At 41.5% G+C, this 72,089-nt stretch overlaps 2 protein-coding genes across 2 annotated transcripts; both read left to right on the top strand.

Annotated features, from left to right (window-relative positions):
• The first annotated feature begins 19,764 nt into the window (after positions 1-19,764).
• LOC147458234 (uncharacterized) lies at positions 19,765-21,032 on the top strand. Its single transcript, XM_086511784.1, has one exon. It carries the CDS (start codon positions 20,162-20,164, stop codon positions 20,615-20,617), a length of 456 nt encoding a protein of 151 aa, XP_086367910.1. The 5' UTR covers positions 19,765-20,161; the 3' UTR covers positions 20,618-21,032.
• Positions 21,033-40,905: 19,873 nt separating this feature from the next.
• Positions 40,906-60,268, top strand: LOC147458233 (uncharacterized). The gene is made up of 3 exons (XM_086513414.1): positions 40,906-41,023; positions 41,105-41,316; positions 59,402-60,268. Exons 1-3 carry the CDS (start codon positions 40,906-40,908, stop codon positions 60,266-60,268), a joined length of 1,197 nt encoding a protein of 398 aa, XP_086369540.1.
• The last annotated feature ends 11,821 nt before the right edge of the window (positions 60,269-72,089 follow it).

Here is a 72,089-nt window from a genome sequence, read left to right as displayed (position 1 = left end):
GGAGTTACTTCGGGGCACCTATGCTAAGGAATTTTCATATTCCTGGAACTTACAAGAAAGCTAAGGAATAAGATGGATGAGATGGGGCCCACTTATTCGGCTTCTATGGCAGCTCAAGGTGTTGAAGTTGTAGTGACTCCTTTGATTGGGAAGCTCTGGCTTCATATTCAAGGCGATGTGGGACATGTAGAATTTTTCATAATGCCTCTAGAGGGGTGTGATGCTCTTCTAGGCATGCCTTGGTTCTTCGACCAACTTTTATAAGGGGATTACCTAGAGCGTAGGGGAATGAAAAGTTCTTTGTATGTAAAGCTTAAAGGCTAGTTGGTCCATCTTGTAGTGGCTTCAGAATTTTCTTAATGTATAAAAATAATATTTTTACTTATTTGATCTTTGTACATGAAAAGGAAGAAATTGTATCTTCTAATCATAGTAGTCTCGATTAGCTGAGAAGAAAATTCCTGGATCAGTACGCTGACTGATTTTCAAAATCTTTACCATGCAAGTTGCCACCAAAACGACATGAATCTCATCCTATTGATCTCATTCCTCATAGCTATGCTTTGAACAAACTGATTTATAGAGTTAGTGTGGCCCAACAGGGAGAAGTCGTGCACTGGGCTAATGATTCATTAGAGAAGGCATTGATATGTCCTAGTTTTTCTCCCTTATATTCTCCAATCTTGCTAGTGGAGAATAAGGGTGGATGTTGAAGAATGTGCATTGCCTACATAGCACTTAACAAGATCACGATTAAAAAAAAATTCCTATTCCAAGGTTATTGATGATGTTTTGGATAGGTTGTAGGAGTGGGTCTTCTAACGAGGGGGTGCACCTTTCAAAAATACCTATAGCGTGTGCGTTCAAGAGGTATTTTTATAACCCCTCTACCGTCACACACTTCATCATGATTTAAAAGACCCCTCTTACTTTATAAACCTGTAACTTCTTTTTAGCTTTTCGTTTTTAAACCCCTCTTGTACATGTAATTCTATAACTCTTTGGTATGTAAAATACCCCTCTGAGTGAACTCTCATGCTACAATTACATAGTTTGAGGTGGAACCCCTGGGGTCTTGTATTTTCAATAGGTCTATCTCAAGAGTGGATATCATCAGGTTTGGGTCAATCTAGCAGATGTGCTTAAGACAGCTTTCCAAACCACCTTTGGGTTGCATGAGTTTTGTGTTATGTTGTTTTGACAAATGCTCCTTCTATGTTGAATCTCATGATGGACATGATTTCTCGACCGCATGGAGATTGTGCGCGGACATTCTTTGATGAAATGCTCATGTTTTCCAAGTATGAGTAGATCATATGGAGCATTTGAAGATGGTATTTGAGACTCTATGGAAAGAATGATTGTTTCATGGAGGAGATTCACTTCTTAGGACACATTGTTTCTAAAGGAGGAGTTTGCATGGATTTGACTAAGATTCAAGCGATACAGGATTCACCAGAACCAACAAAGTTACATGAGAATTATAGCTTGCTTGGATTATGTTCTTGCTATCATAGATTTATCAGGTTCTTTGTTGAGATAGAAACCCCTTTCATATTCTTTGTGTAATGCGATCAACTTATATAATTTGCCATATATAACCTTAACTCAAGGGTATAAACACAAAAAATGACAGGCAATTTTGAGATTCTAGCATATCAAATGACATGAGGTTTTTGTAAAGCACTTTTTTTGATAGGCAAAATAGCCCTTGACAAAAAAATAGGTGTCGATTTTAGGCCTTGATCCAAGTTTAGATCCCACTTTACAGCTCTACATCTCTAAGCTTTAAAACAAAAAAAAAACATAAGCACAAAGAATTGAATTACAATAGCACCCCTAAGCTTTAGAGCTCTATGCTCTAGACCTCATTTTAAAAATTCTACATCTTTAAGCTCTAGTGCTCCCTTTACAAATTTAAAACTCCAGATCCCTAAATTGTAAATCTCACTTTAAAAGCTCTAAAGTTTTAAGTCCTAAAACTCTAGCACCTCGGGGTGACCCTCTTCCTACCTATGGTCTATGTTATCTTTTCACTTTTTTTAATTCAAAGTTTTATCTTCTTTAAAAAAAAACTCTAAGTCTTGGTTGAAGAGTTCGTTTAAAAGTTATACATCCTTAAGTTCTAAACTTAGCTTTAAAATCTATAAAAATAAAAATAAAAAAATCTCTAAAAATTAAAGCTCTAAAAGATAGATCCCTTCCTTAAAATTTGAATTAACAAAAATGATAACCATAGTCTATTACCTCAAGTTTCAACTGGTGAGAGAACTTCTTAAAATGAAAATATGGATGAAAGAACTTCTTAAAATAAAAAGGTGACTCTTAGGATTTGTGGAGCCAAGCATTATGCTAAGTCTTTATCATTTAATCTATAAGGCTTTCAAGGTTTCATGATTTCAAAGGCATCTCAAAATCCTTTCCTTAATTAATGAGCATTCATTTCATATTTCAAAACTAAAGACATGTCTATCATTAGATTTATATATTTTTCATTTAAATTAGTTCCCACTATCTTATCTCAAGCAATCAATATTTTTGGCCTGTCAAAAAATACTTGAAAATATTATTCAACTTTTTTTGGCCTGCTAAAGAAAGGCCCTAGTGTTGGGTTAGCTTAGGTGTACTTTAACTGATGGCGTCTATGTGGATGGCCAGTATTCTTTTAGACCTTTAGGAGAAGGCATGTGAGAGTAGGTCGTTATAGGTGAACTCGAAAGGCCAAACGCAGACGCAGACTGAGAGTCTGTGGGCTCCAAGCAGAATTTTACACGACTGCACCTTGAATGCTATGTAGTCTTTATCACAGGCGGCATAATCTAGGGCTTGTCAAAGTTCGAGGATCTGAGCATGCCTAGTATTGCCTATGTTTACACGCGGAAGTCAAGTCTGCCTACAGTAGCGTGTGAGAGCCTAACGTGTCCTTGCGTGTTGCATCACCTCACGTTTTGTGCAAGCCGAATATCGTGTCGAAACGTCGTCTTGACTCGAGTTTCTTGCACTTCACTAAATGCGGCCATACTTGCTATACCTTATCTTTCTCTTGTAGACCCTCATCTGGTTTCGAGTTTACAGAGCATCTCTAATTCCCCACATGTTGTCCAGAATTAGGGTTGCAGAGAAACACACACAGCTTGGAGAAGACTAAGGAAGCTCAAGGCACACAATAGAGAGTGTGTTTCTTAGTATGCAATGGAAAGATAGATAGCCCTAGAGTGATGGGCGTATATACAATGCTCGGGGGGAAAAACCTCCTAAAGAGGGAAAAAATGCCCCAGTGGTCCTAGTGTGTTCACACACATCACTACCACATGTATATGGTAACAAATCCCCCCTGGAGTGATGCGTGAACAAGAGCTGGCACATGAGTAAAGGGAAGTGACATGCCCTGAGGACATGATCAGTCCACAAAGGGGAGTAAGCCCAAAGCTTTGTGGAAAGCTTCAAGATTCTCATGGGACAATGCCTTTGTGAAAAGATCTGCAAGGTTGTGCTGTGTTGGCACATAAGCCAAGCTGATCTCTCTTGCTGAGAGCCTCTCCATGACATAATGGTAATGCACCTCAATGTGCTTTGTGTGAGCATGAAAAACTGGGTTCCTCGCAACTGCCAATGCGCTCTGACTGTCAGTGTAGATAGTGTTGGCAGTGTCTTGTCCAACACCCAAATCAGCCATAAGTCGTCTGAGCCATACACACTCAACCGTAGCTGTGAAGACTACCTTGTACTCAGTCTCACAACTCAATGTGGCCACAGTAGGTTGCTTCTTGCTCAACCATGATATACATGAACTGCCAAGCATGAAACAAAAACCACTTGTGGACACTCGCGTGTCAAAACAACCAGCCCAATCTAAGTCCGAAAAGCATGTAAGTCTGGCGGTAATGATCCCCCCTTGGGATAAAACAAGCTAAGATGTAAAGTGCCACTAAGGTAACGGAAAATCCTCTTGACAACCTGCCAATGCTTAGACCCTGGGCTATAAATCTGTTGACCTGTGAGACTGCAAACTCAATATCCGGCCTCGTGTTGCATACATAAATGAGGCAGCCGACAGCAGTTTGATAAAGAGTGATATCAGCAGGATTGCCAGCATCATGTAGACTCAAGTTCAAACCTGTTTCCATGGGAGTGGCAATAGGTTTGCAATCCAAAAGTCCAAACTTACATTCGTATTTCCATCACTAAAAAGAGGCAACAAAGTGTCATAAATGTCTTGTGAGCTTACATTACTGTCTCTAGTACATGACAACAAGGGCTGAACAGAATCTTCCACAAACACTACATCCCGTGAAACCAGAATTCGTTTTGTTTGTGGATGATACAACCTGTAAACTTTGCTTTCAGCATTATAACCAACAAAAATACATTTGACAGCCTTATCATCCAATTTTCTGCACTGTGTAAGCATATGCCAAATAGCCAAAAACACGTATATGCTCAATAGAAGTATTTTTATCATGCCATGCTTCATATGGAGTAATAGACTGCAAAGATCTTGTAGGACACCTGTTAAGTACATAAGTGGCACACATGATGGCCTCAAGCCAAAAAGAATGCGGCAAAGCTTGACTTTTGACCATACATCGTGTCATTTCCGTCAGTGACCTGTTTTTCCTCTCAGCAACACCATTTTGCTGCGGTGTATAAGGCACTGTACGATGACTAACCAGAAATGCATTAAATTCATGAGACATATACTCCCCCCCTCGCTCGGAATGGAGGGTGCCCATAGTACATCTCGAGACATTTTCAGCCATAGCCAGAAATTGTTTGAAGCACATAAAAACTTCGAACTTCGCTTTAAGCGGAAATACCCATGCATGCCTGGAGTAATCATCAATGAAAGTCACGAAGTAAAGGTAATTGCCCAAGGACGGAGTTTGCATGGGCCCACAAACATCACTATGCACAAGTTGCAACCTGCATGTGTCCCGACTGAACCATCCTTTGGAAATTTAGAATGCTGCATCTTACCCAAAATACAGCCTTCACAAACATGTTTGACAGGTGCTTCAAGAGGCGGAAAAGAAGCAACCATATCAGATTACTGCAAACGCAGCAAACTAGCAAAATTAAGATGACCAAAACGTGCATGCCAAAGTCTGGCATCTGAAATAGCCCTTGAATCTACAACATCATTTGCAAAATTTTGTCCACACTTGTCATACAAAGTGAGCTTATACAACCCACGGCACAAAAGGCCAGATGCAATAGTTTCATCACCAAAACTGAGATCATGAACTGTACATCTGTCATCCACAAATTTGACTACAAGTCCAAGTCTAGCAAGTGCAGATACAGACAAGAGATTCTTCTTGATCCCAGGTACATAAAGTGCATCAACAAGTGTGAAGGAACTGCCATTTGCAGCAGTAAGCACAATCTTTCCAACTCCCTGAACCGGATAAGATGCATTGTTGGCACAAGTGACTAAATTCCCATGAGGGACAGACTCGAGAGAGGTAAACAATTCACGATGTGAGGTAATGTGCTTTGTAGCACCACTGTCAAAATACCACACATGTGAATCTGCAGCAGCTGACAAGCTTGCATCATGGACAGCAGGATTGTAAGTGCACTCTGCGCTAAAACCCATTCTGCATCAATATCAGCAACACAGTCTCCTTTCACAGAAGACTCAACAATGTAGCGGAACCAGCATTTGCAGTGGAACCACCCTCTTTCTTCTCAGCCTCTTTGGCCTTCAACTTAGGACACGACTTGATCAAGTGATCATTAGCTTTACAATAATGGCAACGCATCTTCTTTTTGTCCTTATCACTAGAATTTCCAGACGAAGGGCTGCCAGCAGTAGCATTAGGAACAGAAGTTTTTCCACTCGCAGCAGAACCATAAGAAGAGGCTGCATTGCTGTTATCACCCTTTCTTTGAGAAGCAATAAAAGCCTATTCAACTGCACGCTGTCTAGCCCTATTTTTTCTCGAAAGTGATTCTTGCAACAACAATGTGCATAATGCATCAAACTTGACAACTTCTGGATTTCCTTGGGTCATAGTCTCCAAGTACTAGCAAAAGTCTGGTAAGAATCTGGTAAGGCATCAAGAACAGTCTGCACAAGGGAACTATCTGAAATAACTTCACCTGCAGAAATAAGTTGCTCATTGATATCCTTGACACTAGCAAGGAAAGTGTCCATATCATCTTCCTCATGCATAATCTTCGACTCTAGCTCCTTACGCAACAAAGCAATTTTAGCCTCATTACGGCTTGCATAAAGACCTGCTAGAATATCCCAAGCCTGTTTTGCAGATTTTGCTAAACGTATGTGAGGAACAATGGTGCGCTTCACAAACAACGCAATCAATGCATGAGCATGCGCATCCTTTACATCCCAACAAGCTTGTTCTGTTGTAGGCAAAACAACTCTAATAGCAGCAATCCTTGTAGCAAGGCCTGCAACATCCTCAACATCGCCTACATCCTCAGAACCAGGATGTACATCAATGCCCTGCACAATGTTCCAGATGCCCTTTGACACAAGAACATGTTGCATCATATAAACCCACATAGGGTAGTTGTCCCCATCCAACCTGTCCTCAGCAGCAAACATCTTGAACACATCTGTGTTGTTGTCATCCATGGTAAATGCTGCACCTGATGTGAAAACTGCCCGAAAGTAGTAGAAACGGAGCGGGAACAACACATTCTATATACCACAAACCGTAGAAGACTAAAAGGCACCTGTTATGCAAAAAACGGCACTGACAGAAATTTTGCACAAAATAACAAAATTGCATGTACAAACTTGCCTATAGTGGAAATGGAGGCCGAAATGAGCCCGAATCAAAAATTTGAGCAGACTGAGCCCAACATTTTTATTGACTTACAAACGCTTGCCAAAGCTCACTGAAATTGGAGAAAGTGAGCAGGCGTGTGCTGGAGCAGCTGGCTACTAAGACCGACAGGATGCAACCTGCTCTGATACCAATTGTTGGAATTAGGGTTGCAGAGAAACGCACACAGCTTGGAGAAGACGAAGAAAGCTCAAGGCACACAATAGAGAGTGTGTTTCTTAGTATGCAATGGAAAGATAGATAGCCCTAGAGTGATGAGCGTATATACATACAATGCTCGGGGGAAAAAACCTCCTAAAGAGGGAAAAATGTCGCGGCGGTCCTAGTGTGTTGACACACATCACTAACACATGTATATGGTAACACCAGATCCCCCTGAAAAGATCACAAAAGTCATATATGGAGAGGAAGATAATGACACGGTTGCCTGAGAGAGAGAGAGAGAGAGAGAGAGAGAGAGAGAGAGAGAGAGAGAGAGAGAGAGAGAGAGATCATGGTGCCATCACTCAACTGTATGCGTGGTTGTGTGTGAGAGAAAGAGAGAGAGAGACTATCATCTGGTTTCGAGCTTACAGAGCATCTCCAAATCCTCCCTCAAAAGATCACGCGTCAGATATGGAGAGGAAGACAATGACACGATTGTGAGATAAAGAGAGAGAGACTATCAGTGTTGGGAAAAACTCATCTTTCCAAACAAACAAAATTTCTTTCCTTGAGTTTGCCAAATATTGGTATTTTTTGGGTTTTTACACTATTTTTCTGTAGTTTGGGGCGGAATTTCTCCTTTTCCCCTTGCCTTCAATTAGTGTTTTTGAAATTGGAAACGACACGATATTGAGCTGAGGCACATTTTTCCCGAACATTGGAGACTATCAAAAACACGGGAAGAGACACCTCGAGATTTTGTCGAGAGGAAATGTTAAAAAAGCAAGTTACCTTTTTGTCTTTTCACACTATTTTTCTCGACTTCTGGGCAGAATTTCTCCCTTTCCTCCTGCCCTCAACCGACATTTTTGAAATTGAATCGGGACGATATTAAGTTGAGGCGCAATTGTTCGCATTTTTCAAAGTTCCTTTCCTCCCAGTGCTTGAGAAAAATGTTTTTTTCAAGAATGCAAATTTCACTTCCTTTGAGTTTGCCAAGTGGAAATTTTAAAAAATTAGCAGTGTTTTTCAAATTGTACGACATTTTAGAAAATTAGTATTTTTTGGTTTTTCACACTATTTTTCTCTAATTTGGGGTGGAATTTCTCCTTTTTGAAACCCTTGCCTTCAACCGGCATTTTTGAAATTGGAAACGACACGATATTGAGCTGAGGCACATTTTTCCCGAACACTAGAGACTATCAAAAACACGAGAAGAGACAACTCGAGATTTTGTCAAGAGGAAATGTTAAGAAAGCAAGTTACCTTTTTGGCTTTTCACACTATTTTTTTCGATTTTTGGGCAGAATTCCTCCCTTTCCTCCTGCCCTCAACCGGCATTTTTGAAATTGAAATGGGCACGACATTAAGTTGAGGCCCAATTTTCCACGAACACTTGTTGCAGGTGTCCATCGAATCATAAAGGCACTTAGGCCTGATTTACCCTTGCATCGATAGTGTTCGCATTTTTCAAAGTTCCTTTCCTCCTAGTGCTCGGGAAAAATGGTTTTTTGAAGCATGCAAATTTCACTTCCTTGAGTTTGCCAAGTGGAAATTTTAAAAAATTAGCGGTGTTTTTCAAATTGTTACCCTACTTTTGTCTATTCTATGTTGGAAATTCTCCTTTTCTCCTTGCACTCACTCGGCATTTTTGGGATTGGAAACGGTACGAGACTAACTTGAGACACGTTCCACATTGTTCCCTTCATTTTGCCAAGATGGGACTTTAGGAAATTAGCGTCATTTTTAGGGTTTTAGACTATTTTTTGGCTTGCTAAGGAAAGGCCTTAGTGTTGGGTTGGGTTGGGCGTACTTTGAAGCGACTCTTTCGAGATCAAGAATGACACCTTCTTAAGGTCACAGAATAAAATCCTCAAACACTGCTTGACAAGATGTGAAACACAGCTCTCTCCCATTCCATATAGCGAGTTTGCAAAGTTGCTACGTTCGTAATGGCTCACACCGTGCAATTGATTTGCTTGCCTTTTACGAGTCTCCTGATTACACACCCTCTCTCTCTCTCTCTCGTCCATTTGCTGTTTCTTTGGTGTTCAACACATGAGCGTGGTGGGAACGCTAGACCACCAACACACACTCTTGGATCTCACTCAACTTGGCACCTTAAATTTCACAGTCTATGGACAAGAAGAATATGAATGGATAAAGTGGGGGTACCCTTTTTGATTGATGTATCTTTGGCCACTAGTTCTTTAATGCCTTTGAATTTGATGTTCTCTTGCATGTATCTAAATATGTGTCAAATCCATTTACGTGTCAAATCCATTTAATAGATCTGATAGTAGGTTACCCTTAAGACTTAGTAAACATTGAGAAAGAGAAGGGAGGATTGTAGTATATAAGTGGTGTTGCCGCTACAAAAATTAGTTCAAGACTCTCCCTCTCCCTTATTGATCCTAAGATCTCTATGTGTGACAGTGTGAAGTATTAACTTATTTATCCTTTAGCTAAAGGATGTTCTTTTCCCTTTGCTTTTTTTGAACACGTCAAGTAATAGTTGCGTGAACATTATTTACCGTCCTCTTTTAATATGGCTGCAAAAAATAGTTCAAGACTATGCCTCTCCCTTATTGTTCCTAAGATGTGTGTGTGTGACAGTGTGAAGTATTGTTTCTTTGAACTTATTTATTCTTTAGCTAAAGGATGTTCTTTTCCCTTTGCTTCTTTTGAACACATCAAGTATTAGTTGCATGAACATTATTTACCATCATTTCTTAATATGGCTGCCTCTTCCTCTTCGCAAAACCCACTCGATGGACATTACGGTGGCTACGATGACAGCGTGGAACCCATGTGCGATGAATCTAGTGATGTTCGCTCGACGGAGTTTGAAGATGGTGACTCAATTGCTTGATACCTTAAAGAAAATGCTTAATGTATGCTTGGCAATAATACAATTTTGCTTTCTGGTTTTTTAGAGTTGAACAAGATAGTGCACCGTAATATGGCTACGTCATTCTTGGAACCCGATAGTGGCCTCATTCTTGATCGTGTGTCTCCACTCAACACGAGGAGCGCTTCGAGTCTACCTAAGCTTCATGTTTCTTCTTCTCTTGGCGTTGGGCCCAAATCCCTCAAGTGTGTGAATCAAAGTGGTGTGGTAGCGCGTACACTTTTCAAGACTTGCAAGGTGACAACAGAACTAAGTAAGGCTTGCTTGCGCCACGTAGATATTCTATTGTTGTGTCCATACCTTACGAGTTTTATTTTTTGATGTGACAGCCAAACCTTTTCTAGATGGTCCACCACTTGCAGCTGCATAAAACGAGCACGTTACAGAGGGTGTCAAACTAGATGAACAAACTCTTGTTGAGTGTTCCCATGAGGTAGTAATTAGTGCTAGTTCATCTTCTCTTGTGCCTTATATTCCCACTAAGATCCCTCTATTGCACATTGTTGACATCACTGCGACTTACCGTTGTTTGGAATTCGAGGGGTGCATACTGAACCGATATGGGACTTACAAACAAAGCCCAAAAGTCGCTAAGTGTATGGGCTACCTTAAGGCAAACCTAGTTGATCCACTCAACAACTGACACCATCACTTGTGCTGTTAGTGATCAATTGATTGCGCAATTCATTGACACTCTTGTTGTAGGAGACTTTGTGCACATTGAGAATGTGACTGTAAAAAAAATAACTAAGTCAGATGGTTGCACATCTCCTTATTTACTATTCTTCAACGCTTCCACGGTTGTAGAGAAGACAAAGCGTTTTGAAGTCAACCTTAGTTTCTACCCAGAGAGCAATGTGCGTCAATTTTTGGATGAGGCACAGTCCTTGCAGGCACAGGGCACCCGTACACACTTTGGAACTGTAGCTTTTGTTGTTATACAAGGCCATGCTAGCACTTAAAAAAGTTAGTGTTTCCCAAGGTGATCTTGTTGTTGCACACGGGCCAGCAACTGAGGATTGTGCCACTGTAAGACTTCCTTATCTTTGCCCTTTTATAGATTTGTTGCTTTCTAATATTTTCCCTCTTTTGCCGTCACAGCTTAGCTTCATGAATGCACACAAAGAAAATTACCACGCTATCTTTCATGCTCTTGAGACTGATGTGCATCCTATGTTTGTCGCACGAAACATAGGTTCCTTCATAGGGCGAAGCAATACACTCTCAGTCTTGGATATTACTATCTTAGCACACATCAAAAGTTCTCATCTCAAGCATCATTTGGAGGAAGCATATAGGGCCCATATTCTTGATGTTGGTCACAATCAAGAAGTAAGTATTGCTCTTGCTTTTCCTTTTTCACCATAATAGCTCAAGAAAGCTCTAACTTGTGAAGTGGCTACACATAGGTAATTGGCACATTGCACATTGTGAATGAAAACTCAATTTTGGTGGAACATTTCTGCTATCAATGCAAATTTACTACAATCCATCACCAACAAGAGGTAGACTTTTGCTCTATCTGCTCAAAATCTACAACTATTGTTTTGGTGCCCAATCTTGAAGGAAAGATTTTAACCAACAAAGCTTCCCCAATTGATGTTTCCTTGGCGGGTGACATAGTCGACAAAGTATTGCATCTTGACAAAAACTTTGTTGACTTATATGCTTCTAATGTACTGGATGCACGTGAGCTGCTAGCCTCCCTTGTCCAAACCGGCAAATTCACCGTCAACAAGTTAGGCCTTGTCCTATCTTTTAGAAACCTTTTCTATTTTCCAAAATCTCATCCATTTTTAGTATTGCATGGGAATCACTTCTCTACAAAAGGATGTACTTGCAAGACACACCATCATGGGAGACCCCCTATATATAGCCCTGGTTCTTAGCAACGAGTGCAATTGGTGGAAACCTTTGCCTTCAAAAATATTGACCCATAAGGGGCACAAGAACGTGCCCCTTATGGGACTACCATGTCATCATGTTCACGGAACCACCGTTTGATTGTAGCCAAGCGCGTCGCTAGGGCCTGAGCTCTACCAAAACCTCTTGTTGGGCTACCACCTGCACTGCCTTCTTAGTGTCCAACACCGAATGCCATAGTCACCAAGGGGACAGAGTCTCTCTCTCTCTCTCTCTCTCTCTCTCTCTCTCTCTCTCTCCACCCCCCACTTACACACCACATGGGGATCACCCTTAAGGCTTTATACCATGGAAATCTTGTCCTTGTGCTCGCGTGTGGCCTCATTCCCTTGCAATGTGTCAGCCTTGCATATCCTTGCCCCTCTATAACAGTGCGCCCAGATACTACAAAAAGTCATCTAGCCCCTATTTCCAATTCCATTTTACAATACCCTTTTGTATGTGAAAATGTGGAAAAAAATCTAATAACCCCTTTTGTTGCATCCACGTGGCAGTCACATAATGATTAAGTGACCCCTCCAAGGTCAAATTCTTCCATTGGCATTTGAGTGACATCTCTATAACTATGTTCCTTGATACTGACCCTCATGGTAACATCCTTATGTCAAAAGTAAAGGTGGACCTAGCCCCAATCTTGCACCGTTTTGAGTTGACGCATGAATGGTCACCCCAAAATGATTTCAAATTGTTGCTCTTTTCAAAGTACACTATGTCAATTGTATGCTTGTCCTCAATTCCGTATGAAGATATGATGATCTACATCTTTCTACAAATCCGTCTCCAAGCTGAAATTTCATTTGTGTCTTCCTGAGAGCTGGTCTTACCTACTTTTTCCAAATTTCTTGTGTAGCTATGTCCACTCCAACCCCACTATCAAGTATGTCTATAGATTTCAATCCCTAATACTCTAATGGAAAGGTGGTGTTTCCCTCTTCTCCTTTACAATAATCATCCACCTTCTTGACATGCACATGTTACACCTTTGGTTTCTCTGGTGGCAGTTTACCCATGTTTTAATCTATGGGAACATCTTGAGGAGGGATTTCCAGTCCCATCTTTTCCAAGTTTTTGCCATCTTGGTCCATAAATGCATAATAATCTACAAAAGTTATGAGAGAGTTATTGTATATTGTATAGGAGTTGACATTGAATATGTGGAGGCTCTTGGTGTCCATCATCCTTAGAACTGGCTGTCATGGAGAGGGCACAACTTTAACCTCTGATTTTGTTTTGTGCTCTCCTAAAAAAGACAGTAAAGTCTTTAATGTTTGTAGCTTTCTCTCTGTAGATACATTTGTCCCTACGTCATCGTACAATGATTGTATATCCCCCCAAATAAAACTCATGATCCATGTTGATTTTTGTGTGATAGGTGTAGACTTAAAAGTTGCACTACCATCTTTGTGGTTGCAGATTATTTTCCACAAGGCTTGCGTCCATGGATTTTCTAGTTTTGGAATGTGCATTATTCCTTGTGCCTTGGCATCATCAATGGTGATCGGTGTGGTAGTAATTAGATAACAAAAGAAGGGTGAGTGTGGTGTGGAAAGTGGGAGAATGATACCCCGACGGTATCATTCTATGGATGGGTGGACCCGATGAGTCGGGTAACTTTCCAACGCTAGAATTTTTTTCTTTATTAGTCATAAATCTTAAAAGAGACAAACCTTAGCGGCTGCGCTTCTGAAACATGGAGAAAAAAGTGCACAGGTTGGTCACTCTAAGATTTATACTTTTAGGTATAATTGATTATAGATAGTTTTTAGATAGGGTTATGGTGGTCACGCTCCGCCATAGCGAGATAGGACGAATCCTTCACTAACGGTTCATGCGCGTGGCTACATAGTAGCTAAGGCAATATCCGTTGGTTTTTCCTTCTCAGGATTGGAGACCTATCAAAGGTACTCTGCTCCTCTCGACAAGGGGCAGGGACTTCACACTAACATATCTTGATCTACTAAAAGCCTATGTAACGGAAGTAGATCAAAGATCCCAATGGGAGAAGTACTTACCCTTAGTGGAGTATGCTTACAATAACACTGTACATACTTCCATGGGAAATTCACTTTTCGAGGTAATTGAGGGAAGATCAAAAAGTCCCTTTCTACTTAAGGTACATGGGAAGATCTTCGCCACAAATGAGTATAGCAGAGACCTACAAGAATCTTTCCAAAAGATTAAGGATGCTATCTCTATCTCACAACAAAGGCAAAAGGCTGCTGCTGACAAGCACAGAAGAGCCCAAGCCTTTAAAGGAAATGATTGGGTCTTATTAAAATTTCCTAAGGCTCGATTAAGGCACACGAGAGAAGAATCCTACGAGACACCAAAAGTACTATGCTAAGTTAGCAAAAAGTGACTATGGTCCCTTCTAGATTCTTAGGCCAATCAATGAGATGGCCTATAAACTCAAGTTTCCCAGCCATTGTCTCATACACAATGCTTTCCATCTGAGCCTACTAAAGCCTTACAAAGTAGAGCCACCTCAAGAACCAACTATTGAAGACCCACCGGAAATCAAGCACCAAAAAGAGGTGTTGTAGCCCGAGTCCATTCTCCGACATGAAGACAAGGTACTAAGAGGCAGTAAGACTATCCGATGATATCTTATTAAGTTTAAGAATTATCCTTTTGAAGATGCTAGATGGATGCAAGGCATACAATTAAAGGATAACCTAAACCTTGTCAATGCTTACAATGCTTCCCTAAAGTAAGCAAATGTACAAATGTTTAAAATGAACAAATTTTTTGTCTTATAAGACTCTCTTTTTCTTTATTGTGCACAAAAAAGAAGTAGTACACATGCTTAGATCAAGTTTGCAAAGACGACGTCTTCCAAACACCAAGAAGATCTTGTCACTCTACTATGGAAGATTCATAGGACTAATGTGCAGACATGCTTGCGGCAGCTTAGGCTCTCAAGCGCCAAATGGACTAGTCATCCATTTTGGAACGATATCGTAGGGTAACATAGGGATCCTATACCCGCTAGAAAAAGGACTAATGAATATGCTTTATCTTCTCTACCCCATAGTCGATGACGAATATGATTTCAAGAGAGAGGTAATGTCATAATAGCTAATATCTAGTTCTCCTAAACGATTTTCTCATGTTAAACTGATCATTTAATATGGGGAAGTGCTTGGGGAGAAAAAGCTAGAATATTGGTTAAGCTGACAGACCGGCCACAGTAGGGATCCAAAGGAGGGAAAATAGGGATCCAAAGGGGGGGGGGGGGGGGGGGGGGGGGCATCTGCAAAAGAGCAATGTGCAACAATGGGCTTAAAAGACCCTAAGCTTCAGCCCATTAAGACTTCCAAAATGCTAAGGTTCCAAAATTCAAAGGTTGTGTCCAATGGTCAAAAGCTTAGGAAATTGGATGCTTTGTGTGTGCTAAAAAAGTCTTCATGCATCCCAACATAGGAGGGGGCGAGCCCTAGAATTAGGAGATGAGAGAGAAACAAACACATACACACACTCACAAGCTCTATTACACAAGGGGAAAGAGGGACACATGTCAGCTCCCTAGCCCAGATGCCCACAAGGTGTACTCAAATCCTATTGGATGGCCATGGAGGTGGACCGATGAGAATTAGGCTATAGTAAATCTAGTTTACTTTATTTTAAAAACACTTAATAAAAGAACCAATAGAATTAAGCTCTCTTGAAGACTATTGGGCAGTCTCCCAAGGGGTCCAATGAGCATTCAACAGCTGAATGCCTTGCCTGATTCCTATTGGCCAGCAGGCAAAGGGGTCCAATGAGAGTTTAGTTGAATTAATTAATTACCTAAAGCTCTCACAAAAGGGGAAAGGGGGACACATGTCAGAAGGCTATCACTTATGCTTCTTATTATTCATTGGCTAAGCTTGAAAAGGGCCAATAGGGTTGAAGCAAGAGCAAATAGCAAGAGGGGTCAACCAAGAAAGAGAGGGGGCTGAATTTTACAAGGCATTATCACCTACACACTCACAATATCTCATGTGTGGAGCAAGAAGACTCTCTCTCTCTCCTTCTCAAGCCTTAATGGAAAGCTTACCACACCTACTCCAAGCTTGTGAGAAGGGAGGCCTACACCAACAACTCTTGGCTTTGTGATGAAAATCCAACCAAGAGCTGTCATAAAATCTAATATTTAATATCTAACCAACCCAAATGATTTTCTCATATTATATTGATCACTTAATGTGGGAGAATAAATGGGAACAAGTGTTAAGATATAGACATGTGCTTATAGATCTATCTCAACACAGGGCCAATGGTAAAGGGGCCGAAATGAGAGATGGTCTGTCAAAGAGCGAGGCTTACAAATGGAGCATAAAACCTTAGGGTTAGATTCATTGAAGACCTCCAATAATGTGTGTAAAAGGCCTTTGACCTTAGGTAAGCTAGGGCTGAGCTTGAGGCGCGGGAACCCGACCCAGCTCGAGGTGCTTGTCCTGCTTGTCATGCTTGATGACTAAGGTGCTTGAGGTGCTTGATGATTGAGGTCCTTGAGATGGTTGAGGTGCTTAAGGATTGAGATGCTTGAGGTGCTTGACATGCTTGAGATGCTAGGGTTGCACTTGAGGTGAGAACCCAGCCCAAGCTTAAAGTGCTTATGAGGCATGCAAGTTACAAAGAAAGCAAAAGGGACACTTGTCAAGTTCCTCCTCATCTTGCCCTCATGGTGTGCCTGAAGCCTATTGGTTGGCCACCCAAGGGGTCCAATAATAATTTAGGAGATTTAATTAATTGATTTAGCATTTATCTAGCCCTCTCTATGAAAGGGTAAAGGGGGACACTTGTCTCAAGGCTACCCTTGCTGCTTGTAAGGCCTCCTGCTTATCATTGGCTAGGCTTGGAGGGGTCCAATGAGCTCCAAGCATGAGCTACAAGGGGGGGTCGACCCAAGCAAGCTAGGGGGTTGCTTAGGGGGTATAATAACCCACACACACGCACAAACACTCTCATTGTGTGCTATGCAAATTGCAAGAGCTCCCTCTCCTTCTCCAAGCAAGTAGAGGTGGAGAGCCTACACCAACACTCTTGGATATGGAGTGCAAATCCAACCAAGAGCCATGCTTCAATGCTTAAGCTTTCCATCTCCTTCTTCTTCATTACTATGCTATTATATATGCTAGCAATAAGAGTTATGATAAGTGAGGAACTAATTCTTTCTCCTACGAAATGTTTCTTCTTCCTCTTCCCTACCCTCATTCCTTGCTAGCTCTCTCCACCTTCGAAGGTGTTTGAGGTCTTGGGATAGTTAAATCTTTCTTCAAGTTTATGTTATGTTTGTTATGTTTATCTTTTTCACAAGGAACACAAAGATTGTATTGTAACAAGTCTCTCTTAATGGGAGAAAGCATAATACAAATGCCTATTGGAGGGGGGACCGGCTCCACATAAATTCGGTCCTCAACTGTTGTCATGTTCTCTAAATTCTCTCTCTTGCAAAAGTATTGTTCATGCCAAGTTAACTAATTGCTATGATTATGTTGCTATCTTCAATTATGTTCACCCGCTATGCTCACAAAGTCATTTCTCAAAAGTAGTCTCATTAATTTCCGCTACTCTCAAATTAAATAGGCCAATTTTATTACAAGAGCCAAGCTTCAATGCATGCTCATCTCCTCTACCATGCTAATTACTAAGCTAAGCTATGCTAATATTAGTGATTATGTGAGGAGATGTATATCTTTCTCGTAAGAATACTCCTTCTTCCTCTCAATCTACTCTCATACCCCGCTAGCTCTCACCATCTTCGAAGGTGTGTGAGGTCAGACCGTGAGGGAATTGATGTTGTGTTTAATAAGTGTTTTGCTTAGTGCTTGAAGTTTCCATCTTCATTGCACTAGCTAGTATTGAAGGAACACAAAGAGTTGTATTGTAAAATGTCTCTCTTGATGGGAGAAACCATAATACAAAGCCTTTTAGAGGGGGGACCGCTGGCTCCATGTAAATCCGGTGCTCAACAGTTGTCAATAGCTTATTTTCTCTCTCTTTTGAAGTATTGTTCATGCTATCTAACTAGGTGTTATGCTTTTTGTTGCCCTCTCCACCCAAGCACTCTAGTTATTCTCATTAGGAATCTATTCTAATGAAATGCTCACTATGTTCATGCTAATTTCCGCTACACACAAGTTACTAGGCCATTAAATGTTATAGACATGGCAAATTAAGTTCTTCAAGACTGATCTGTTCTTTGGTAGTAACAGGTTGGGAAGTCTTGCTCTTCTTTTCTGCACTCAAATAATCAGATACTATTTCTTTCACCATATTTGGCAAGCAAGGAACCGCCGCGTGTTTGAGGGGGATCTGGTTGTGGCAAGCTTTTGTGAAATCATACAAGAGAGCAGAGTGACGATCCACATGATCGGAGGCAAACAAGCTTGAGAGGATTGGTCTAGAACAATACATGTCATGATGACATCTTGTAATAAGTAAAGCCTACGAGTAGTTGTGGTTTCTCTGTCAAGCTGAAAACTCGTAATCCTTTGACCCTCGAGGCTCGGTCTGAGCTCGAGATTGGTGTATATTTCTGATTTTCTTAATACTATCCACTCACAATTGTGAGTTTTGCAAAAAAAAAAAAAAACTTGATTCAAAATATATGTACATTACAATTGTCCACAATGCTTATGTGTTACACATTCGAGAGCTTCAAACTTTACTCTAGGGGTGACTTCTTGAAGACAACCAATAATCTATTCCTTTCGTGCCTTTGTGTCTATGACAGAAAGGCCCTTTACGAAGCCACAAAAAAGAAAGAAACTTTCCTTGTTCACTACGACAAATGAAGAAAAGTGACTTAATTCTAATTTCTGCTGCTGTTGTTGCACCAATGCTGGAAAAACAAGTGAAAGGGTCATGCTGGCTTTCTAAACAAATAAGAAAGTATTAAAGTCATTAAGGTTGAGTGTAACAGGAATCGGTGTTCGGAAAAGGATTGCCTTAGCTTAGCTTGCGTCGGTTGACAATCGAGACTGGCCGATTGCAAACCATGGTAAAGGGAAGAAAAACGATGAAATATATAAAAAAATAGTTCAAAAATCTCACAAACTTATGCTAGTATTTTTGGTTTGCTTCTGTGTGATGAGGAGAAAATTCGACCGATGGCCGCTTTGATAAAAGAGACTTTCTGGAATATTGATTTGAATTTATTGTAATGCCTTGATTGTGAATACTAGTGTGTCACATGTACCATGCGTGTGTGGCAAACTTTACTTTACTAAAGGGACCAACTTTTAAACTTTAGTAATCATAGATGCCTTTGTGTCGATAGAAACTTGCACAACCACAAGTGACCATTGTGCAACCCATGTCAACATGTTGTCCCATTAAGACTTGAACGGGAAAAGTCTTAATAATATATGCGCATTACAATTGTCCACAATACAATGCTTATGTGTTACACATTGGAGAGCTTCAAACTTTACTCTAGGGGTGACTTCTTGAAGACAACCAATAATCTATTCCTTTCGTGCCTTCATGTCTATGATGGAAAGGCCCTTTACGAACCAACAAAAAAGAAAGAAACTTTCCTTCTTCACCCCGACAAATGAAGAAAAGTGACTTAATTCTAATTTTTGCTGCTGTTGCTGCACAAATGCGGGAAAAACAAGTGAAATGAGTCTTTGTGAAGTCCTTAAATAAAAGGACTCTTTACAAATCAAAATATTTTAACAAAATTATTGAATCACTATTTAACATCATGGATAGAACTCATATGAATACTTTTTAATCTTTTGTTCTCTAAAGCCCGCCAAAACAATGAAAGCAGCTTTTAGAAATAGCATAACAAAATTACTGAATCACTATTTCACATCATGGATAGAACTCCTACTGATACTCTTTGTAGCTTTGGGAAATAGCATTGGATAGACATATTTCTTTCTCTTCAAGACTTTTAAAGCTGTCTGGAAGGACACTTGTCGAACATGATAAATTGAACGACCTTCACCCATAATTCTCTCTCTCCACATACAAACGCACACACACAAACACACGCTCGTGTGCACATGAGTCATTTTTCTCCGTCGGCTTGTAGCTAGCTAGCAGCATGAAAGTGTTTACAGTATGTGCATTCTTGACAGCGGTCTACAATGTGTTAACAAGCTTTTATAGTTTTTGATCTAAGTACATCAGGTTGCCTATAGCCAGTTTTGTGTGCTTGGTTACAATGGTTCCTGCATTCATATCGGTAGTGTGGGCGTTGCACGACTTGTGGCAGCATCCCTTCTCCAAGCGCAAATACATCCTTTGTGGCTTTGCCAAATACTTCCTCGCCGATGCATTCCAAAATATTATCGATCACGTTAGCCTTGTCGAATATCCAAGTGATCTGCCCAAAAGTGGATGAGAGGCATGGTTTCACCCCTTTATGTATTCGTACCCGCTTACACGCTCATATGCACGCATCTTCTACAATTATGCACATGTCATCGACTTCACAGATGTCGACACCAACGGCGGAAAAGGCGATCAGCAAGATAGGCCCATGATGTATATTGAAGGCGCTTACGACCATGCTATCTCCATCAACGGCCATCGCCTCTGCCTTGTTGACATGTCTAGAATCAAATTTAGAGAAGATTTCTATGATCCCTGGGAGTCTGACTATCTCGGAGACAGATATTTTCTCTACCTTAGTGGTCCTACATATGAGAAGCACAAACCTCTGATGAGCAATGAAGCTGTGCGACTTGTGAAGGACATCCTATCTTGGTGGGCATCAAATCCTGAAAGACCAGTTCTAAAGTCTTTTGATAAAGATAGATTTACAGCAACATGCCCTAGTCTCTATCTCCTGTATTGTATCATTGATGAGGACATTTAGCAAAAGCATAAAATCGTTTCCATTGGCGAGTATGTTCACATTGAGTAATTAATCAGTTGCACAAGGACGTGGAACTTATGTCCTTTTTCTCTTGTAGCTTCCTCCCCCCTCTGTGGCTCTATGTGTGGAGAGTGCACTACTTTCTAACTAATGGGAGCTTGACAACTTCCATCATTCATGAGCTTTCCATTGTCACTTACCAGCCATAAAATGAAGGCTTATGTGCAAGGATTTGCAAGCCTCATGTGCACGGATTTGCAATCAAACATTCATTTTAGCCCTCGTACCTAGCCTAATTTTTATACTGTGTGTATTCTTGTTCTTCCACACTCCTAGTTTCTCATCACATTAAGATCATATAAGATTGTGAAACATCACATTACCATTTTACCTTGAGGCTTGAAATTTTTTCTTGGATTTGATTACTTAAAAGGAGATTAAGATAGAATTTTCATCTGGACAAAAACTATTTGAGAAAATTGAGTACGGGCACAAGTTTTATGCAAGAACTTCTCAAAATAAAAAGGTCACTCTCAGGATTTATGGAGCAAAGCATTATGCTAAGTCTTTATCATTTAATCTATAAGGCCTTCAAGGTTTCATGCTTTCAAAGGCATCTCAAAATCCTTTCCTTAATTAACGAGCATTCATTTCATATTTCAAAACTCAAGACATGTCTATCATTAGACTTACATACTTTTTATTTAAATTAGTTCCCACTATCTTATCTCAAGCAATCAACATTTTTGTCCTATCAAAAAGTACTTGAAAATATTATTCAACTTTTTTTGCTTGCTAAAGAAAGGCCCTAGTGTTGGGTTAGCTTAGGCATACTTTAACTGATGGCATCTACATGGATGGCCAATATTCTTTTAGACCTTTAGGAGAAAGCATGTGAGAGTAGGTCGTTATAGGTGAACTCGCAAGGTCGAACGCAAACGCAGACTGAGAGTCGGCAGGCTCCAAGCAGAATTTCGCACGACTGCACCTTGAATGCTATGTAGTCTTTATCACAGGCGGCATAATCTAGGGCTTGTCAAAGTTCGAGGATCTGAGCATGCCTAGTATTGCGTATGTTTACACGCGGAAGTCAAGTCTGCCTGCAATAGCGCGTGAGAGCCTGACGTGTCCTTGCGTGTTGCATCACCTCACGTTTTGTGCCAGCCGAAGATCGTGTCGAAACGTCGTCTTGACTCGAGTTTCTTGCACTTCACTAAATGCGGCCATACTTGCTATACCTTATCTTTCTCTTGTAGACCCTCATCTGGTTTCGAGTTTACAGAGCATCTCTAATTCCCCACATGTTGTCCTGAATTAGGGTTGCAGAGAAACACACACAGCTTGGAGAAGACTAAGGAAGCTCAAGGCACACAATAGAGAGTGTGTTTCTTAGTATGCAATGGAAAGATAGATAGCCCTAGAGTGATGGACGTATATACAATGCTCGGGGGAAAAAACCTCCTAAAGAGGGAAAAAATGCCCGGTGGTCCTAGTGTGTTCACACACATCACTACCACATGTATATGGTAACAAATCCCCCCTGGAGTGATGCGGTGAACAAGAGCTGGCACATGAGTAAAGGGAAGTGCCATACCCTGAGGACATGATTAGTCCACAAAGGGGAGTAAGCCCAAAGCTTTGTGGAAAGCTTCAATATTCTCATGGGACAATGCCTTTGTGAAAAGATCTGCAAGGTTGTGCTGTGTTGGCACATAAGCCAAGTTGATCTCTCTTGCTGAGAGCCTCTCCATGACATAGTGGTAATGCACCTCAATGTGCTTTGTGTGAGCATGAAAAACTGGGTTCCTCGCAACTACCAATGTGCTCTGACTGTCAGTGTAGATAGTGTTGGCAGTATCTTATCCAACACCCAAATCAGCCATAAGTCGTCTAAGCCATACACACTCAACCGTAGCTGTGAAGACTGCCTTGTACTCAGCCTCACAACTCAAAGTGACCACAGTAGGTTGCTTCTTGCTCAACCATGATATACATGAACTGCCAAGCACGAAACAAAAACCACTTGTGAACACTCGCGTGTCAAAACAACCAGCCCAATCTGAGTCCGAAAAGCATGTAAGTCTGGCGGTAATGATCCCCCCTTGGGATAAAACAAGCTAAGATGTAAAGTGCCACTAAGGTAGCGAAAAATTCTCTTGACAACATGCCAATGCTTAGACCCTGGGCTATAAATCTGTTGACCTCTGAGACTGCAAACTCAATATCCGGCCTCGTGTTGCATACATAAATGAGGCAGCCAACATAGTGACATCAGCAGGATTGCCAGCATCATGTAGACTCAAGTTCAAACGTGTTTCCATGGGAGTGGCAATAGGTTTTCAATCCTCAAGTCCAAACTTACATTCGTATTTCCATCACTAAAAAGAGGCAACAAAGTGTCATAAATATCTTGTGAGCTTACATTATTGTCTCTAGTACATGACAACAAGGGTTGAACAGAATCTTCCACAAACACTACATCCCGTGAAACCAGAATTCGTTTTGTTTGTGGATAATACAACCTGTAACCTTTGCTTTCAGCATTATAACCAACAAAAATACATTTGATAGCCTTATCATCCAACTTTTTGCACTGTGTAAGCATATGCTAAATAGCCAAAAACACGTATATGCTCAATAGAAGTATTTTTATCATGCCATGCTTCATATGGAGTAATAGAGTGCAAAGATTTTGTACAGACACCTATTAAGTACATAAGTGGCACACATGATGGACTCAAGCCAAAAAAAATGCGGCAAAGCTTGACTTTTGACCATACATCGTGTCATTTCCGTCAGTGACCTGTTTTTCCTCTCAGCAACACCATTTTGCTGCGGTGTATAAGGCACTGTATGATGACTAGCCAGAAATGCATTAAATTCATGAGACATATACTCCCCCCCTCGATCGGAATGGAGGGTGCCCATAGTACATCTTGAGACATTTTCAGCCATAGCCAGAAATTGTTTGAAGCACATAAAAACTTCGAACTTCGCTTTAAGCGGAAATACCCATGCATGCCTGGAGTAATCATCAATGAAAGTCACGAAGTAAAGGTAATTGCCCAAGGACAAAGTTTGCATGGGCCCACAAACATCACTATGCACAAGTTGCAACCTGCATGTGTCCCGCCTGAACCATCCTTTGGAAATTTAGAACACTGCATCTTACCCAAAATACAGCCTTCACAAACATGTTTGGCAGGTGCTTCAAGAGGCGGAAAAGAAGCAACCATATCAGATTACTGCAAACACAGCAAACTAGCAAAATTAACATGACCAAAACGTGCATGCCAAAGTCTTGCATCTGAAATAGCCCTTGAATCTGCAACATCATTTGCAAAATTTTGTGCACACTTGTCATACAAAGTGAGCTTATACAGCCCACGGCACAAAAGGCCAGATGCAACAATTGAGATCATGAACTGTACATCTCTCATCCACAAATTTGACTATAAGTCCAAGTCTAGTAAGTGCAGATACAGAAAAGAGATTCTTCTTGATCCCAGGTACATAAAGTGCATCAACAAGTGTGAAGAAACTGCCATTTGCAGCAGTAAGCACAATCTTTCCAACTCCTTGAACCGAATAAGAGGCATTGTTGGCACAAGTGACTAAATTCCCATGAGGGACAGACTCGAGAGAGGTAAACAATTCACGATGTGAGGTAATGTGCTTTGTAGCACAACTCTCAAAATACCACACATGTGAATCTGCAGCAACTGACAAGCTTGCATCATGGACAACAGGATTGTAAGTGCACTCTGCGCTAAAACCCATTCTGCATCAATATCAGCAACACAGTCTCCTTTCACAGAAGACTCAACAATGTAGTGGAACCAGCATTTGCAGTGGAACCACCCTCTTTCTTCTCAGCCTCTTTGGCCTTCAACTTAGGACACGACTTGATCAAGTGATCATTAGCTTTACAATAATGGCAACGCATCTTCTTTTTGTCCTTATCACTAGAATTGCCAGACAAAGTGCTGCCAGCAATAGCATTAGGAACAGAAGTTTTTCCACTCGTAGCAGAACCATAAGAAAAGGCTGCATTGCTGTTATCACCCTTTCTTTGAGAAGCAATAAAAGCTTGTTCAACTGCACGCTGTCTAGCCCTGTTTTTTCTGTAAAGTGATTCTTGCAACAACAATGTGCATAATGCATCAAACTTGACAACTTCTAGATTTCCTTGGGTCATAGTCTCCAAGTACTAGCAAAAGTTTGGTAAGAATCTGGTAAGGCATTAAGAAGAGTCTGCACAAGGGAACTATCTGAAATAACTTCACCTGCAGAAATAAGTTGCTCATTGATATCCTTGACACTAGCAAGGAAAGTGTCCATATCATCTTCCTCATGCATAATCTTCGACTCTAGCTCCTTACACAACAAAGCAATTTTAACCTCATTATGGCTTGCATAAAGAACTGCTAGAATATCCCAAGCCTGTTTTGCAGATTTTGCTAAACGGATGTGAGTAACAATGGTGCGCTTCATAGACAACGCAATCAATGCATGAGCATGTGCATCCTTTACATCCCCAACAAGCTTGTTCTGTTGTAGGCAAAACAACTCTAATAGCAGCAATCCTTGCAGCAAGGCCTGCAACATCCTCAACATCGCCTACATCCTCAGAACCAGGATGTACATCAATGCCCTGCACAATGTTCCAGATGCCCTTTGACACAAGAACATGTTGCATCATATAAACCCACATAGGGTAGTTGTCCCCATCCAACCTGTCCTCAGCAGCAAACATCTTGAACACATCTGTGTTGTTGTCATCCATGGTAAATGCTGCACCTGATGTGAAAACAGCCCGAAAGTAGTAGAAACGGAGCGGGACCAACACATGCTACACAAACCGTAGAAGACTAAAAGGCACCTGCTATGCAAAAAACGGCACTGAGAGAAATTTTGCACAAAATAACAAAATTGCATGTACAAACCTACCTATAGTGGAAATGGAGGCCGAAATGAGCCCGAATCAGAAATTTGAGGAGACTGAGCCCAACATTTTTATTGACTTACGAATGCTTGCCAAAGCTCACTGAAATCGGAGAAAGTGAGCAGGCGTGTGCTGGAGCAGCTGGCGACTAAGACCGAGAGGATGCAACCTGCTCTGATACCAATTGTTGGAATTAGGGTTGCAGAGAAACGCACACAGCTTGAAGAAGACGAAGAAAGCTCAAGGCACACAATAGAGAGTGTGTTTCTTAGTATGCAATGGAAAGATAGATATCCCTAGAGTGATGAGCGTATATACATACAATGCTCGGGGGAACAAACCTCCTAAAGAGGGAAAAATGTCGCGGCGATCCTAGTGTGCTCATACACATCACTAACACATGTATATGGTAACACCAGATCCCCCTGAAAAGATCACAAAAGTCATATATGGAGAGGAAAAGAATGACACGGTTGCCTGAGAGAGAGAGAGAGAGAGAGAGAGAGAGAGAGAGAGAGAGAGAGAGAGAGAGATCATGGTGCTATCACTCACCTGTATGCGTGGTTGTGTGTGAGAGAAAGAGACAGAGACTATCGTCTCGTTTCGAGCTTACAGAGCATCTCCAAATCGATCCGCCCTCAAAAGATCACGCGTCGGATATGGAGAGGAAGACAATGACACGATTGTGAGATAAAGAGAGAGAGACTATCAGTGTTGGGAAAAAATCATCTTTCCAAACAAACAAAATTTCTTTCCTTGAGTTTGCCAAATATTGGTATTTTTTGGGTTTTTACACTATTTTTCTCTAGTTTGGGGCGGAATTTCTCCTTTTCCCCTTACCTTCAACTGGCGTTTTTGAAATTGGAAACCACACGATATTGAGCTAAGGCACATTTTTCCCGAACATTGGAGACTATCAAAAACACGGGAAGAGACACCTCGAGATTTTGTCGAGAGGAAATGTTAAAAAAGCAAGTTACCTTTTTGTCTTTTCACACTATTTTTCTCGATTTTTGGGCAGAATTTCTCTCTTTCCTCCTGCCCTCAACCGACATTTTTGAAATTGAATCGGCACGATATTAAGTTGAGGCGCAATTGTTCGCATTTTTCAAAGTTCCTTTCCTCCCAGTGCTTGAGAAAAATGGTTTTTTCAAGAATGCAAATTTCACTTCCTTTGAGTTTGCCAAGTGGAAATTTTAAAAAATTAGCAGTGTTTTTCAAATTGTACGACATTTTAGAAAATTAGTATTTTTTGGTTTTTCACACTATTTTTCTCTATTTTGGGGTGGAATTTCTCCTTTTTGAAACCCTTGCCTTCAAGCGGCACTTTTGAAATCTGAAACGGCACGATATTGAGCTGAGGCACATTTTTTCCGAACACTAGAGACTATCGAAAACACGAGAAGAGACAACTCAAGATTTTGTCGAGAGGAAATGTTAAGAAAGCAAGTTACCTTTTTGGCTTTTCACACTATTTTTTTCGATTTTTGGGCAGAATTCCTCCCTTTCCTCCTGCCCTCAATCGGCATTTTTGAAATTGAAATGGGCACGATATTAAGTTGAGGCCCAATTTTCCACGAACACTTGTTGCAGGTGTCCATCGAATCATAAAGGCAATTAGGCCTGATTTACCCTTGCATCGATAGTGTTCGCATTTTTCAAAGTTCCTTTCCTCCCAGTGCTCGGGAAAAATGGTTTTTTCAAGCATGCAAATTTCACTTCCTTGAGTTTGCCAAGTGGAAATTTTAAAAAATTAGCGGTGTTTTTCAAATTGTTACCCTACTTTTGTCTATTCTACGTTGGAAATTCTCTTTTTCTCCTTGCACTCACTCGACATTTTTGGGATTGGAAACGGTACGAGACAAACCTGAGACACGTTCCACATTGTTCCCTTCATTTTGCCAAGATGGGACTTTAGGAAATTAGCGTCATTTTTAGGGTTTTAGACTACTTTTTGGCTTGCTAAGGAAAGGCCTTAGTGTTGGGTTGGGCTGGGCGTACTTTGAAGCGACTCTTTCGAGATCAAGAATGACACCTTCTTAAGGTCAAAGAATAAAATCTTCAAATACTGCTTGACAAGATGTGAAACACGGCTCTCTCCCATTCCATATAGGGAGTTTGCAAAGTTTCTACGTTCGTAATGGCTCACACCGTGCAATTGATTTGCTTGCCTTTTACGAGTCTCCTGATTACACACCCTCTCTCTCTCTCTCTCTCTCTCTCTCTCTCTCTTTCTCTCTCTCACTCGTCCATTTGTTGTTTCTTTGGTGTTCAACACATGAGCGTGGTGGGAACGCTAGACCACAAACACACACTCTTGGATTTCACTCAACTTGGCACCTCAAATTTCACAGTCTATGGCAAGAAGAGTATGAATGGATAAAGTGGGGGTACCCTTTTTGATTGATGTACCTTTGGCCACTAGTTTTTTAATGCCTTTGAATTTGATGTTCTCTTGCATGTATCTAAATATGTCTCAAATCCATTTACGTGCCAAATCCATTTAATAGATCTAATAGTAGGCTAGCTTTCAGACTTAGTAAACATTGAGAAAGAGAAGGGAGGATTGTAGTATATAAGTGGTGTTGCCGCTACAAAAATTAGTTCAAGAGTCTCCCTCTCCCTTATTGATCCTAAGATCTCTCTGTGTGACAGTGTGAAGTATTGCTTCTATGAACTTATTTATCCTTTAGCTAAAGGATGTTCTTTTCCCTTTGCTTCTTTTGAACATGTCAAGTAATAGTTGCGTGAACATTATTTACACTACAAGAGGTTGTGTGCTCTTGTGACGCTGTTAGCGACGGAAATACATTGGGTTTTTATAACCCCCGGCGTCGCTAAAACCGTCGCTACGAGCGTCGCTACGAGAGCGTCGCTATAAGCGTCGCTATAGGCGTCGCTATATAGCGACGCTTATAGCGACGTTTACATAGAAGACTATAGCGACGCTCATAGCGACGCTACAGAGCCATAAATAGCGACGCTCATAGCGACGCTACAGAGCCATAAATAGCGACGTTTATAGCGACGCCCGAGAGAATATTTTTTTGGTGGCAGGGCATTGAATGCCCTGCCACCCATCAACCATATTGTACTTGATTCACTTTTTAAAAAAAGTGCAAAGGTAGATAATAGACCCAAAATAGTCACCCACAAGACGCATTGTTTGCAAAATTGACAATTGTACACATCATAGGCAAAATGAATTGATTGGCAAATGTAATAATGACAATTGTACAACATCATAGGCATAAAGAATTGATTGGCAAAAGGAACTGCGGTGACAAATGTAATAATATACATGGTTCAAAAAGACGTATAAAATCCGTCTCATGATACATAAGCTATGAGAAACCCTAAACTAATGCTATCTAGCTATGGCTAAACTGACGTCGTCTAGTCAGACGTCTCATCGCGTCCAAGTGGCGTATCTGTCGGATTCTGCAAAAAAAGACAATAAGACAGCTTTCAGTAAGTATAAACATATAACGACATTTATAAAACAATACAAAAAATAAAAAAGAGTAAACCCTAATACTAACCATGCCGCCGCGAGAACTGAGAATGTCCATCAGGGCGTTTAAGCCCTTCCTGCCTGCGTACTCGCGCTCGTACGGTGTGGGATCACGTCCTGTCATTGACCACTGTCAAAACATACAAAGATCTCATTATGTTAGAACTAAAAAACTCATAAACCCTAAACTATCGAACATGCATAAAGAGCAATGTGAAAAGACTTACAAAATCGGCCTCAAATGATGCCCATCCACCGCTCCCCAAGTGGTGCGAGCTCCCTGCCTCTACTCGCGCTCTGGCTGCATCCTTTTGTTGCTTCCACTTGTCGGGATTCTCGCGCGCTGCTTTCTTCGCATTCTTCCAATCTTCTTTGGCCAGCCAATCTGGCCTATTCCACCCATTCTTGATTGCTTTTTGCACTTCGGAACGCTTGTGTTTGCAGTATTCGCGCATTCGAATCTTCATCAGGTCTTCATTGAAGCGCTGATCCCGTGTTGGAACGGGAAACTCATCATGAAGTATGCTGATGACTCTGTTTTTTAAATCACTTGGTACTTCACTCCATTTGTTTAGTATATAGTGTCTAAACAGCTGAGAGCAAAGACCACGCATGCGCGAGATCACCTTCTTGCCGTCATCATCCATGATGATGCCGCCGCTGATGTCGACGGAGTAAGGCAAGCCCTCTGGCCGGTGACGCGTGAACCTGGGTGTCCCGGCAGGGGTCTCTAGCGGCGTGTCGATGGGGGTACGGACGTCAGGTGTCTCCACCGGCGTCTGGGCCCCGAAGCAAGGAGTGTCGAGTGGGGTGACTCCTGGCGGAGTAGGTAGAGGTGTGTAGCTTCTAGGAACAGTCAGCCGTGCAAAACCTGGCGTAGATGGCGATGCTATGGCTGGTGTGGGGGCGGGCAAAGAAGGGGAGGGTAAAGAGCCTCGTCGAACACGAGGCGGTGTGGAGGCATCGGTGGCGGAATCCCCACAACAACCGCCACCGCCACCACTAGAGCGCCGATGTCTAGATGAGTGTGAAGCTCGTCTCGTCGACGCTGAAGCTTCGGAGCGCGCCGAATGCTCCGAAAGAGAGGGAGATGCGGATGGTGTAGGAACGCGCGATGATGCGCCAGAGCGATGACGCTCCACGTACCACTGTCTCTGCTGCGGTGACAAAGAAGAAAGAAACTCCTCATCATCCATACCTGCATTAAACACACGAATATTTAAACTTAATATTGAATGAATAGAGTAGACAATGACGCAAAGACCATTAAATACAATGATGTAATGACGCATATAAATACAATGACGCAATGAATCGAGTGATAGAAGAGGCAAGTCGAAAACTCAGAATTTTCAATCAAAAGATGTGAGCGCGAGTAGAAAAGAGCGTTATACACCATGGAAGGTACTTAGAGAGCCAGAGCCTTTACAACACGGATCAAAATTGTTCAAATACAATATTTGTGGCTTTAAGAGATCTCTCTCTCATCCTCGCATAACTCAGCATAACTTCCTATATCTATATAGAGCTCTCCGTTTAAACACATATCCTCTGTTTCATTTTGTAGCTCCTCTGCATGCACCCCATATAGAGTAGTAGCATCTTGATGCTCGTCTGGCACCACCGCAGCGGCTTCTGATTGAGCATCTTCTCTGATCTCCTCCATTGATGTCGTTGTGATTGGCACATGGTAGCCTTCATACGTCCTTGCACTACGAGGGGCTACCTCTATGACGTACCACCAGTTTGATGTAGACTTTGTAGGATGAAATACTACCTGCCAGAGCCACATAACTTACATGAGAGCTTTCAAGCACATAACTTGTAAAAGGGGGATGTTAACTATTTACATACTTACTTGTTCACAATGCTCGGGTAGTACGAAAGTGTCTCTTAGGTCAGTCCATTTCTTAGTAGAATCCACCTCAAGAAAACCAGACTCTCCTCTACGCACAGTAGCGTTGCGACCCTCCATGATTATCTTGAACCATTGCACGTCGAACAAGTCGACAAAAAATCCTCTGTAATCGATCCTCAAAATCTCTTGCAGCGTGCCGAAGTAAGTGAGTTCCGCCACCACAGGATCTGCATCAGAGGAACGTCGTCGACTAGACTGTTCAAATTTTGCCATGATTCCACAATCTTGAGTAAAACGCTTTTTGTCGATTCGTTCCACCCTAAAATGTCGACCTTTACACCATGCTGCTGTGTATGACTTATACTACAACGAACAAAGATTATGAGTGGCCGTTCAAACGTTTATAAATAAAGTCACTTGCTAGTCGTACATTGCAAACTTACCTTGGTCGCGCAACCCCGAGAGTACTCCCACTCTTCTTCAGTCACTTCGTCACCGCATTGTTGTGCGCTTTTCAATTGGTTGTGCAACCATCTTAAGCTCATGAAGGTTGGTAGGCTCTCCAGAACCGCTGGATAGTGCATCGGTGGTCGTCTTCCCCGTCTCCACTCGATTCGTGCCCTTTGTCGCTCTTGCTTTGCATCCTCATATTGTGAAATCCACTTTTGCATCACTGGATTGTGAAGCATGCAAAATCGGTTGATTTTAGCCTCTAGATCTTCCGTCATCTTCTTCTCAACACCGAGATTGCACATGACAATCCCAGATATGCGCTCATCATCTATGGTTCGCCATAGCGTGTCCCGGGATTTATCAAATCCGTCTAGCCACTCTCCAATGTACACTAGGGACTCTGATACCAACCAACCTTCTGCCATGCTACCCTCCGGACGTGCCTTTTGACGCACATATCCCTTAAGCGTTTTCATGAAACGCTCTAAGAAGAACATCCATCTGGAATGAACTGTGCCAGCTATTTCCACCTCATCAACTATGTGAACAAGAAGATGCACCTGAATGGTTAGCATTGTAGTAGGAAAATGTTTCTCAAACATGCACACAAGCTCCGCAGCATTTAAGTTTGGCGAATGGTATGGAGTCTACGTTGATCTCCTTTTGTGAGATCCATTGCACCAGCTTTGCAAGTTTGTAGATTGTGTTACGGATGTCGAGAGACAAACATCCCTCAATGGCAACCGGTAAAATAAACTGTAAAGTATGTGCAGCAATGATATTAAAGTCCACATTTTATGCAATGATATTAAAGTCCACTATGAACGTACCTGACACATTTTATGCCAATCGTGTGACTTCAAACCGGTAAGCTTTCCTTCTTTAGTGAAACACGTTCGGAGCGAGTGCATTACGCCAGTGGGGGTCCGCAAAGATCGAATGGCCTCTTTTACTTTGCGTTCTTGGGCTCTTGTGAAAATCCATGGTGCTTTAGGGAGTTTTATCGATCCATCAGACGCTGTTTGCGGCCAATATTGCTCCATACGATCCACATTTCTAAGGTCAACTCTGGCTCCCAAAGTATCTTTCTTGCCGGTCAAATGGTCCCATAGTAGATTACCCACATTCTTGAATATGTGCATTGGATCGAGCAAGTGATTGATCATGAGTCGGGGCTAGTATGGTAACTCGTACCATAGAGATAGTCTCTTCATCCCTGGAGGCAATCCGTCATCGCACATCTTCTTCTGCTCTAACCATGCTTGTGTAGACATCCTTGGTGGCTCTCTTCCCAAAAAGCGGTCGCGTAACACATGATTCTCTGGAAGATACGCTTGATGACCTTCGTAGATTTGCTTCTTCAGTGAGGGTGCCCTACGTACATTCAGTCTAGGTCCACATATGACACATGCTCTATATCCGCTTGTTTGAAGCCCTGCATGTATACACATGATAATAGATCAACTATGGGAAAAAACAATATTTACAGTGTCTGAGTGAGGAGTGTCAATAGATCACCTGAGCATTCTGTTAGCCCGGGATAGTCATGCATGGTCCACATTAGAATGCCTCTGATCAAAGCATTCCGTCGTCCTGTGTGTCGGCTCATATCCACCACCTCTATGCCAATCCACAATTGTTGTAGCTCTTCCAATAGTGGACGAAGATACACATCCATATTCCCCACTTTATATCGCCCTGGCACAATCAAGCTTAGCCATAGGTGCCCCTTCTTCGTAGTCAACCACGGGGGAATGTTGTAGTTGACGATGACAACGGGCCATACACTGTAAGATGTTGATCTTTGACCAAATGGATTTACGCCATCCATAGCCAGGCCTAAGCGCAAATTTCGAGCTTCCCTGGCAAAATCCGACCATGTTCCATCTATATGTTTCCAGGCTGCGCAATCTGCAGGAATTCATAGCACACCATCCGAAGATTTATTCTCCTCATGCCATGATGCTAGGGCGGCCATGGACTTACATTCGAAGAAATGCTTGATGCGAGGAAGCAAAGGAAAATGTCGCAAAACCTTTTGTGGAAATTTTGTCCCGTGGAGATCTACTCGATATCTTTCAGAATCACATTTCGGACACTTCTCCATGTCTGTGTATTCCCCTCTGAAAAGAATGCAGTCATTAGGACAAGCGTGGATAGAATTGTAATCCATTCCCAAGTTTCGCAAAATCTTTCTTGCTTCATCTCGGGAATCTGGCATCACATTGTCAGCTGGTAGTATGTGCTCTTTCAGCAATCTACACAACATAAAAATATGATACAGTCGTGTAAAAATCTATCAGATCATTATACATTTAGAGTTCTATTAAAGTAAACTAACTGTAATAGATCACCTGAAAAGCGTTGTGACGCTAGTGTCACTCCATCCAAACTTTGCCTGCATGTTGAGAAGAACCAGGAGTGCTTTCAATCTAGACATACGTGCTCCATTATACAATGACGTATCGGCTTCACTTTTCATATCATCATAGATAAGCCTTTCTGAATCCATGATCGTCTCGATCATTTCATCAATCTCGGGCTCAAACATTGCCTCGTTGGGAATGTGCTCTGCATGATCATCCCCCGAGCTGTCAGAGGCTACATCTTGTGGCCTCACATATGCTGCTTGACCAAAGCGCCTGCGAACACGTCTATTGGGTTGCAAGATTGCTGCTTGTTGGCCAGCGTCAGAGTCCGACGAGTTATAATTGGCAACAACTCGATCTATAATAGATGGATCGAACTCGCCAAATTCGTGAACGTGCTGCAAAGAAACACGTCTTGTCCGTCGCACAGCATGCTTGCATTGATTACAAGGACATAAGACCCTCGTTGAGAGATAGGTGTTTCGGTTGGACGGTCCCACATCCTCGTTGCTACTCATAATGAGGATAAAAAACTTATAACCTGGACAACAAATTTAATATTCTATTGGCATTCTTCGTCTTATCTCTCTCTCTCTCTCTCTCTCTCTCTCTCTCTCTCTCTCTCTTTACCTCACATTCTCTAGTCATGTCCAATCCCCGCACACCTCGGTCTAGAGGTGCACGGAGATCAGAACCACCGGGTTATAATCTCGTCTTTATTGGTCAATACCTATATTTGTGGGTACAAGAAATCTACACACCCACGTCTACATGATACTGCATGTAGTGGACAAAATCCCTTTGCCTCTTCTCTAGCTGTAGCACTTCACTTCATCTTAACATCTTTTCACAGTAGATCTTTTCACTGTTCGTCTAACTCTAAACCCTAAACCGTAAGTAATTCTTGCGTGGACTCGATCTAACGTAAATAAGCGTAAATCTAAATAAACGTAAATCTAACTAAAAATAAAGCTAAATCTAATTTAACGTAAGTCTAATGACTAGAGGTTGTCTAGATGGTCATTGTGTCGGGGATGTAGTGACTCTTGCCGCCCTGAAGATCCACCTTCTTCCCTATCTTTTGAAGACATTTCACCAGTACTTTTGGATCGACGGAGCCCACCATGAGTGAAGGCAGCAATACCCTATATTCCATTGAGGGCTTTCTTCACCCGCTTCATGCAGGCATCGCAGTCTATGGAGACCTAAATCTAATCTCATATAACGTAAATCTAAATCTAGCTTAAATAAATGTAAATCTAGTTAAAAATAAACCTAAATCTAATTTAATGTAAGTCTACATATAACCTAATCTTTAACGTCTTTTAAGATAGTTTCCTACGACGTTATAACTCTCTTCTTCTTGTGTGTGTGCGCGTGTGTGGATGTATGTGCCAATAAAAAGAGATAAATGGTATAATCTTTCTATCACCCATGCCAAGTATGATAGATTGATTATGCCATTTCCCTCTTGAATAATAGGTCTTCAGTTCAACTCCTCGTCGGTTAGATCTTTAGGTCTTTTAATTTTAATTAGTTTCCTACGACGTTAAATTAGTTTCTCTCTCTTTCTCTCTCAATGTGTGTGCGTTTTTTTGGATCGTATGCATGTTTTCTCTCTCTTTTCCTCTCTCAATGTGTGCGTTTTTTGTTTATGCATGTTCTCTCTCTCTTTTCCTCTCTCAATGCGTGCGTTTTTTGTTTATGCATGCTCTCTCTCTCTTTTTCTCTCTCAATGTGTGTGTGCATTCTTTGTTTATGTATGTGAGTGTGCGTTTTTGTTTTTGTTTGTACTCTCTCTCTCTCTCTCTCTCTCAAAAACACTATGTGTGTGTGTGTATGTGTGTGTGTGAGAGAGGGAGAGAGAAAGAGGGGAAGGGAACATGAGAATGAGGAGAGGGAAGGAGCATACCTGGCTCTCCTTCCTCTCCTCGTGTGTGTGTGTGTGTGTGTGTGTGTGTGTGTGTGTGTGTGGAGAAGAAAAAGAGAGAGAGAGAGAGAGAGAGAGAGAGAGAGAGTGAGGGAGAGCGTTACCTGCTCCTTGCTTGAGGGCGCCGAAAAACTCAGATCTGAGATCTGAGTTTTTGGGCGCGCTCGGTTATTTTTTTACCCCAGCCGGCGTCGCTATGAGCGTCGCAAATTTACAAACGACGCTCATAGCGACGCTTATAGCGACGCTCATAGCGACGCCGGGAAATTTTTTTTTGAGCGTCGCTGTGTGAGCGTCGCTAATATGAAGAACCTCTTGTAGTGTTACCGTCCTCTTTTAATATGGCTGCAAAAATTAGTTCAAGACTATCCCTCTCCCTTATTGTTCCTAAGATCTCTGTGTGTGACAGTGTGAAGTATTGTTTCTATGAACTTATTTATTCTTTAGCTAAAGGATGTTCTTTTCCCTTTGCTTCTTTTGAACACATCAAGTATTAGTTGCATGAACATTATTTACCATCATCTCTTAATATGGCTGCCTCTTCCTCTTCGCAAAACCCACTCGATGGACATTACGGTGGCTACGATGACAGCGTGGAACCTATGTGCGATGAATCTAGTGATGTTCGCTCGATGGAGTTTGAAGATGGTGACTCAATTGCTTGATACCTTAAAGAAAATGCTTAATGTATGCTTGGCAATAATACAATTTTGCTTTCTGTTTTTTTAGAGTTGAATAGGATAGTGCACCGTAATATGGCTACGCCATTCTTGGAACCCGATAGTGGCCTCATTCTTGATCGTGTGTCTCCACTCCGCACGAGGAGCGCTTGAAGTCTACCTAAGCTTGATGTTTCTTCTTCTCTTGGCGTTGGGCCCAAATCCCTCAAGTGTGTGAATCAAAGTGGTGTGGTAGCGCGTACACTTTTCAAGACTTGCGAGGTGACAACGGAACTAAGTAAGGCTTGCTTGCGCCACGTAGATATTCTATTGTTGTGTCCATACCTTACGAGTTTTACTGTCAAATTACCACACATGTGAATCTGCAGCAACTGAGAAGCTTGCATCATGGACAGCAGGATTGTAAGTGCACTCTGTGCTAAAACCCATTCTGCATCAATATCAGCAACACAGTCTCCTTTCACAGAAGACTCAACAATGTAGTGGAACCAGCATTTGTAGTGGAACCACCCTCTTTCTTCTCAGCCTCTTTGGCCTTCAACTTAGGACACGACTTGATCAAGTGATCATTAGCTTTACAATAATGGCAACGCATCTTCTTTTTGTCCTTATCACTAGAATTGCCAGACGAAGTGCTGCCAGCAATAGCATTAGGAACAGAAGTTTTTCCACTCGCAGCAGAACCATAAGAAGAGGCTGCATTGCTGTTATCACCCTTTCTTTGCGAAGCAATAAAAGCCTGTTCAACTACACGCTCTCTAGCCCTGTTTTTTCTGTAAAGTGATTCTTGCAACAACAATGTGCATAATGCATCAAACTTGACAACTTCTAGATTTCCTTGGGTCATAGTCTCCAAGTACTAGCAAAAGTCTGGTAAGAATCTGGTAAGGCATCAAGAACAGTCTGCACAAGGGAACTATCTGAAATAACTTCACCTGCAGAAATAAGTTGCTCATTGATATCCTTGACACTAGCAAGAAAAGTGTCCATATCATCTTCCTCATGCATAATCTTCGACTCTATCTCCTTACGCAACAAAGCAATTTTAGCCTCATTACGGCTTGCATAAAGACCTGCTAGAATATCCCAAGCCTGTTTTGCAGATTTTGCTAAACGGATGTGAGGAACAATGGTGCGCTTCACAGACAACGCAATCAATGCATGAGCATGTGCATCCTTTACATCCCCAACAAGCTTGTTATGTTGTAGGCAAAACAACTCTAATAGCAGCAATCCTTGCAGCAAGGCCTGCAACATCCTCAACATCGCCTACATCCTCAGAACCAGGATGTACATCAATGCCCTGCACAATGTTCCAGATGCCCTTTGACAGAAGAACATGTTGCATCATATAAACCCACATAGGGTAGTTGTCCCCATCCAACCTGTCCTCAATAGCAAACATCTTGAACACATCTGTGTTGTTGTCATCCATGGTAAATGCTGCACCTGATGTGAAAACTGCCCGAAAGTAGTAGAAAAGGAGCGGGAACAACACATGCTATATAGCACAAACCGTAGAAGACTAAAAGGCACCTACTATGGAAAAATGGCACTGAGAGAAATTTTGCACAAAATAACAAAATTGCATGTACAAACCTGCCTATAGTGGAAATGGAGGCCGAAATGAGCCCGAATCAGAAATTTGAGCAGACTGAGCCCAACATTTTTATTGACTTACGAATGCTTGCCAAAGCTCACTGAAATCGGAGAAAGTGAGCAGGCGTGTGCTGGAGCAGCTGGCGACTAAGATCGACAGGATGCAACCTGCTCTGATACGAATTGTTGGAATTAGGGTTGCAGAGAAACGCACACAGCTTGGAGAAGACGAAGAAAGCTCAAGGCACACAATAGAGAGTGTGTTTCTTAGTATGCAATGGAAAGATAGATAGCCCTAGAGTGATGAGCGTATATACATACAATGCTCGGGGGAAAAAACCTCCTAAAGAGGGAAAAATGTCGCGGCGGTCCTAGTGTGCTCACACACATCACTAACACATGTATATGGTAACACCAGATCCCCCTGAAAAGATCACAAAAGTCATATATGGAGAGGAAGAGAATGACACGGTTGCCTGAGAGAGAGAGAGAGAGAGAGAGAGAGAGAGAGAGAGAGAGATCATGGTGCTATCACTCACCTGTATGCGTGGTTGTGTGTGAGAGAAAGAGAGAGAGACTATCGTCTGGTTTCGAGCTTACAGAGCATCTCCAAATCCGCCCTCAAAAGATCACGCGTCAGATATGGAGAGGAAGACAATGACACGATTGTGAGATAAAGAGAGAGAGACTATCAGTGTTGGGAAAAAATCATCTTTCCAAACAAACAAAATTTCTTTCCTTGAATTTGCCAAATATTGGTATTTTTTGGGTTTTTACACTATTTTTCTCTAGTTTGGGGCGGAATTTCTCCTTTTCCCCTTACCTTCAACCGGCGTTTTTGAAATTGGAAACCACACGATATTGAGCTAAGGCACATTTTTCCCGAACATTGGAGACTATCAAAAACACGGGAAGAGACACCTCGAGATTTTGTCGAGAGGAAATGTTAAAAAAGCAAGTTACCTTTTTGTCTTTTCACACTATTTTTCTCGATTTTTGGGCAGAATTTCTCTTTTTCCTCCTGCCCTCAACCGACATTTTTGAAATTGAATCGGCACGATATTAAGTTGAGGCCCAATTGTTCGCATTTTTCAAAGTTCCTTTCCTCCCAGTGCTTGAGAAAAATGGTTTTTTCAAGAATGCAAATTTCACTTCCTTTGAGTTTGCCAAGTGGAAATTTTAAAAAATTAGCAGTGTTTTTCAAATTGTACGACATTTTAGAAAATTAGTATTTTTTGGTTTTTCACACTATTTTTCTCTATTTTGGGGTGGAATTTCTCCTTTTTGAAACCCTTGCCTTCAATCGGCATTTTTGAAATTGGAAACGGCACGATATTGAGCTGAGGCACATTTTTCCCGAACACTAGAGACTATCGAAAACACGAGAAGAGACAACTCGAGATTTTGTCGAGAGGAAAGGTTAAGAAAGCAAGTTACCTTTTTGGCTTTTCACACTATTTTTTTCGATTTTTGGGCAGAATTCCTCCCTTTCCTCCTGCCCTCAACCGGCATTTTTGAAATTGAAATGGGCACGATATTAAGTTGAGGCCCAATTTTCCACGAACACTTGTTGCAGGTGTCCATCGAATCATAAAGGCAATTAGGCCTGATTTACCCTTGCATCGATAGTGTTCGCATTTTTCAAAGTTCCTTTCCTCCCAGTGCTCGGGAAAAATGTTTTTTTCAAGCATGCAAATTTCACTTCCTTGAGTTTGCCAAGTGGAAATTTTAAAAAATTAGCGGTGTTTTTCAAATTGTTACCCTACTTTTGTCTATTCTACGTTGGAAATTCTCCTTTTCTCCTTGCACTCACTCGGCATTTTTGGGATTGGAAACGGTACGAGACAAACCTGAGACACGTTCCACATTGTTCCCTTCATTTTGCCAAGATGGGACTTTAGGAAATTAGCGTCATTTTTAGGGTTTTAGACTACTTTTTGGCTTGCTAAGGAAAGGCCTTAGTGTTGGGTTGGGCTGGGCGTACTTTGAAGCGACTCTTTCGAGATCAAGAATGACACCTTCTTAAGGTCAAAGAATAAAATCTTCAAATACTGCTTGACAAGATGTGAAACACGGCTCTCTCCCATTCCATATAGCGAGTTTGCAAAGTTGCTACGTTCATAATGGCTCACACCGTGCAATTGATTTGTTTGCCTTTTATGAGTCTCCTGATTACACACCCTCTCTCTCTCTCTCTCTCTCTCTCTCTCTTTCTCTCTCTCGCTCGTCCATTTGCTGTTTCTTTGGTGTTCAACACATGAGCGTGGTGGGAACGCTAGACCACCAACACACACTCTTGGATTTCACTCAACTTGGCACCTCAAATTTCACAGTCTATGGCAAGAAGAGTATGAATGGATAAAGTGGGGGTACCCTTTTTGTTGATGTACCTTTGGCCACTAGTTCTTTAATGCTTTTGAATTTGATGTTCTCTTGCATGTATCTAAATATGTGTCAAATCCATTTAAGTGCCAAATCAATTTAATAGATCTGATAGTAGGTTAGCCTTAAGACTTAGTAAACATTGAGAAAGAGAAGGGAGGATTGTAGTATATAAGTGGTGTTGCCGCTACAAAAATTAGTTCAAGAGTCTCCCTCTCCCTTATTGATCCTAAGATCTCTCTGTGTGACAGTGTGAAGTATTGCTTCTATGAACTTATTTATCCTTTAGCTAAAGGATGTTCTTTGCCCTTTGCTTCTTTTGAACATGTCAAGTAATAGTTGCGTGAACATTATTTACCGTCCTCTTTTAATATGGCGCAAAAATTAGTTCAAGACTATCCCTCTCCCTTATTGTTCCTAAGATCTGTGTGTGACAGTGTGAAGTATTGTTTCTATGAACTTATTTATTTTTTAGCTAAAGGATGTTCTTTTCCCTTTGCTTCTTTTGAACACATCAAGTATTAGTTGCATGAACATTATTTACCATCATCTCTTAATATGGCTGCCTCTTCCTCTTCGCAAAACCCACTCGATGGACATTACGGTGGCTACGATGACAGCGTGGAACCTATGTGCGATGAATCTAGTGATGTTCGCTCGATGGAGTTTGAAGATGGTGACTCAATTGCTTGATACCTTAAAGAAAATGCTTAATGTATGCTTGGCAATAATACAATTTTGCTTTCTGTTTTTTTAGAGTTGAACAGGATAGTGCACCGTAATATGGCTACGTCATTCTTGGAACCCGATAGTGGCCTCATTCTTGATCGTGTGTCTCCACTCCGCACGAGGAGCGCTTTGAGTCTACCTAAGCTTGATGTTTCTTCTTCTCTTGGAGTTGGGCACAAATCCCTCAAGTGTGTGAATCAAAGTGGCGTGGTAGCGCGTACACTTTTCAAGACTTGCGAGGTGACAACGGAACTAAGTAAGGCTTGCTTGCGCCACGTAGATATTCTATTGTTGTGTCCATACCTTACGAGTTTTATTTTTTGATGTGACAGCCAAACCTTTTCTAGATGGTCTACCACTTGCAGCTGCATAAAACGAGCACGTTACAGAGGGTGTCAAACTAGATGAATAAACTCTTATTGAGTGTTCCCATGAGGTAGTAATTAGTGCTAGTTCATCTTCTCTTGTGCCTTATATTCCCACTAAGATCCCTCTATTGCACATTGTTGACATCACTGAGACTTACCCTTGTTTGGAATTCGAGGGGTGCATACTGAACCAATATGGGACTTACAAACAAAGCCCAAAAGTCGCTAAGTGTATGCGCTACCTTAAGGCAAACCTAGTTGATCCACTCAACAAATGACACCATCACTTGTGCTGTTAGTGATCAATTGATTGCGCAATTCATTGACACTCTTGCTGTAGGAGTCTTTGTGCACATTGAGAATGTGATTGTAAAAAAAATAACTAAGTCAGATGGTTGCACATCTCCTTATTTACTATTCTTCAACGCTTCCACGGTTGTAGAGAAGACAAAGCCTTTTGAAGCCAACCTTAGTTTCTACCCAGAGAGCAAAGTGCGTCAATTTTTGGATGAGGCACAGTCCTTGCAGGCACAGGGCACCCGTACACACTTTGGAACTGTAGCTTTTGTTGTTATACAAGGCCATGCTAGCACTTAAAAAAGTTGGTGTTTCCCAAGGTGATCTTGTTGTTGTAGATGGGCCAGCAACTGAGGATTGTGCCACTGTAAGACTTCCTTATCTTTGCCCTTTTACAGATTTGTTGCTTTCTAATATTTTCCCTCTTTTGCCGTCACAGCTTAGCTTCATGAATGCACACAAAGAAAATTACCACGCTATCTTTCATGCTCTTGAGACTGATGTGCATCCTATGTTTGTCGCACGAAACATAGGTTCCTTCATAGGCCGAAGCAATTCACTCTCAGTCTTGGATATTACTTTCCTAGCACGCATCAAAAGTTCTCATCTCAAGCATTATTTGGAGGAAGCATATAAGGCCCATATTCTTGATGTTGGTCACAATCAAGAAGTAAGTATTGCTCTTGCTTTTCCTTTTTCACCATAATAGCTCAAGAAAGCTCTAACTTGTGAAGTGGCTACACATAGGTAATTGGCACATTGCACATTGTGAATGAAAACTCAATTTTGGTGGAACATTTCTGCGGTCAATGAAAATTTACTACGATCCATCACCAACAAGAGGTAGACTTTTGCTCTATCTGCTCAAAATCTACAACTATTGTTTTGTTGCCCAAGCTTGAAGGAAAGATTTTAACCAACAAAGCTTTCCCAATTGATGTTTCCTTGGCGGGTGACATAGTCGACAAAGTATTGCATCTTGACAAAAACTTTGTTGACTTATATGCTTCTAATGTACTGGATGCACGTGAGCTGCTAGCCTCCCTTGTCCAAACCGGCAAATTCACCGTCAACAAGTTAGGCCGTGTCCTATCTTTTAGAAACCTTTTATATTTTACAAAATCTCATCCATTTTTAGTATTGCATGGGAATCACTTCTCTACAAAAGGATGTACTTGCAAGACACACCATCATGGGAGACCCCCTATATATAGCCCTGGTTCTTAGCAACGAGTGCAATTGGTGGAAACCTTTGCCTTCAAAAATATTGACCCATAAGGGGCACAAGAACGTGCCCCTTATGGGACTACCACATCATCATGTTCACGGAACCACGGTTTGATTGTAGCCAAGCCCGTCGCTAGGGCCCGAGCTCTACCAAAACCTCTTGTTGGGCCACCACCCGCGCTGCCTTCTTAGTGTCCAACACCGAATGCCATAGTCACCAAGGGGAGAGAGTCTCTCTCTCTTTCTCTCTCTCTCTCTCTCTCTCTCTCTCTCTCTCTCTCTCTCTCTCTCTCTCTCTCTCCACCCCCCACTTACACACCACATGGGGATCACCCTTAAGGCTTTATACCATGGAAATCTTGTCCTTGTGCTCGCATGTGGCCTCATTCCCTTGCAATGTTTCAGCCTTGCATATCCTTGCCCCTCTATAACAGTGCGCCCAGATACTACAAAAAGTCATCTAGCCCCTATTTCCAATTCCATTTTACAATACCCTTTTGTATGTGAAAATGTGGAAAAAAATCTAATAACCCCTTTTGTTGCATCCACGTGGCAGTCACATAATGATTAAGTGACCCCTCCAAGGTCAAATTCTTCCATTGGCATTTGAGTGACATCTCTATAACTATGTTCCTTGATACTGACCCTCATGGTAACATCCTTAATTCAAAAGTAAAGGTGGACCTAGCCCCAATCTTGCACCATTTTGAGTTGACGCATGAATGGTCACCCCAAAATGATTTCAAATTGTTGCTCTTTTCAAAGTACACTATGGCAATTGTATGCTTGTCCTCAATTCTGTATGAAGATATGATGATCTACATCTTTCTACAAATCCGTCTGCAAGCTGAAATTTCATTTGTGTCTTCTTGAGAGCTGGTCTTACCTACTTTTTCCAGATTTCTTGTGTAGCTATGTCCACTCCAACCCCACTATCAAGTATGTCTATGGATTTCAATCCCTAATGCTCTAATGGAAAGGTGGTGTTTCCCTCTTCTCCTTTACAATAATCATCCACCTTCTTGACATGCACATGTTACACCTTTGGTTTCTCTGGTGGCAGTTTACCCATGTTTTAATCTATGGGAACATCTTGAGGAGGGATTTCCAGTCCCATCTTTTCCAAGTTTTTGACATCTTGGTCCATAAATGCATAATAATCTACAAAAGTTATGAGAGAGTTATTGTATATTGTATAGGAGTTGACATTGAATATGTGGAGGCTCTTGGTGTCCATCATCCTTAGAACTGGCTGTCATGGAGAGGGCACAACTTTAACCTCTGATTTTGTTTTGTGCTCTCCTAAAAAGGACAGTAAAGTCTTTAATGTTTTTAGCTTTATCTCTGTAGATACATTTGTCCCTACGTCATCGTACAATGATTGTATATCCCCCCAAATAAAACTCATGATCCATGTTGATTTTTTGTGATAGGTGTAGACTTAAAAGTTGCACTACCATCTTTGTGGTTGCAGATTATTTCCCACAAGGCTTGCGTCCATGGATTTTCTAGTTTTGGAATGTGCATTATTCCTTGTGGCTTGGCATCATCAATGGTGATCAGTGTGGTAGAAATTAGATAACAAAAGAAGGGTGAGTGTGGTGTGGAAAGTGGGAGAATGATACCCTGACGGTATTATTCTATGGATGGGTGGACCCGATGAGTCGGGTAACTTTTCAACGCTAGAATTTTTTTCTTTATTAGTCATAAATCTTAAAAGAGACAAACCTTAGCGACTGTGCTTCTGAAACACGGAGAAAAAAGCGCACAGGTTGGTCACTCTAAGATTTATACTTTTAGGTATAATTGATTATAGATAGTTTTTAGATAGGGTTATGGTGGTCACGCTCCGCCATAGCGAGATAGGACCAATCCTTCACTAACGGTTCATGCCCGTGGCTACGTAGTAGCTAAGGCAATGTCCGTTGGTTTTTCCTTCTCAGGATTGGAGACCTATCAAAGGTACTCTGCTCCTCTTGACAAGTGGCAGGGACCTCACACTAACATATCTTGATCTACTAAAAGCCTATGTAACGGAAGTAGATCAAAGATCCCAATGGGAGAAGTACTTACCCTTAGTGGAGTATGCTTACAATAACACTGTACACACTTCCATGGGAAATGCACTTTTCGAGGTAATTGAGGGAAGATCAAAAAGTCCCTTTCTACTTAAGGTACATGGGAAGATCTTCGCCGCAAATGAGTATAGCAGAGACCTACAAGAATCTTTCCCAAAGATTAAGGATGCTATCTCTATCTCACAACAAAGGCAAAAGGCTGCTGCTGACAAGCACAGAAGATCCCAAGCCTTTAAAGAAAATGATTGGGTCTTATTAAAATTTCCCAAGGCTCGATTAAGGCACACGACGGGCAAGAATCCTATGGGACACCAAAAGTACTTTGCTAAGTTAGCAAAAAGTGACTATGGTCCCTTCCAGATTCTTAGGCCAATCAATGAGATGGCCTATAAACTTAAGGTTTCCAGCCATTGTCTCATACACAATGCTTTCCATCTGAGCCTACTAAAGCCTTACAAAGTAGAGCCACCTCAAGAACCAACTATTGAAGACCCACCGGAAATCAAGCACCAAAAAGAGGTGTTGTAGCCCGAGTCCATTCTCCGACATGAAGACAAGGTACTAAGAGGCGGTAAGACTATCCGACGATATCTTATTAAGTTTAAGAATTATCCTTTTGAAGATGCTAGATGGATGCAAGGCATACAATTAAAGGATAACTTAAACCTTGTCAATGCTTACAATGCTTCCTTAAAGTAAACAAATGTACAAATGTTTAAAATGAACAAATTTTTTGTCTTATAAGACTCTCTTTTTCTTTATTGTGCACAAAAAAGAAGTAGTATACATGCTTAGTTCAAGTTTGCGAAGACGACGTCTTCCAAACACCAAGAAGAGCTTGTCACTCTACTATGGAATATTGATAGGACTAATGTGCAGACATGCTTGCGGCAGCTTAGGCTCTCAAGCGCCAAATGGACTAGTCATCCATTTTGGAATGATATCGTAGGGTAACATAGGGATCCTATACCCGCTAGAAAAAGGACTAATGAATATGCTTTATCTTCTCTACCCCATAGTCAATGACGAATATGATTTCAAGAGAGAGGTAATGTCATAATAACTAATATCTAGTTCTCCTAAACGATTTTCTCATGTTAAATTGATCATTTAATATGGGGAAGTGCCTGGGGAGAAAAAGCTAGAATATTGGTTAAGCTGACAGACCGGCCACAGTAGGGATCCAAAGGAGGGAAAATAGGGATCCAAAGGGCGGGGGGGGGGCATCTGTAAAAGAGCAATGTTCAACAATGGGCTTAAAAGACCCTAAGCTTCAGCCCATTAAGACTTCCAAAATGCTAAGGTTCCAAAATTCAAAGGTTGTGTCCAATGGTCAAAAGCTTAGGAAATTGGATGCTTTGTGTGTGCTAAAAAAGTCTTCATGCATCCCTACATAGGAGGGGGCGAGCCCTAGAATTAGGAGATGAGAGAGAAACACACACATACACACACTCACAAGCTCCTTTACACAAGGGGAAAGAGGGACACATGTCAGCTCCCTAGCCCAGATGCCCACAAGGTGTACTCAAATCCTATTGGATGGCCATGGAGGTGGACCGATGAGAATTAGGCTATAGTAAATCTAGTTTAATTTATTTTAAAAACACTTAATAAAAGAACCAATAGAATTAAGCTCTCTTGAAGACTATTGGACAGTCTCCCAAGGGGTCCAATGAGCATTGAACAGCTGAATGCCTTGCCTGATTCCTATTGGCCAGGAGGCAAAGGGGTCCAATGAGAGTTTAGTTGAATTAATTAATTACCTAAAGCTCTCACAAAAGGGGAAAGGGGGACACATTTCAGAAGGCTATCACTTATGCTTCTTAATATTCATTGCCTAAGCTTGAAAAGGGCCAATAGGTTTGAAGCAAGAGCAAATAGCAGCTGGGGTCAACCAAGAGAGAGAGGGGGCTGAATTTTACAAGGCATTATCACCTACATACTCAAACTATCTCACGTGTGGAGCAAGAAGACTCTCTCTCTCCTTCTCAAGCCTTAATGGAAAGCTTACCACACCTACTCCAAGCTTGTGAGAAGGGAGGCCTACACCAACAACTCTTGGCTTTGTGATGAAAATCCAACAAAGAGCACTCATAAAATCTAATATCTAATATCTAACCAACCCAAATGATTTTGTCATATTAAATTGATCACTTAATGTGGGAGAATAAACGGAAACCAGTGTAGACATGTGCTTATAGATCTATCTCAACACGGGGCCAATGGTAAAGGGGCCCAAATGAGAGATGGTCTATCAAAGAGCGAGGCTAACAAATGGAGCATAAGACCTTAGGGTTAGATTCATTGAAGACCTCCAATAATGTGTGTAAAAGGCCTTTGACCTTAGGTAAGCTAGGGCTGAGCTCGAGGCGCGGGAACCCGACCTAGCTCGAGGTGCTTGTCCTGCTTGTCATGCTTGATGACTAAGGTGCTTGAGGTGCTTGATGATTGAGGTCCTTGAGATGCTTGAGGTGCTTAATTATTGAGATGCTTGAGGTGCTTGACATGCTTGCGATGCTAGGGTTGCACTTGAGGTGAGAACCCAGCCCAAGCTTAAAGTGCTTATGAGCTAAGCTTGTGTTGGGAACTGTGCCTATGCATGAGGGGTTGAGGTGTCAAAAAGTCAAAGATTCAATCCCTACAAGGAGGGGGCGAGCCCTACATGAGGGGGGATGAGAGAGAACACCCACACACTCACACAAGGCATGCATGGTACAAAGAAAGCAAAAGGGACACTTGTCAACTTCCTCCTCATGTTGCCCTCATGGTGTGCCTGAAGCCTATTGGTTGGCCACCCAAGGGGTCCAATAATAATTTAGGAGATTTAATTAATTAATTTAGAATTTATCTAGCCCTCTCTATGAAACGGTAAAGGGGGACACTTGTCTCAAGGCTACCCTTGCTGCTTGTAATGCCTCCTGCTTGTCATTAGCTAGGCCTGGAGGGGTCCAATGAGCTTCAAGCATGACCTACAAGGGGGGTCGACCCAAGCAAGCTAGGGGGTTGCTTAGGGGGTATACTCATCCACACACACTCACAAACTCTCTCATTGTGTGATATGCAAAGTGCAAGAGCTCCCTCTCCTTCTCCAAGCAAGTAGAGGTGGAGATCCTACACCAACACTCTTGGATATGGAGTGCAAATCCAACCAAGAGCCACGATTCAATGCTTAAGCTTTCCATCTCCTTCTTCTTCATTACTATGCTATTATATATGCTAGCAACAAGAGTTATGATAAGTGAGGAACTTATTCTTTCTCCTACGAAATGTTTCTTCTTCCTCTTCCCTACCCTCATTCCCTGCTAGCTCTCTCCACCTTCGAAGGTGTTTGAGGTCTTGGGACTGAGGCTTGGAATAGTTAAAGCTTTCTTCAAGTTTATGTTATGTTTGTGATGCATGAAGCTTTCCATCTTCATTGCATCACCTAGGTCACAAGGAACACAAAGATTGTATTGTAACAAGTCTCTCTTAATGGGAGAAATCATAATACAAATGCCTATTGGAGGGGGGACCGGCTCCACATAAATCCGTTCCTCAACTATTGTCATGTTCTCTAAATTCTCTCTCTTGCAAAAGTATTGATCATGCCAAGTTAACTAATTGCTATGATTATGTTGCTATCTTCAATTATGTTCACCCGCTATGCTCACAAAGTCATTCCTCAAAAGTATTCTCATTAATTTCCTCTCTACTCTCAAATTAAGTAGGCCAATTTCATTACATTGGTATCAGAGTAGCTTTAGGCACACCATGAGGGAAACATGAGAGGAACTTGACAAGTGTCCCTTTTGCTTTCTTTGTACCATGCATGCCTTGTGTGAGTGTGTGGGTGTTCTCTCTCATCCCCCCTCATGTAGGGCTCGCCCCCTCCTTGTAGGGATTGAATCTTTGACTTTTTGACACCTCAACCCCTCATGCATAGGCCCAATTCCCACCACAAGCTTGGCCCTTAAGCACTTTAAGCTTTGGCTGGGTTCTCACCTCAAGTGCAACCCTAGCATCTCAAGCATGTCAAGCACCTCAAGCATCTCAATAATTAATCACCTCAAGTATCTCAAGCACCTCAATCATCAAGCACCTTAGTCATCAAGCATGACAAGCAGGACAAGCACCTCGAGCTGGGTCGGGTTCCCGCGCCTCAAGCTCAGCCCTAGCTTACCTAAGGTCAAAGGCCTTTTACACACATTATTGGAGGTCTTCAATGAATCTAACCCTAAGGTCTTATGCTCCATTTGTTAGCCTTGCTCTTTGATAGACCATCTCTCATTTGGGCCCCTTTACCATTGGCCCCGTGTTGAGATAGATCTATAAGCACATGTCTATATCTTAACACTTGTTCCCATTTATTCTCCCACATTAAGTGATCAATTTAGAGAGAGAGAGAGAGAGAGAGAGAGAGAGAGAGATTTTAGAGAATATGACAACTGTTGAGGACCGGATTTTTGTGGAGCTGGTCCCCCCTCCAAAAGGCATTTGTATTATAGATTCTTTCATTAAGAGAGACTTGTTACAATACAATCTTTGTGTTCCTTGAGACCTCTTTGGCAGTATGGAGATGGAAGCTTCATACACCAAGATTTTGCATAATATCAACAATCAATCTTAGCTTGAAAACAATCAAGAACTCGAGAACATCATTAGTCTTTGTGTTCCCTAAATCATTTGAGTGCATGAGGATGTATACTTTTATGCATCAACTTGTGCCTAAAGCAACAATTAATCTTCCTTGCAACTAATCTACTTGCATTAAGTAATTAATCTATTTGCATTAAGTAACTAATTTACTTGCAAAAAACCATTAGCCTTCTTGCAATAAGCATAACACGCACTTTGTGGAAAGCATTAACTATCCCAAGCCTCAGTCCCAAGACCTCAAACACCTTCGAAGATGGAGAGAGCTAGCAGGGAATGAGGGTAGGGAAGAGGAAGAAGAAGTATTCCATAGGAGAAAGAAATAATTCCTCACTTATCATCACTCTTCTTGCTTAGCATACATAATAGCATAGTAATGAAGATGGACAAGATGGAAAGCTTAAGAATTGAAGCATAGATCTTGGTTGGATTTGCATTCCATAGCCAAGAGTGTTGGTGTAGGCTCTCAACTTCTCAAGGAGCTTGGAGAAGGAGATGGAGCTCTTGCACCTTGCATAGCACACAATGAGAGTGTTTGTGAGTGTGTGTGGGTGAGTATACCCCCTAAGCAACCCCCTAGGTTGCTTGGGTCGACCCCCCCCTTGTAGCTCATGCTTGAAGCTCATTGGACCCCTCCAGGCCTAGCCAATCATAAGCAGGAGGCATTACAAGCATCAAGGGTAGCCTTGAGACAAGTGTCCCCCTTTCCCCTTTGAGAGAGAGGACTTGATAAATGAAAAATAAATTAATTAAATTCCCTAAATTATCATTGGACCCCTTGGGTGGCCAACCAATAGGCTTTAGGCACACCATGAGGGCAACATGAGGAGGAACTTGACAAGTGTCCCTTTTGCTTTCTTTGTACCATGCATGCCTTGTGTGAGTGTGTGGGTGTTCTCTCTCATCCCCCCTCATGGGAGAGAGTTTGTTTTTCCTTTGTAAACTCCCTTCTCCTTGGACCAATTATTGTTGTTTTTGGAATTGACTTGGGAAGTATTTTGAACATTGGTTTTCCCCTTTGCATCATTTTTGTCTTTGTTTTCCATGGGCTTGACATTACATCTAGCCCCTTGATGGAAATTGATGTGTGAAGCAACCATGGTGTGATGGATTACTTCGCTAATAGTACCAAGCCTTTGAGAGTTGATGTATTCGGCCATCTCTTCAGGTAAATCCCGCACAGAATTGCTGCGTTTGCTCGACAAAGTCTATCTTTTGAAAGACAATAGCCTTGAGATGTAAATCCCAAAACTTGTCTACATATTTGTGGATAGACTCATGGGAGAGGAGCTTCAAGCTACGCCATTCGGTAAGCACTTTGTCCTTTGCATTGCTTGCAAGGAATTGCTTCATGATGGAAACTCGTAGAGTTTTCCATGTCTTTGGGGCTTCACCATTTCCACGAAGGCTAGCCCACCATTGACAAGCTGATTTTTGGAAGTGCATAGCTACATGGCGTAGCTTAGAGGACTCTGTGAAGCCCTCATCTCCAAAGGCCACATCAAATTGCTGGATGAAGGCCAACACTTTGTCGGTAGCACCGAAGGTGCCATCATAGGTGAGAAAAGAGATACTCTTTCCTCCCTCCTTGAACTTCTTTAGCTTTTGTGACCTTCGCCATGCAGGAAATGATTTTCCATGTCCTCCCCTCTTGTATTATCTAGGAGAATAACCATAACTGTCGTCAGAAGAGGAGGAAGGTGAAGAAGAAGGACAAGAGGGTGACCTCTTCCTAGCCCTTTTCTTCCTTTGTTTCCTCTCTTGCCTTTCAGAGTGATGAGGAGAAGGATTATGCGTTGATCTTTTCCTCTTGGGAGGAGTGGGCGATCGTCTAGACCGCCGTCTTCATGGAGCCACATCTTCAGAGGAACTTAAACTTTCATTGCTTTCTTGATCTTTGGATTCCTCCTCTCGAATGGGAGAGAGTCGTCTTTTGGGGGTCTCTTCAAGAAGTCTCCTAAGCTCTCTCTCCTCTTGGAGAGGAAGGGAAATTCCATAAGCACGAAGTTGTTGAGTAACTTCGGCTTGCAAAGCAGGGTTGCCCATAGCTTGCTGCAACCTAGTGACGAGATAATTCACAAACAGGGGAGCATCATCATTAGCACCTTCATGTGCAAAATCAAAGCTATCAATGTTCATTCTACTCTCTTGATTATTGTAATCCATGTTAACAAAATTTATGTATGTACTTAGTGTATGCTTTGGCAATTCAAAACCTTAGTTGCCACTCCTCTTAGCCTTTGAAAATCGCTCTTAAGTATCTACACCCACGGCTCGAAGTGGTTAATTATAGAGAGTAGAGGAGAAAACATTTTGGAATCCATTTAGGAATGTAGAAAATTCTAATTCCTCTTGATTCCCGTCTTGTTTTTATATTGTTATTGGTTGAAACATTGAATTCATTTACAGACTTTTCAACAAAAATCATGTATATGAATATATAGATTTTCATTAACTTACGAAAAGCATGCATATTTACATGGTATAGGATGCTACCCGACTCATAAACATGTATGTACATATCTCCTAGCTTAGGAAAAACAAAAGCCTTTTGCTATGAGCATCCTCTTTTGGAGTTTCCAGCATAGAAACTCAAGGCGGCTTGTTGCATGCATTTCTTTGGGGACAAGCACGATAGCATGCCCTTATTGTCCACACTTGTAGCATTTGTTATCCTTACGATAACAGTCTAGCTCTGTTGGAGAGAGTCTGTTCTTACCTTTGTAGACTCCTTTCTCCTTACAAAGGTAAAAACAAACTCTCTTCTAAAGAGCTTGAAGCTTTTCGCAAGGACCATAAGTGTTTCAAGTGTGGGAAGCAAGGACATGGCTATCGTTCTTGCCCCAAGAAGAATACTCGCAATGAGACTCTTAGGGCTTCCACCATCGAAGATCCAAAAGAGGATGCTCATTGCAAAGGATCATCACTTTCCTATGCTTGGGGAAAGGTAAGAGAGCATGATGCCTTTATCTTGTTTGACCCTGGCTCTACTCTTAACTTCATATCAATGGAGTTGGCCACCAAGTTGGGCATTCAAGCTTTTGAGATGGGAGATATAGTAGTGGCTGATGCAGCTTTCAAGGGACAACAAGCCTCCGTTACTCCCTTGATTGGGAAGTTGAGGCTTCATGTCCAAAGCTATGTCGACAAGGAATACTTCTTCATCTCTCCTCTCCAACATGAGGATGTTATCCTAGGGGCACCATGGTTTGATCGCATGGCTGCCAACATGAAGTTCCCTGAAAGGAGAATCTACTTCACCTACAGGGGAAAGAACATGTATATAGATGATAGTGAGCGTGGTCGTACTATTCCACTTGTAAATCCTCTTGCTTTTGATAAGTCAATGAAGAGCTCAGTTTCTACGTACATGATTTTTGTCAAAGAGTCTCTAAAAGATACTAATGTTTCATCAAATGTAAATGGTAGAATCAAGAAGAGTTAGACTTGTCTAATTTTCTAAAAGGATTCCAAGATGTGTTCATCAATGATATCCCTATGGACTTACCTCCAAAACGAGGGGATGATGACCATCATATTGAGCTCCTTCCTGGAAGCTCACCACCTAACAAGCCTCCTTATCGAGTCTCACAAGCTCAACAAGAGGAGATCATGAGGCAAGTACAAGAGCTGGTAGACAAAGGGATGGTGAGGCCTAGTTCCTCTCCCTTTTGTTCTCCAATCCTTTTAGTGAAAAAGAAAGATGGTACATACCGTATGTGTGTGGACTATCGAGCACTAAACCATATCACTTTCAAAAATAGATTTCCCGTACCTCCTGTAGAGGATCTGTTTGATAGGCTACAAGGCTTGACCTACTTCAGTAGGATTGACCTTAAGAGTGGCTATCATCAAATAAGGATAGTGGATGAAGATATCTTAAAGACCGTGTTTCGCACAACGTTTGGTCTTTATGAATACCTAGTCATGCCTTTTGGCTTGACTAATGCACCAGCTACGTTCAATCGTTTGATGGAGAAAATTTTTAGACCATACGACAAATTCACTAGAGTGTTCTTTGATGATATCATCATCTACTCTAGGTCTTTGGAGGAACATAAGCAACATCTCCAAGTGATTTTTCAAGCATTGAGGGAGAACAAGCTTTTTCTTAACCAAAAGAAAAGCGAATTCTTCCTTCAAGAGATTCAATACCTAGGTCATATTATCTCTAAAGATGGTATCCAAATGGATCCATCAAAGTTCAAGGTAATAAAAGCATGGCCTAACCCAAGAAATCTACATGAGCTAAGAAGCTTTCTTGGTATGTGCGCATACTATAGACACTTCATAGCAAAATTCCCTCAAGTAGTAGGACCACTACACGACTTAACTAAGAAGAACGTTAAGTTTGTATGGACTGCTAAGGAGAAAAATGCTTTTGAAAAGCTCAAAGAGAAGCTTACTTCCCAAACAATCCTTGTGCTTCCGGATCTCTCAAAGCCATTTGAGGTCCAATGTGATGCTTGTGGTGATTGCCTTGGAGCAGTTTTGCTTCAAGAAGGGCATGCCATAGCATATGAGAGCCGAAGGCTCAATATTGATGAATGAGTCTTGGGCATTTATGAGAAAGAGCTTTTAGCTGTTCTACATGCCCTAGACACATGGAAGCACTGGGGACTCCATTTATCCTACGAACCGACCACCAAAGTCTTAAGTATTTCATGACGCAAACCAAGCTTTCCGACAAACAAATGAGGTGGGCAAATTTTCTTTCGCAATTTAATTTCCATATTGCTCACATAGCTGGTAAGCACAATCAAGTGGCTAATGCACTTTCACGATGACCCAAAGTTAATGCGGTGTCTATAGCTACTCACAATGATCTATCCTCTATGATAGATGAGTATGCTACTGACCCTGACTTTAGAGACATAATGTCAGCCCTTGCTTTGGGGAAGAAAGAGGAACCATTCACCTTGCATGATGGTTATCTTCTCCATGGCAATAGGCTATGTGTTACCCATTCCCTTCGTGAGAAAGTTATGTATGAATCCCATGCTCCTCCATATGCGGGGCATAGAGGTATTCAACCTACTCTCCGAGGAGTAGAGACATACTTCTATTGGCCTACCATGAAAGTGGGCATACAAGAGTATGTTTCAAAATGTGTAGTATGCCAAAAGACCAAGTATGATAGAGGGAAGCAACCTAGATTACTCCAGCCATTGCCTATTCCAAATTCACCATGGGAGAGTATATCCATGGATTTCATCTTTGGAATACCCGAGTCTATCCATGGGAATGCAGGAATATGGACAATAGTTGACAGGTTTAGCAAGCAAGTACATTTTATTCCTGTCAAAAAGACTATTAAGGCACATCAAATGGCAACTCTCTTCATATCTCAGATTTTCAAGCACCATGGATTACCCACATCCATCGTGTCAGATAGAGATCCTAGAATGACCAGCAATTTCTGGAAAGGTCTCTTTGAAAATCTAGGAACAAGATTGAATTTCTCTTCGGCCTATCACCCACAAACGGATGGCCAAAGTGAGATAGCCAATCTCACGATACTCGATCTACTCAAGACTTATGTTACCGAAGTAGATCAACGCTCACAATGGGAAAAGTACTTACCTCTTGTAGAGTATGCCTAGAATAATACTGTACATACTTCTATGAGAAAAGCACCTTTTGAGATCATTGAGGGAAGACCTAAAAGTCCATTGCTACTCAAAGTACATGGGAAGATCATCACCGCCGATGAGTATAGCCGTGACCTACAAGAATCTTTTCAAAAGATTAAGGAGGCTATATCCATCTCTCAGCAAAGGCAAAAAAACTGATGCTGATAAGCATAGAAGAGCCTTAATGTTCAAAGAAAATGATTGGGTCTCACTCAAGTTTCCTAAGGCTCGATTAAGGAAAACGATGGGCAAAAATCATACGGGCCATCAAAAGTATTATGCTAAACTAGCAAAAAGATACTATGGTCCTTTCCAAATCTTGAAGCCCATCAATGAGACGGCTTATCAACTCAAGTTGCCCAACCATTGGCTAATACACAATGCCTTTCATGTAAGCCTACTTAAGCCCTACAAAGGAGAGCCACCAACTGAACCAATTATTGAAGACCCTTCTGAAGTTGAAGACCAAGAAGAGGTGCTACAACCCGAAGTTGTTCTTCGGCAGGAAGACAAGGTACTAAGACATGGTAAGATTATCCGACGGTATCTTATTAAGTTCAAAAATTATCCTTTTAAAGATGCTAGATGGATGCAAGAAATACAGTTTAAGGATAGTATGAACCTTGTCAATGCTTACAATGCTACATTAGAGTAAGCAAATGTACAAATTTCTTTTAAATGACTCATGTTTTTGTCTTATAAGACTAGTCCTCTTTTTAATTGTGCACAAATTTAACTAGTATGCATGCTTAGAATCATGTTTGTGATGACGACGTCTCTCAAACAAAAAGTAGAATTTGTCACTCTACTTTGGGAGAATGAAATGGACTAAAGAGGAGACATGCTTGCGGCAACTATGTCTCCCAAGCACGAAATGGATTAGTCATCTATCTTGGAAAGATGTCGTAGGGTGAAAAGGGATCCTCTACCCGCTAAGTAAAATTGTCTAATGACTAAGGCTTTATCTCTTCTACCTCATAGTCGAGGACGATTATGATTTCAAGAGAGAGGTAATGTCGTAAAATCTAATATCTAATATCTAACCAACCCAAATGATTTTCTCATATTAAATTGATCACTTAATGTGGGAGAATAAACAGGAACAAGTGTTAAGATATAGACATGTGCTTATAGATCTATCTCAACACGGGGCCGATGGTAAAGGGGCCCAAATGAGAGATGGTCTATCAAAGAGCAAGGCTAACAAATGGAGCATAAGACCTTAGGGTTAGCTTCATTGAAGACCTCCAATAATTTTTGTAAAAGGCCTTTGACCTTAGGTAAGCTAGGGCTGAGCTCGAGGCGCGGGAACCCGACCCAGCTCGAGGTGCTTGTCTTGCTTGTCATGCTTGATGACTAAGATGCTTGAGGTGCTTGATGATTGAGGCCCTTGAGATGCTTGAGGTGCTTAATTATTGAGATGCTTGAGGTGCTTGACATGCTTGCGATGCTAGGGTTGCACTTGAGGTGAGAACCCAGCCCAAGCTTAAAGTGCTTATGAGCCAAGCTTGTGGTGGGAATTGGGCCTATGCATGAGGGGTTGAGGTGTCAAAAAGTCAAAGATTCAATCCCTACAAGGAGGGGGCGAGCCCTACATGAGGGGGGATGAGAGAGAACACCCACACACTCCCACAAGGCATGCATGGTACAAAGAAAGCAAAAGGGACACTTGTCAAGTTCCTCCTCATGTTGCCCTCATGGTGTGCCTAAAGCCTATTGGTTGGCCACCCAAGGGGTCCAAAAATAATTTAGGAGATTTAATTAATTGATTTAGCATTTATCTAGCCCTCTCTCTAAAAGGGGAAAGGGGGACACTTGTCTCAAGGCTACCCTTGCTGCTTGTAATGCCTCCTGCTTGTCATTGGCTAGGCCTGGAGGGGTCCAATGAGCTTCAAGAATGAGCTACAAGGGGGGGTCGACCCAAGCAAGCTAGGGGGTTGCTTAGGGGGTATACTCACCCACACACACTCACAAACACTCTCATTGTGTGCTATGCAAAGTGCAAGAGCTCCCTCTCCTTCTCCAAGCAAGTAGAGGTGGAGAGCCTACACCAACACTCTTGGATATGGAGTGCAAATCCAACCAAGATCCATGCTTCAATACTTAAGCTTGCCATCTCCTTCTTCTTCATTACTATGCTATTATATATTCTAGCAACAAGAGTTATGATAAGTGAGGAACTAATTCTTTCTCCTACGAAATGTTTCTTCTTCCTCTTCCCTACCCTCATTCCCTACTAGCTCTGTCCACCTTCAAAGGTGTTTGAGGTCTTGGGACTGAGGCTTGGGATAGTTAAAGCTTTCTTCAAGTTTATGTTATGTTTGTGATGCATGAAGCTTTCCATCTTCATTGCATCACCTAGGTCACAAGGAACACAAAGATTGTATTGTAACAAGTCTCTCTTAATGGGAGAAATCATAATACAAATGCCTATTGGAGGGGGGACCAGCTCCACATAAATCCAGTCCTCAACTGTTGTAATGTTCTCTAAATTCTCTCTCTTGCAAAAGTATTGTTCATGCCAAGTTAACTAATTGCTATGATTATGTTGCTATCTTCAATTATGTTCACCCGCTATGCTCACAAAGTCATTTCTCAAAAGTAGTCTCATTAATTTCCGCTACTCTCAAATTAAATAGGCCAATTTCATTACAAGAGCCAAGCTTCAATGCATGCTCATCTCCTCTACCATGCTACTTACTAAGCTAAGCTATGCTAATATTAGTGATTATGTGAGGAGATGTATATCTTTCTCGTAAGAATACTCCTTCTTCCTCTCAATCTACTCTCATACCCCACTAGCTCTCACCATCTTCGAAGGTGTGTGAGGTCAGACCGTGAGGGAATTGATGTTGTGTTTAATAAGTGTTTTGCTTAGTGCTTGAAGTTTCCATCTTCATTGCACTAGCTAGTATTGAAGGAACACAAAGATTTGTATTGTAAAATGTCTCTCTTGATGGGAGAAACCATAATACAAAGCCTTTTGGAGGGGGGACCGCTGGCTCCATGTAAATCCGGTGCTCAACTGTTGTCAATAGATTATTTTCTCTCTCTTTTGAAGTATTGTTCATGCTATCTAACTAGGTGTTATGCTTTTTGTTGCCCTCTCCACCCAAGCACTCTAGTTATTCTCATTAGAAATCTATTCTAATGAAATGCTCACTATGTTCATGCTAATTTCCGCTACACACAAGTTACTAGGCCATTAAATGTTATAGACATGGCAAATTAAGTTCTTCAAGACTGATCTGTTCTTTGGTAGTAACAGGTTGGGAAGTCTTACTCTTCTTGTTTGCACTCAAATAATCAGATACTACTTCTTTCACCATATTTGGCAAGCAAGGAACCGCCGCGTGTTTGAGGGGGATCTGGTTGTGGCAAGGTTTTGTGAAATCATACAAGAGAGCAGAGTGACGATCCACATGATCGGAGGCAAACAAGCTTCAGAGGATTGGTCTAGAACAATACATGTCATGATGACATCTTGTAATAAGTAAAGCCTACGAGTAGTTGTGGTTTCTCTGTCAAGCTGAAAACTCGTAATCCTTTGACCCTCGAGGCTCGGTCTGAGCTCGAGATTGGTGTATATTTCTGATTTTCTTAATACTATCCACTCACAATTGTGAGTTTTGCAAAAAAAAAAAAAACTTGATTCAAAATATACGTACATTACAATTTTCCACAATGCTTATGTGTTACACATTCGAGAGCTTCAAACTTTACTCTAGGGGTGACTTCTTGAAGACAACCAATAATCTATTCCTTTCGTGCCTTCATGTCTATGATGGAAAGGCCCTTTACGAACCAACAAAAAAGAAAGAAACTTTCCTTCTTCACCCCGACAAATGAAGAAAAGTGACTTAATTCTAATTTCTGTTGCTGTTGTTGCACCAATGCTGGAAAAACAAGTGAAATGAGTCTTTGTGAAGTCCTTAAATAAAAGGACTCTTTACAAATCAAAATATTTTAACAAAATTAATGAATCACTATTTAACATCATGGATAGAAGTCATATGAATACTATGCACATGAGTCATTTTTCTCCGTGTGCACATGAGTCATTTTTCTCCGTCGGCTTGCACCTAGCTAGCATGAGTCATTTTTCTCCGTCGGCTTGCAGCTAGCTAGCAGCATGAAAGTGTTTACGGTATGTGCATTCTTGACAGCGGTCTACAATGTGTTAACAAGCTTTTATAGTTTTCGATCTAAGTATATCAGGTTGCCCATAGCTAGTTTTGTGTGCTTGGTTACAATGGTTCCTGCATTCATATCGGTAGTGTGGGCGTTGCACGACTTGTGGCAGCATCCCTTCTCCAAGCGCAAATACATCCTTTGTGGCTTTGCCAAATACTTCCTCGCCGATGCATTCCAAGATATTATCGATCAGGTTAGCCTTGTCGAAAATCCAAGTGATCTGCCCAAAAGTGGATGGGTGGCATGGTTTCACCTCTTTATGTATTCGTATCCGCTTACACGCTCATATGCACGCATCTTCTACAATTATGCACATGTCATCGACTTCACAGATGTCGACACCAATGGCGGCAAAGGCGATCGGCAAGATAGGGCCATGATGTATATTGAAGGCGCTTACGACCATGCTATCTCCATCAACGGCCATCGCCTCTGCCTTGTTGACATGTCTAGAATCAAATATACACAAGATTTCTATGATCCCTCGGAGTCTGACTATATCAAAGCCAAATATTGTCTCTACCTTAGTGGTCCTACATATGAGAAGCACAAACCTCTGATGAGCAATGAAGCTGTGCGACTTGTGAAGGACATCCTATCTTGGTGGGCATCAAATCCTGAAAGACCAGTTCTAAAGTCTTTTGATAAAGAGAGATTTACAGCAACATGCCCTAGTCTCTATCTCCTGTATTGTATCATTGATGAGAACATTCAGCAAAAGCATGAAATCGTTTCCATTGGCAAGTATGTTCACATTGAGTAATTAATCAGTTGCACAAGGACGTGGAACTTATGTCCTTTTTCTCTTGTAGCTTCCTCCCCCCTCTGTGGCTCTATGTGTGGAGAGTGCACTACTTTCTAACTAATGGGAGCTTGACAACTTCCATCATTCATGAGCTTTCCATTTTCACTTACCAGCCGTAAAATGAAGGCTTATGTGCAAGGATTTGCAAGCCTCATGTGCACGGATTTGCAATCAAACATTCATTTTTATACTGTGTGTATTCTTGTTCTTCCACACTCCTAGTTTCTCATCACATTAAGATCATATAAGATTGTGAAACATCACATTACCATTTTACCTTGAGGCTTGAAATTTTTTCTTGGATTTGATTACTTAAAAGGAGATTAAGATAGAATTTTCATCTGGACAAAAACTATTTGAGAAAATTGAGTACGGGCACAAGTTTTATGCCCCTCTTCGAGGGCTAGATTGTTAAGGGTATCCAGAACGCAGGGGTTTTGTACATGCTTCACATCTCCAAATCAAGTTAAAGGTGATCTACATCTTCAAATGCTAGCACATTATAATTCCCATGGTTTCTTGAACAAAATATTTTGAACACATTTAGATAAGATGATAAGAGTATTATGACTAGAACACACAAGGGACAACTTTACAAGCAGTCGTACTAATTCAATGTATATCATTAGAATCGACAAGCATCCATAGTGTATGCATGCGCATACACTATATCATTAGAGTCGATATAGAGTAGTGGTATTTTCTCTCTCTCTCTCTCTCTCTCTCTCTCTCTCTCTCTCTCTCTCTCTCTCTCTCACACACACACACACACACACACACACACACACACAAAATTAATATCAAGATGAAGATAGATGATTACCCCATAAACTTACTAAGTGTGACATGGCAGGAGAGAAAGAGAGAGAGAGCAATACAGAGCACTGGGCTAATGATTCATTAGAGAAGGCATTGATATGTCCTAGTTTTTCTCCCTTATATTCTCCAATCTTGCTAGTGGAGAATAAGGGTGGATGTTGAAGAATGTGCATTGCCTACATAGCACTTAACAAGATCACGATTAAAAAAAAGTTTCTATTCCAAGGTTATTGATGATGTTTTGGATAGGTTGTAGGAGTGGGTCTTCTAACGAGGGGGTCCACCTTTAAAAAATACCTATAGCGTGTGCGTTCAAGAGGTATTTTTATAACCCCTCTACCGTCACACACTTCATCATGATTTAAAAGACCCCTCTTAATTTATAAACATGTAACTTCTTTTTAGCTTTTCATTTTTAAACCCCTCTTGTACATGTAATTCTATAACTCTTTGGTATGTAGAATACCCCTCTGAGTAAACTCTCATGCTACAATTACATAGTTTGAGGTGGACCCCTTGGAGTCTTGTATTTTCAATAGGATATATCTCAAGAGTGGATATCATCAGGTTTGGGTCAATCTAGCAGATGTGCTTAAGACAGCTTTCCAAACCACCTTTGGGTTGCATGAGTTTTGTGTTATGCTGTTTTGACAAATGCTCCTTCTATGTTGAAATCTCATGATGGACATGATTTCTCGACCGCATGGAGATTGTGCGTGGACATTCTTTGATGAAATGCTCATGTTTTCCAAGTATCAGTAGATCATATGGAGCATTTGAAGATGGTATTTGAGACTCTATGGAAGGAATGATTGTTTCATGGAGGAGATTCACTTCTTAGGACACATTGTTTCTAAAGGAGGAGTTTGCATGGATTTGACTAAGATTCAAGCGATACAGGATTCACCAGAACCAACAAAGTTACATGAGAATTGTAGCTTGCTTGGGTTATGTTCTTGCTATCATAGATTTATCAGGTTCTTTGTTGAGATAGAAACACCTTTGCATGATTTGAGTTGAAAAGGATGCAATAAAAACACCCCTTTCATATGCTTTGTGTAATGCGATCAACTTATATAATTTGCCATATATAACCTTAACTCAAGGGTATAAACACAAAAAATGACAGGCAATTTTGAGATTCTAGCATATCAAATGACATGAGGTTTTTTCAAAGCACTTTTTTTGATAGGCAAAATAGCCCTTGACAAAAAAATAGGTGTCGATTTTAGGCCTTGATCCAAGTTTAGATCCCACTTTAAAGCTCTACATCTCTAAGCTTTAAAAGAAAAAAAACACATAAGCACAAAGAATTGAATTACAATAGCACTCCTAAGCTTTAGAGCTCTACGCTCTAGACCTCATTTTAAAAATTCTACATCTTTAAGCTCTAGTGCCCCCTTTACAAATTTAAAACTCTAGATCCCTAAATTGTAAATCTAACTTTAAAAGCTCTAAAGTTTTAAGTCCTAAAACTCTAGCACCTCGGGGTGACCCTCCTCCTATCTGTGGTCTATGTTATCTTTTCACTTTCTTTAATTCAAAGTTTTACCTTCTTTAAAAAAAAAAACTCTGAGTCGTGGTTGAAGAGTTCCTTTAAAAGTTCTACATCCTTAAGTTCTAAACTTAGCTTTAAAATCTATAAAAATAAAAATAAAAAAAATCTTTAAAAATTAAAGCTCTAAAAGATAGATCCCTTCCTTAAAATTTGAATTAACAAAAATGATAACTTTAGTCTGTTACCTCAAGTTTCAACTCAAGTTTCAACTGGCTAGAGAACTTCTTAAAATGAAAATATGGATGAAAGAACTTCTCAAAATAAAAAGGTCACTCTCAGGATTTGTGGAGCAAAGCATTATGCTAAGTCTTTATCATTTAATCTATAAGGCCTTCAAGGTTTCATGCTTTCAAAGGCATCTCAAAATCCTTTCCTTAATTAATGAGCATTCATTTCATATTTCAAAACTCAAGACATGTCTATCATTAGATTTACATACTTTTTATTTAAATTAGTTCCCACTATCTTATCTCAAGCAATCAACATTTTTGTCCTATCAAAAAATACTTGAAAATATTATTCAACTTTTTTTGCCTGCTAAAGAAAGGCCCTAGTGTTGGGTTAGCTTAGGCATACTTTAACTGATGACATCTACATGGATGGCCAGTATTCTTTTAGACCTTTAGGAGAAAGCATGTGAGAGTAGGTCGTTATAGGTGAACTGGCAAGGTCGAACGCAAACGCAGACTGAGAGTCGGCGGGCTCCAAGCAGAATTTCGCATGACTGCACCTTGAATGCTATGTAGTCTTTATCACAGGCGGCATAATCTAGGGCTTGTCAAAGTTCGAGGATCTGAGCATGCCTAGTATTGCCTATGTTTACACGCGGAAGTCAAGTCTGCCTGCAATAGCGCGTGAGAGCCTGACGTGTCCTTGCATGTTGCATCACCTCACGTTTTGTGCAAGCCGAAGATCATGTCGAAACGTCGTCTTGACTCAAGTTTCTTGCACTTCACTAAATGCGGCCATACTTGCTATACCTTATCTTTCTCTTGTAGACCCTCATCTGGTTTCGAGTTTACAGAGCATCTCTAATTCCCCACATGTTGTCCACAATTAGGGTTGCAGAGAAACACACACAGCTTGGAGAAGACTAAGGAAGCTCAAGGCACACAATAGAGAGTGTGTTTCTTAGTATGCAATGGAAAGATAGATAGCCCTAGAGTGATGGGCGTATATACAATGCTCGGGGGAAAAATCCTCCTAAAGAGGGAAAAAATGCCCGGTGGTCCTAGTGTGTTCACACACATCACTACCACATGTATATGGTAACAAATTCCCCCTGGAGTGATGCGGTGAACAAGAGCTGGCACATGAGTAAAGGGAAGTGCCATGCCCTGAGGACATGATCAGTCCACAAAGGGGAGTAAGCCCAAAGCTTTGTGGAAAGCTTCAATATTCTCATGGGACAATGCCTTTGTGAAAAGATCTGCAAGGTTGTCCTGTGTTGGCACATAAGCCAAGCTGATCTCTCTTGCTGAGAGCCTCTCCATGACATAGTGGTAATGCACCTCAATGTGCTTTATGTGAGCATGAAAAACTGGGTTCCTTGCAACTATCAATGTGCTCTGACTGTCAGTGTAGATAGTGTTGGCAGTATCTTGTCCAACACCCAAATCAGCCATAAGTCGTCTAAGCCATACACACTCAACCGTAGCTGTGAAGACTGCCTTGTACTCAGCCTCACAACTCAAAGTGGCCACAGTAGGTTGCTTCTTGCTCAATATGATATACATGAACTGCCAAGCATGAAACAAAAGCCACTTGTGGACACTCGCGTGTCAAAACAACCAGCCCAATCTGAGTCCGAAAAGCATGTAAGTCTGGCGGTAATGATCCCCCCTTGGGATAAAACAAGCTAAGATGTAAAGTGCCACTAAGGTAGCGAAAAGTCCTCTTGACAACCTGCCAATGCTTAGACCCTGGGCAGGATAAAGAGTGACATCAGCAGGATTGCCAGCATCATGTAGACTCAAGTTCAAACCTGTTTCCATGGGAGTGGCAATAGGTTTGCAATCCTCAAGTCCAAACTTACATTCGTATTTCCATCACTAAAAAGAGGCAACAAAGTGTCATAAATATCTTGTGAGCTTACATTACTGTCTCTAGTACATGACAACAAGGGTTGAACAGAATCTTCCACAAACACTACATCCCGTGAAACCAGAATTCGTTTTGTTTGCGGATGATACAACCTGTAACCTTTGCTTTCAGCATTATAACCAACAAAAATACATTTGACAGCCTTATCATCCAATTTTCTGCACTGTGTAAGCATATGCTAAATAGCCATAAACACGTATATGCTCAATAGAAGTATTTTTATCATGCCATGCTTCATATGGAGTAATAGAGTGCAAAGATTTTGTACAGACACCTATTAAGTACATAAGTGGCACACATGATGGACTCAAGACAAAAAGAATGCGGCAAAGCTTGACTTTTGACCATACATCGTGTCATTTCCGTTTGTGACCTGTTTTTCCTCTCAGCAACACCATTTTGCTGCGGTGTATAAGGCACTGTACGATGACTAGCCAGAAATGCATTAAATTCATGAGACATATACTCCCCCCCTCGATCGGAATGGAGGGTGCCCATAGTACATCTTGAGACATTTTCAGCCATAGCCAGAAATTGTTTGAAGCACATAAAAACTTCGGACTTCGCTTTAAGCGGAAATACCCATGCATGCTTGGAGTAATCATCAATGAAAGTCACGAAGTAAAGGTAATTGCCCAAGGACGAAGTTTGCATGGGCCCACAAACATCACTATGCACAAGTTGCAACCTGCATGTGTCCCGCTTGAACCATCCTTTGGAAATTTAGAACGCTGCATCTTACCCAAAATACAGCCTTCACAAACATGTTTGACAGGTGCTTCAAGAGGCGGAAAAGAAGCAACCATATCAGATTACTGCAAACACAGCAAACTAGCAAAATTAAGATGACCAAAACGTGCATGCCAAAGTCTTGCATCTGAAATAGCCCTTGAATCTGCAACATCATTTGCTTATACAGCCCATGGCACAAAAGGCCAGATGCAACAATTTCATCACCAAAACTGAGATCATGAACTGTACATATGTCATCCACAAATTTGACTATAAGTCCAAGTCTAGCAAGTGCAGATACAGACAAGAGATTCTTCTTGATCCCAGGTACATAAAGTGCATCAACAAGTGTGAAGGAACTGCCATTTGCAGCAGTAAGCACAATCTTTCCAACTCCTTGAACCGGATAAGAGGCATTGTTGGCACAAGTGACTAAATTCCCATGAGGGACAGACTCGAGAGAGGTAAACAATTCACGATGTGAGGTAATGTGATTTGTAGCACAACTGTCAAAATACCACACATGTGAATCTGCAGCAACTGACAAGCTTGCATCATGGACAGCAGGATTGTAAGTGCACTCTGCGCTAAAACCCATTCTGCATCAATATCAGCAACACAGTCTCCTTTCACAGAAGACTCAACAATGTAGTGGAACCAGCATTTGCAGTGGAACCATCCTCTTTCTTCTCAGCCTCTTTGGCCTTCAACTTAGGACACGACTTGATCAAGTGATCATTAGCTTTACAATAATGGCAACGCATCTTCTTTTTGTCCTTATCACCAGAATTGCCAGACGAAGTGCTGCCAGCAATAGCATTAGGAACAGAAGTTTTTCCACTCGCAGCAGAACCATAAGAAGAGGCTGCATTGCTGTTATCACCCTTTCTTTGAGAAGCAATAAAAGCCTGTTCAACTGCACGTTGTCTAGCCCTGTTTTTTCTGTAAAGTGATTCTTGCAACAACAATGTGCATAATGCATCAAACTTGACAACTTGTAGATTTCCTTGGGTCATAGTCTCCAAGTACTAGCAAAAGTCTGGTAAGAATCTGGTAAGGCATCAAGAACAGTCTGCACAAGGGAACTATCTGAAATAACTTCACCTGCAGAAATAAGTTGCTCATTGATATCCTTGACACTAGCAAGGAAAGTGTCCATATCATCTTCCTCATGCATAATCTTCGACTCTAGCTCCTTACGCAACAAAGCAGATTTTAGCCTCATTACGGCTTGCATAAAGACCTGCTAGAATATCCTAAACCGGCATTTTTGAAATTGGAAACGACATGATTTTGAGCTGAGGCACATTTTTCCCGAACATTGGAGACTATCAGAAACACGGGAAGAGACAACTCGAGATTTTGTGGAGAGGAAATGTTAAAATAGCAAGTTACCTTTTTGTCTTTTCACACTATTTTTCTTGATTTGTGGGCATAATTTCTCCCTTTCCTCCTGTCCTCAACCGACATTTTTGAAATTGAGATCGGCACGATATTAGGTTGAGGCGCAGTTTTCCACGAACATTGGTTGCAGGTGTCCGTTGAATCATAAAGGCACTTAGACCTGATTTACCCTTGCATCGACAGTCTTCGCATTTTTCAAAGTTCCTTTCCTCCCAGTGCTTGAGAAAAATGGTTTTGCCAAGCATGAAAATTTCACTTCCTTGAGTTTGCCAAGTGGAAATTTTAAAAAATTAGCGGTGTTTTTCAAATTGTATGACATTTTAGAAAATTAGTATTTTTTGGGTTTTTCACACTATTTTTCTCTATTTTGGGGTGGAATTTCTCCTTTTCGAAACCCTTGCCTTCAACCAGCATTTTTGAAATTGGAAACGACAAGATATTGAGCTGAGGCACATTTTTCCCGAACACTAGAGACTATCGAAAACACGAGAAGAGACAACTCGAGATTTTGGCGAGAGGAGATGTTAAAAAAGCAAGTTACCTTTTTGGCTTTTCACACTATTTTTTTCGATTTTTGGGCACAATTCCTCCTTTTCCTCCTGCCCTCAACTGGCATTTTTGAAATTGAAATGGGCACGATATTAAGTTGAGGCCCAAGTTTCCACGAATTCTTGTTGCAGGTGTCCATCGAATCATAAAGGCACTTAGGCTTGATCTACCCTTGCATCAATAGTGTTCGGATTTTTCAAAGTTCCTTTCCTCCTAGTGCTCGGGAAAAATGGTTTTTTCAAGCATGCAAATTTCACTTCCTTGAGTTTGCCAAGTGGAAATTTTAAAAAATTAGCGGTGTTTTTCAAATTGTTACCCTACTTTTGTCTATTCTAGGTTGGAAATTCTCCTTTTCTCCTTGCACTCACTCGGCATTTTTGGGATTGGAAACGGTACGAGACTTCAGAATTAAAGGCCTGTTAAAAAAGTTCGAAGCATGGATCATCAGACACATTGAACGTGCTCTAAATGGAGAGGCACATGAAGCAGCTCAAGGCATGATTGGGGAGCTATTTTTGTTGAGGAACACTTTACCTCTTTATCATGGCTGGGAAAGTTTGGATCAAGAAGAGGAGTTTTTGCTAACAGGAATCATTCCAAAGGAGATTCAGAAGTCTAAGAAGTATGGCTTTGTGCATAGAGCATACAGGTACAAATTGATTGGTGATGTCTTATACATGAAAGGGGCTGATCTCGTGTTGAGACGTGTACCTTGGTGGGAGGAGCTTTACAGAGTGTTGGAAGAGAATCATGAAGGCGCATGTGGTGGCCATTTTGCTATAAAGATCACCTTGCATAAGATTTTGCAAGAGGGGTATGTATGGCCTAGTTTGCACAAGGATGTTCACCATTGGTGTAGGTCTTGCAATAGGTGTCAAGCATTTGGGAAGAGAGTGTTGAAGCCAGAGCTACGAAAAACCATTATGGCGTTTGATGTGTTTGAAAAGTGGGGGATTGATGCAATAGGCCCGTTACCTATCACAAGCAGGGGAAAAAGCTATATTTTGACGGCAGTGGACTATCTTTCTAGATGGGCAGAGGCTATAGCAGTAAAACAGATCACTGTAAAGGATGTGGCAAAATTTGTGTATGATGAAATATGTTGCAAGTTTGGGGTGCCACTGGAGCTACTTTCAGATAAGGGGCCTGGCTTTAGAGCTAAACTGCTAGATTTTTTATGTGCAAAGATGAAGATTAGGCACCAGCATACCACTCCTTATTACCCACAGTGTAATGGCTTAAATGAAAGATTCAATGGTGAGTTGGTACAGATTCTTTCGAAAGTGACAGAGCACCAAGGAAAGAATTGGGATTTGGAATTGCCTAGTGCATTATGGGCTTACCGTACTTCGGTGAAGATAGGTACAGGGTTTACTCCATTTCATTTGGTGTATGGAAAAGAAGCACTATTGCTAGTGGAAGTAGAGTTGCCTGCGGTCAAGATGTTAGAGAAGTTGCTTGGGCCGCCTAGTGATGCATTCGAAGAGAGGCTCTTACAGCTACAAGAGGTTCAACTGGATAGGATGAGTGCATTGGAACATTATGGGAAGATGCAAGATAGGGCTTTAGCAAAGATAAATGAAAAGGTCAAAAGTAAGGGTATCAAGAAGCATGACTTGGTTTTGCGCTACAACAGTAAGCTGGACAACACCTTCCAAAAGAAGTTTCAAATTAAGTGGAAAGGCCCTTTCAAGGTAGTGGAGTGTTTTCCAAATGGCACATATCAGCTGGCTAACCTGGATGGTGTTCTACATAAGTCAAGGGTAAATGGATTGCGTATTAAATTGTATCATGCTAGATTGATGATGGTGGAGCAAGATGAACTGTCTGTGGAGCAAGCAATGTTGGTGAAGGATGAGGAGACCTGTGATGCGGCGAGTCTCATATCGCTCTTTGCTGCTGCTGATCATGAATGATCTAGCAGGTTAGGGGATGGGCAAATTATGTTAGGAGTTTTTTGGATCAAGGGATTGCGCATATGTACATATACATGCATGGTGCATCAAATAAAGAATTGCCCATTTTTCAGAGCCAGGTGGTTACGTGGGGCCCACATGTGTACAGGTAGGACAGGGTGTACATAGTGCATCGATTTCCACTATTACCAGTACCACTGTGTTTTTTCTACAATAAGGAGGAGTTGGTAGTGCGTAAAACTTCTTGAGGAAGCTATCCGCAGGCCGACGACATGAGGTAAGCAGGTGCGTCAAATGGCATCGAGTGGCGTCAGGAGGCCAAACGGGGTCAATATTTGCACGTGGATGAATACGGACACAAAGTGGTGTTTTCTTGTGAGAGTTATGCAGAAAGGTCATCATTAGAACCACTTTTTGGGGCCACTTCACGTGGTTGCGAGACGCATTATTGAAAAGAAATGAGTGCCAGGTGTGCGGATGATGCAAAAAAGGTGACAACTATGCACTGTGAGGTCAGTTTTTGGCCTGTTCAGGGTCCGTTTGAGGTCATCTAAGTGTGGGAACTGAAAAAACAGAGAGAAGACCAGAAAAAACGTGGAGAAGAGAGGAGAAACAGCCGCAGGTGTGTTTTTGCGGTTTTTGGAGCCGGTTTTGGCCGTAAACTGCTCATCCGAGGTCGGATTTGAGCACTTTGACATTGTAAACTGGGGTTTTGGGCCGTTCCGGACGCGATGGCGCTGTCCATTTTGCCAAATTCCTCACTCTTTTCCTGCTATTTTTCTGTGTAAGTTTCTCCTATGAGCGAAGTTTCTGCTCTAGTTTGTGATTGTATCTGGCTTATTTTACCCATATTGCGTGAGCTATTTGCCCCATTGGTGTTGGCCCAAGCTCAATTGTATCTAAACATCAAAAATTATCCTCTTTTGAGCTGAGTTTTTTGGGTGTGTGTGTGTGTGTGTGTGTCTGTGTGGAGTGGGCAAGTGGATAGTCTCTCTCCTCTCACTCCAGAGGTGTGTTCCCTTTCTCGGCCAGGTGTGTTGTCTAAGCCGAGTGGTGCCCCATAGTGTGTGTGTGTATCTTCCCAAGAGTGTCTGTCTGGTCGTTATAGAGGCGTTGTGTGTGTTTTCATCCCGCTCACAACGTTAAGTAGTAGTTGCATGAAAATTATTTACCGTCCTCTCTTAATATGGTTGCAAAAATTAGTTCAAGACTATCCCTCTCCCTTATTGTTCCTAAGGTCTCTGTGTGGGACAGTGTGAAGTATTGTTTCTATGAAATTATTTATTCTTTAGCTCAAGGATGTCCTTTTCCCTTTGCTTCTTTTGAACATGTCAAGTATTAGTTGCATGAACATTATTTACCATCATCTCTTTATATGTCTGCCTCTTCCTCTTCGCGAAACATACTCGATGGACATTACGGTGGCTAGGATGACAACGTGGAACCTATGTGCAATGAATCTAGTGATGTTCGCTCGATGGAGTTTGAAGATGGTGACTCAATCGCTTTACGTTAAAGAAAATGCTTAATGTATGCTTGGCAATAATACAATTTTGCTTTCTATTTTTTTAGAGTTGAACAAGATAGTGCACAATAATATGGCTACGTCATTCTTGGAACCCGATAGTGGCCTCATTCTTGATCGTGTGTCTCCACTCTGCACGAGAAGCACTTCGAGTCTACCTAAGCTTGATGTTTTTTCTTCTCTTGGCGTTGGGCTTAAATCCCTCAAGCGTGTGAATCAAAGTGGTGTGGTAGCGCGTACACTTTTCAAGACTTGCGAGGTGACAACAGAACTAAGTAAGGCTTGCTTGCGCCACATCGATATTCTATTGTTGTGTCCATACCTTACGAGTTTTGTTTTTTGATGTGACAGCCAAACCTTTTCTGGATGGTCCACCACTTGTAGATGCAAAAACCGAGCACGTTACAAAGGGTGTCAAACTAGATGAACAAACTCTTGTTGAGTGTTCCCATGAGGATGTAATTATTGCTAGTTCATCTTCTCTTGTGCCTTATATTCCCACTAAGATCCCTCTATTGCGCATTGTTGACATCACTGAGACTTACCTTTGTTTCGCATTCGAGGGGTGCATACTGAACCGATATGGGACTTACAAACAAAGCCCAAAAGTCGCTAAGTATATGCGCTACCTTAAGGCAAACCTAGTTGATCCACTCAACACTGACACCATCACTTGTGCTGTTAGTGATCAATTGATTGCGCAATTCATTGACACTCTTGCTGTAGGAGACTTTGTGCACATTGAGAATGTGAATGTAAAAAAAATAGCTAAGTCAGATGGTTGCACATCTCCTTATTTACTATTCTTCAACGCTTCCACGGTTGTAGAGAAGACAAAGCCTTTTGAAGTCAACCTTAGTTTCTACCCAGAGAGAAAAGTGCGTCAATTTTTGGATGAGGCACAGTCCTTGCATGCACAGGGCACCCGTACACACTTTGGAACTGTAGCTTTTGTTGTTATACAGGGCCTTGCTAGCACTTGAAAAGTTGGTGTTTCCCAAGGTGATCTTGTTGTTGCAGATGGGCCAGAAGCTGAGGATCGTGCCACTGTAAGACTTCCTTATCTTTGCCCTTTTATAGATTTGTTGCTTTCTAATATTTTCCCTCTTTTGCCGTCACAGCTTAGCTTCATGAATGCACGCAAAGAAAATTACCACGCTATCTTTCGTGCTC

This window comes from Adiantum capillus-veneris, chromosome 5, assembly GCF_014529385.1.
Source record: "Adiantum capillus-veneris isolate H3 chromosome 5, ASM1452938v2, whole genome shotgun sequence".
Classification (NCBI taxonomy): domain Eukaryota; kingdom Viridiplantae; phylum Streptophyta; class Polypodiopsida; order Polypodiales; family Pteridaceae; genus Adiantum; species Adiantum capillus-veneris.
Note: the sequence above shows the minus strand (reverse complement) of the source record. Positions and strands in the feature narration are given on the sequence as shown.

What these genes read in the sequence shown, in the direction of transcription:
- LOC147458234 (XM_086511784.1), top strand. Translation starts at nt 20,162, where the DNA reads ATGTATTCGTACCCGCTTACACGCTCATATGCACGCATCTTCTACAAT.
- LOC147458233 (XM_086513414.1), top strand. Translation starts at nt 40,906, where the DNA reads ATGGCTGCCTCTTCCTCTTCGCAAAACCCACTCGATGGACATTACGGT. An exon ending in CTCGATGGAGTTTGAAGATG is followed by an intron (nt 41,024 to 41,104) that starts GTGACTCAATTG and finishes CTGTTTTTTTAG; the next exon opens with AGTTGAACAGGATAGTGCAC. An exon ending in CACTTTTCAAGACTTGCGAG is followed by an intron (nt 41,317 to 59,401) that starts GTGACAACGGAA and finishes GCACCTAGCTAG; the next exon opens with CATGAGTCATTTTTCTCCGT.